The sequence below is a fragment of the Hevea brasiliensis genome, chromosome 9 (genome assembly GCF_030052815.1).
Source record: "Hevea brasiliensis isolate MT/VB/25A 57/8 chromosome 9, ASM3005281v1, whole genome shotgun sequence".
NCBI classification, from domain to species: Eukaryota; Viridiplantae; Streptophyta; class Magnoliopsida; order Malpighiales; family Euphorbiaceae; genus Hevea; species Hevea brasiliensis.
In genome coordinates, this window is record NC_079501.1 from 91,999,482 (window position 1) to 92,071,570 (window position 72,089).

The following is a 72,089-nucleotide window of genomic DNA, read 5'->3' on the forward strand; positions in this document are numbered from 1 at the left end:
CTGAATTTTAAAAAAATTGAAATGAATTTATGAATTAAATTGGTTCAATTTGAGTTGATTTCTGCTTATCCTTCGTTTAATTATATGGTGCTATCTCTCTTTTTTAAAAATTTCTTAACATATTTAGACTCTATCATGACTGAAAAAAAAAAATATTTTGATAAACACTATAAAAATTTGAATAATTTAATTTTTAAAATTTTATGATTAAAAAATATTACAGTTTACTTATTTTTATAAAAATACTAATAAAATTGAATTATCGAATGTGATAGTTACCCTATATAATTATTTTCTTTAAAAACAATTTTAATAGTAGTAACACAAAACTAAAACTCATTTACCAATAATCCAGTGTTAGTCCTTTATGTTCTAAATAAACTCTCCTTACCAATCAAACAAGATTTAGGGCCTGTTTGGTTTAACTGTTGAATACAACCGATAGGCATTGGCGATAATCATATCTTGTTAATGGCGATAACCGATAGTGATGATAATTTGTTTTATATTAAGTGTTTGGTAAAATTATATTTAGCTGTTACTGTTAATATGTGAAATGACTAATAAGGGTATATATCATATAATTTATTTTATTATTTAAATAAATATAAAATTATAAATTTATTACATTATATTATTTATTTTATTATTAAATTAAATATATAATTATTAAATTAATATATTATATTATTTAAATAAATATATAATTATTAATCTTTTATATTATATCATTTATTTTATTATTGAAATAAGAAAATAATTATTTTTTAAGATAATTAAATAATTTTAAAAATATAGATAAAATAATAAAATAATTATTATTGTTAATAGAAAAATTTATAATTAATTTTAAGTTTTTGGATATAAATAAATATTTTATATTTTATGTTATTAATAAAAAATATTTTAATAAAGTTGAAATATGTTAATTAAAATATTAAAATTACAAATAAAAAAATAAAAATATTAATAATATTAATTTTCAAGTTAAATAAAAAAGAATAATATGGTCAAAATAAAAAATAAAACTAGATCAACTATCAGCTGATGAGAAAGCATTTCTAAAAATAGAAATGATAGAACCGGTGATGGGTATCATATCAGTTGCCCATCAGCTATCAGCTCTATTTTTTTTAAACTTGTCAAACACCACAATTTACCTATTTGAGTGTCTATCAGCTATTAGCTGCACCCAACAGGTAAACCAAACACCCCCTTAGCTCCCCTTAGGTTCAGTTAATAATAGTTATAAATAATGGCCGATAAACATACACTAACTGATATATGTAAATTTATTAATTAATGTGTTATACAATTTAAACGATAATTAATTTTCAAATATATATATTCATTGTTTTGAAATTCGAATCGATCTGAATGGTTAAACTGTAAAAATCATGAACCGGTTTATAAAATGATTCGATCCTCTCTCAAAACTTACATATCATTAAAATTGAAAAAAACTTAGCGGATCGATCAGGTACCCATCGATTCGTTCAACTCATGTCGGGAGAGTCTTCATTATTAATTTTCCATTCAGTCAATTAAATTAAAATGATATCATTTTGTTGAATCTTTACTTTCAAAATACCAAAAAATGCAGCTCAAGTGCTCAACCTTTTTTATCTCTAATTTTTAAGCTGTTATTATGTTATGGATATTTATATTGAATATGGTGCATTATATTAGATTGATAATATTATTATACAGAATTTTATATTATGGTTCAATTCCAATTCAATGGAACTCTAATTGAATCTTAAACTCTTAATTATTTACTTGTATTGATTTTTAGATTGGATATATATATATATATATATATATATATATATATATATATATATATATATATATATATAGATTGCTTCAAATATATTATTTTTTATCTTGACATTATTTTACTATTAATGTGTTACACAAATCGAGAAATAGTAAAAAATTAATTAATAAAATTATAATTATTTATTATAAGTTTGTGATGATTTCATTTTGCTTGTGAGGATGAATGTAGGAGTTGTATGTAGAATATTACTATACTTTAATAATTATTAATTAATTTTTTTCAAGAAATTTTTGAGAGGAAGAGACCACCAATTGCACCCTCAAAACTAAGCTTTGTGTACTTTTGAGCTAAGAGACATGCTGCTTTTAAGAGGAAGAACGTGCACTGGAAAAAGCTCCCAAGATTCTATTTCTGGCACTGATTCTCTCCAAGGAATATGAAACCAAAATCCATCGATTTTCTTCTCATAGAAAAAACCTTAAGTGCAATCTTTTTAATTTATTCATTAATTGGCTTGGATTTTCTCCTCATTGCATGCCTTGCAACGTGCATGGAAATTCAACGTTAGACCCAGCCAAGGTTCAGTGCGGTCTTTGAATTGAACCAGGTCAAACCCAAAATTGGCTCTGATCAACGGTTTTGGACCTTGAACAGTCTCTCGAACTGAATTGGCCTGATTGGCTCGAATGGAATGTTTCAAAGTGAAATTGGCCTGATTCAAAAACTTGTTTTTTTTAAAAAAATTATATTGAGTTTATATTTGGTTCTTTTTAATTTTTTTACATTAGAAACTAAATTATTTAATTTATGAATGACGTTTAAAAATTTATTATAGTTTGATAATATATACAACCAAATCGAAACTGTTTTGAACCAAAACCGAGCCGAATTGATAGTTGCAATTTGGAACCATTGGTGGCCAGCTCTAGACATAGCCAGTTCAGAACCGAAACTAGACTGCTTAAATTGAATCGATCAAACCTATCTTTGACTTGATTTGTAAATGAACCAAATCAAAATTAAACTACAACCGAATTAGACGGTTCTAAGCTGAACTGCCTTTTCTATTTAAAAATTAAAAGAAAAAGCTGAAAAAAAATTCTAGACCGTTGAATTTGAACTTCAACTGAAACTGCAGGGTTTAAGATTTCGATTTCGAAATATTTATATAAATATTTAATTAAATATAAAATATATGTTTTTCACAATAATATTTATAATTTTTTATAATTTTTTATTTTATATCAAATAAAATTAAAATATTTTAAAAAATTATTAAATTTTTAAAATAAGAATTATTAATAAAAATAATATTTATGTAGTTTTTAATTAAAATATATAAAATTAAACAAATTCGAATTTTTTTAGGTAATGGCAATTTGCTAATTAAGATTTAAAGAATATTTAATTCCACTTTTGCAAACATATATATATATATATATATATATTAATTCATTCCAAAAATTTTTTTTCGCGGTCCTTAACAATATTATAAAGCTAATACCAAAGAAATTATAATTTTCTAACTACCCATGAATATTTTATAAAATTTAATTATAAACCCGGTACCATAAAATTGAAGAAATTTAGAGTTCAGGTTTATTTACTCCAATTCTGACGCTTGGAACACGTCTGAGGCATCTGGAAATGGTGGGGTAGACTATTACTTTGACCCGAATTGAGAGTTGTTCTGGCAGCCTGTCTGTCCAGCTCGAAAATACAGACCCAAGCAACGGTCGAATTTCTGCGAAACGAAAGTACTTACGAGAAGCCCATAACATCAGAGGTTAGAATAAAATTGTTGGAAAATTAATTAAGCTCATTTGGAGCTCGAATAAACATTGCGAAGTTTGAGGGATCCACTGAAATTTTGGCATCGGAAAATTTTGAAATTTATATGATTGCGAAGCTCTCGTCGAGTAGAGCACATTGATACTCTCGAAATTTTCGTGGAGTTTTTGGTTGGGGAGAAATTTAGCCAAAAAGTCAAAATAGGTTAAAACTTTTCGGGTGAAAATTGAATAAATCGCTTAATGGAATTAAGTGTTCTTGGTGTCTATGAAAAGCTCTTGAATAGTAGAAGAGGTTTGGGATAAGACCCGTTCCGATTGATGGCCGAATTGGCCGAATTTTTGCCAGGAAGTTGAAGTGGTGCGCGCGTGAAGGAGAGAAGTTTGGTGAGTTTTTCCAGAGCCCTCGGCAGGGGCCGGCGAGGGGGAGGGACGGGGGAGGTGCGCCGGCGACAAGGGAAGGGAGAGAAGGTGGTAGGCCGGCTAGAGGTGGAGGGAGGAGAGAGAATCAGAGGAGAGAAGTGAGGGTGTCGGGAGAGGGAGGAGAGAGGAAGAAAAAGGAAAGAAGGCTGGTCCTATTTGATAGGTTCGATCCGATCTGGTTCGATTCGATTGGTCCGATTCAAGATACCCGAAATTAAATTTTTATTCTACCATTTGACAAAAAATGAGACCCAAAAATTTTGAAAAAATTTTAAAAAACTCAAAAAAATTTTTGGAGTCCAAATATATTTTTAGTTTTACCACTTGATCTTTAAATTAATTTATAAAAATCAATGAAATTTATAGTCTTAAGATAATCAAACCCAATTTTTAAAATTTAGAAAAATTCCAAATAAACTTTCGTAATATTTAATACAATAAAATAATTATTCAAAAATTAGTGGCATTACAAATACAATCTTTTTAATTTATTCATTAATTGGCTTGGATTTTCTCCATATTGCATGCCTTGCAACATGCATGGAATTTCAAACAATTTCTTGACGTTAGACCCAGCCAAGGTTCAGCACGGCCTTTGACTTGAACCAGGTCAAACCCAAAATTGGCCCTGATCAATGGTTTTGGGCCTTGAACAGTCTCTTGAACTGAGTCCAAAATTGGCCAATTCGAATAGACAGGTTCAAAGTGAAATTGGCCTGATTCAAAAACTTATTTTTTTAAAAACAAAATTATATTGAGTTTATATTTTGTTTTTTTAATTTTTTATATTAGAAACTAAATTATTTAATTTATGAATGACGTTTAAAAATTTATTATAGTTTGATAATATATATGACTAAATCGAAACTGTTTTGAACCAAAACCGAGCCAAATTGGTAGTTGCGGTCTGGAACCATTGGCGGCCAGCTAGAGTCCTGGCCAGTTCAGAACTGGAACTAGACTGTTTAAATCAAACCGATCAAACCTATCTTTGACTTGACTTGTAACTAAACTAAACCAAAATTGAACTGGAATCGAATAGGCCGATTCTGAGCCGAACCGCCTTTTTTATTTAAAAATTAAAAAAAAAGCTGAAAAAATTCTAGACTGTTCAATTTGAACTTAAACTGAAACTGCAGGGTTTATGATTTCGATTTCGGGCCTGTTTGGACCAGAACCAGCCTTTGTCCGGGTCTAGCCAGCTCTACCAGCCGTTACTCGTCATTAAGCTCAAAAAACATGGAAAATGAAGCTTCTTAACAGAAGTGGATGGACGTAGGCCTTGTTTCTTCCGTTTTATAAAATATCTACCATAATAATCTATACAGGATAATGAAGGGGTGGTTTGTTGTTAAAGACACTAGGGCAAAGCTGATAGGAGCAGTAAAGAGTCGTGTGGCTGTAGGTTCCAGTCACTGAAATCTTAAAGCTTTTACATTGTGCATTGATTCTCTCTCACATGAAGGATATGATGATATGGAATGCAAGTTTCTTCCATCGACAGTAACCTCTTCTCCTCACATGACTCCAATACTCTACTGCAGGTGTAATTATAGGGTGTCCCAGCGCACAATCCACTCAAATCGTGTCGTTCATGGATTGGATGACATGTCCACATCGGATAGTGGTGAGAAGCATTGATGTGTAGGGGCTAGCTAGCAGCTTGTATCAGCAAGCTGTATGATTCTTTGTTTACGGTCATAGAACAAGTATTAAGATGAACCAGGAGAGCATACATGGATTAAGAGATCTAAAAGATTAAAGAGATAGACAAACGAAAAGGAAGATTCTGGTGTTGATTTTCCTGGTTTCCAAACTTGTATTCACAAAGATGAATACAGAAAGAAATTGAGCCACTTGCAAAGGCGAGCTCCCTGTCCTCTGCATATTAAGCTAACTGCCTTTGTTGAAAGACATGTTGCACCTCAAGCAACTGTAGCATCATACTCATCATCATCGTCATCGCCACCACTCATGGCAGCTCCTTCATTTAATTCATTCTACCATAGTAAAGACCCTATTCCTCTACTTTCTCCTCTTGTTTTGCCTTCTCTATTACAGTCTGCCTACATTCAAGAAGGGAATACTGAAAAATAGCATTGAATTCTTTGTCCATGGTATAATTCTTTTAACTTTATTTGCTATTTATGTTTGTATCTAGTGTGGATCTAATATTATGACAACATGAATGGTCAAGAAATGGATTCCCAAAGTGTTCCAGTTCCCCCTTTTCCCTCTGAAATTATAATTAGCAAATAAAATAAAAGATCAGTTTAAGCATCGATACAGGGTAGCAGCAGCTAAATTTCCTCTTGCATTCATTGTTCTTGCTCTTCTGGCTCTTTATCTCATTACTTTTTCTTAAACAAAGAATCATAAGAATTTAACAAAACTAAAGCTATCAAAACAGATAAATATGCCATTATTACCTACAGAAAAATCAACGTTCAAAACTATAGAAGCTAAAGAATCAAAAGTTGCAGATGACCGATGAATGGGCGCCCTATAATCAACTTCTGACAAAACTAGAGCCTCTGGCTTTTCTCACATTTTGGTTAAGCATTAATTTCCTCACCCTCTCTGCATCATCCCATTTCTCATTTAAAGCATACAAATCACAGATAAGAGTGTAAATACCTCCATCATTCTCTGGCTTTATTACACTCAAGATCTGTTCAATCACTCTTTCAGCCATGTCAAACTGTTTATGCTCCTTGGAGGCTGACAAGAAGGAACCCCAGATAACAATATTAGTCTCGAACTTCATCATCTTAATAACCTCATAAGCTTCTTCTAACAACCCTGCCTTACCAAACAGATCAACCATGCATCCATAATGCTGAATTCTGTGCTCCAAACCATACTCTTCAATCATCCTGAAATACTTTCTTCCCTCTTCAACCAGTCCTGAATGAGCACAGGCATTGAGAATACCCGTGATAGTCAGCTCATTAGGTCTAATATCTGCCTGTTGCATCGTCTTAAACAACATCAACGTTTCTTGACTAAAGCCATGTTGTGCTGTATATATATATATATATATATATATATATATATATATATATATATATATATATATATATATGCGCATCAAATCAAAAACCAGGCAAGCATTCTTCATGTGTCCACACTAAGCATACATGTCAACCAGAATTGTGCCAATTTCAACATTCAGTTCCCACCCATTCTTAACAAAAGCCACGAACCGATTTCCCAACCAGCAATGCAAGAGAACCCAAATGTGCCCAACTTGATAAAACAGTTCCCACGGTCACTTGGTCCGGTTTTGGTTCCCCACTTGACATCATTTCTTGAAATAACGATAACCCTTTATCCCAATACCCATGGTAAAAGTAGGCTAAGTTCATGGCAGACAAAGAAGCCACATCCCTCAATGGCATTTCCTCAAAAAGGGCGAGTACATTGTTGATATTCCCTGACCTTGAATACCCTGTAATCATTGTATTCCATGTAATAGTGTTTCTTTCAGGCATTTCATCGAACAAGAGACACACATTACCAAAAGATGTGACGACATAAACATGGAGCAGAGAAGTGGCAACACAGACGTGAGTGATGAATCCCAGTTTGATTATATGAGAATGCAGATGGCAAATGATGGTGAAGTTCTGCAAACGGGTACAAGATTTGAGGGTGAAGAGAATAGAGAAGCTATCGAAAGGGATGGAGGCACGGTGCATTTGAGAGCAGAGATACAAAGCTTAGTGCGGGAAGGAGGCATTCTTGATGGCTGAAGCCCATAAGTTAAAGCTTTTGCTGAAGAAGCAGGAACTTGGGGTTACTATGGGTTTCAGGAATCGTGAGAGAGGAACTAGCATGGTTCATAAACATGCTTGAATTTTTCATTTGAGATTCCAGCAACTAATACTTTGAAGATTGTTTATCCGAATCATTACAGCTAGTACAGTATTTCTGTGTAGATTCAAATTCCAATTTCGCTAATAATACTTATTTCTATTCCTTGGTGATACAGGGTAAGCTCCTCTCCTCCTCCTCCTTCATCATTACCAGCCATCAGGAAGCGAAACCTTCGTCTCCTCCTCTATCTCATTATGTGAATTTGAACTCCTATTTTATAAAACCAGCTTTTTTGCAACCCTGCTGCAGGCCAAAGGTTAACAAACTAAGCTGTAAAAATACATTTACATATTTATTTACAACAATTCATGAGCTTCTAAATTGAGGGGAGAAAAAAATATGAAAGGGACCCGCTTTTTTAAGTGTTCATATAAGCCACATGCTTATAAACTATTTGGTCATATAATTTATTATATTATCCTAGTATATTTGTGGCTCAAAATACTTTTAAGATTTAAAGAGAAACCCTTAATGGAAGAAATATTTTTCAATTAAATCAAATAATTTGAAAATCAAATCTAAATTAAAAAATCAATTAAAAATAAAATTGATCCATGTAAATCGAACCGAATCAAAATAGAGCGATTTGGTTCGATTCAATTTTTTACTCAGTTTGATTCGGTTCGGTTCGATTTCTAAAATTTAAAATTCGATTTTTATAATTTAATTTAGTTCGGTTCGGTTTGAACTGAATGCTCACCCCTACAACCAATCTTTATCTTTTCTCTTCTTCGTTTTCTCCTCTCTCTCTCTCTCATCCTTTCCCCCCATTTTCTTGGTTGACTAGCCCCTCAGCATCATCTCTAGTTTCTCTTTCATCTCTAGCCACCTTCCCTTGGTCGATAAAATGCAAAATCCAACAAGGGGTGTAGATTCAATTTTTGGCCAAAAATCCCTCCTTAGGCCACCATAGCCAACATTCTTGGTGTCTATAGATTCATTTCATCACAAGAAAGGTTTAAAGACCAATTTCGTGGGTCATCATTTTTTTGTTTGCATGAATTGAGCTTTAAAAGAGGAATGGCAATTATTCTTAACCTCACCTCAGCTCGCTTTGCACCTGACTAATTTTCCTGACCCTGATATTGTGAGGGCCCTTCTCCCTATAATGAATCCCTAAAACCTACCTTGCACAATAATATGTAATTATTTTTATTAGAAATTAACTTATTTTAATGTATTTAGGTATTTAAATATTATAATTTAACAAAAAAATATTTGTTTATTATTAACATTATGTTTTAAATTTATATTTATAACTTATAATTTATTTTTTAAATAAATAAATTATATTATTTAATGGTAAATTGAAATAAAAAAAACATGTATAGAAAAGAAAATGCTTGCGAGGAAACCATCACGCCCCATTACCTGACGGTAAAGTTCCCGGCTTGACGCCGATTCTCTATGGGTTGAGGATGGGGAGAGCAATCTCTGCCCCCGATTCGTCCTGTTGCCATTCCTACTCTAGAAGTTTAAGGCCTCCGCTTGTTAGTGAAATTGCTTCCAAATAACTAAGCAAATATGAAATCTGAGACTATCAACAAACTCTATGTGTCAAGAGCTTTGAATAAAGACCATTTGGGACAATTTTTATTGCCAAAAAATCTCTGGGATCTATGACATATATGGTGAGTGTTTTGGGACTTTCTAATTGTCCTTTTACTTAAATAAAAATAAATGCTTAATTGACATTATGGGCTTCGTGTAAGGACCTTTATATCGAAAAAATTCCACCGATGCTTAGGACTACAATTTCCATTAGATGTGCAGGTTTATTACCTACTTCAAAAGACATCCAATAATATGTTTTTGGGCGCTTTCAAACACGTTTCAAGTAGCCTAGGTTCTTATGCGTTTCATGTAGCAAAATTTGCAAAAGTAAACCACCACTCTTAGTCTATATTTTGGCATATTAGGCTAGGTTCTTACTATGCTTATATTATGCTATCAGGCGAATCTAATTTAGTAATATGACTTGTGAAACTAAGATAACAATTTAGGGAATATTAATTGGATTTAATTAAATTAAATGGATTTTTTTTGGACATTATAAGAGTTTAGGCACCTGAGCTAAATGTAATACCCTGAATTTTTAAATAATTATTTTATGTGTAGTTATATAATTTTTGACTGGCTTGACGGCCCAGGAGGGGCCATATGATGTTGATGAGATATGAATTAAAATGTGTGATTCTAGAAGTGTTATTTGAACCATTTTGCAAGTTGGGTAGGTTCTAGGTGTAAGGAAAATTTTGTCGAAATTTCGGTAAGATCTTAGAAGCTATTTTAATTTCATGGTTTAAATTAATTATTTTGTTTTTTCAGTTTTTTGATAAAAGTCAGTGTATATGTTTAGGTGATCAGTATCAGCCGTCTTCTCCTTTCAATCGGATCAGCTGCAGTCCAGTCGATTAATTCGTGAGCAGATATTGATCTTATTTACAATTTCAATATTAATATATTTCAGGCATGCTCATGTATCACTTATACATATATGTATGTAGTGGAATATTATGCATGCTATGTTTTGCATTTATATTTGATGATATTGCCTTGGTTGTTGTGTTATGATAATCTGGAGCTGTGTATGTGAGTTGGTATGTATGTGGTGTTTATGGATATGGGTATGACGGGTAGACGTGACTGAAGCTTGACTTACTGGGACCCGATCCTTATTATGGATAAGTCGGGGTAGGCAGAGCTTTGAGTTGATCTCGCTGGCAGAGGTTGGAACTGAGAGAGCTGTGTAGGGAGATCAGCTCCCCAAATATGTATGTGTGAGTATAGATTTAACACAGGTGTGTGAGTGCTCCAGATTGTCTTTGATGTGATTTGACTTGATCTGTATGGTTTGTATGAATATGATGCATTTTATTTCTAATGATGCATTAGAATTAGATAGTTATAGAAATTATATGTAAAATCAATATCTTACTCTATGAGTCGAACGCTCACTCCTGTTCACCCTATTTTTCCAGGATACAGAAGGAGTTCTTTTTCAGAGTAACCTGCTCTCTTCCTCGCAGGTTTATTAACAGTTATTTATTTGTAATATTATTTTCTAAATTTTTAATCTAGAACTTCGCATGTGTTAACAGTATTATGGATCTTGTTAAAGACAATGTCAAATTGAGTTATTAATTTTTATTGAATGAAAATTTTTATGATATATAAATAATTTGTAAATGGTGGTAATAGGGTTGAGCTGGGCTCCCCTCGCTTTAGCAGCTGATAATCATCAGGTTGGGTTGACCTGAATTAAAATGAAATATTTTATTTTTATTTTATTTACATGTTGGGTCTCAATTTTTTGGCCTTGGTTATGGATTTGGGAACAGTAAAACTTATTATGGGCCTCAGGGGCTTTATGCCTGTCCAAGTCCTAGTACCGGTCATACCAATGGAATCGAGTCGTGACACTAAAATTGTAAATATGGATTATTTTGATTGTTTTGATAGACCTCGGAGAGGCATTGTAAAGAACGTTATGGGCTTGAGGCCATTTATGAGTTGCTTGAACATAAATTGTGTTTTCTTATAGGAGGTTATGTCATAAGTATAAGCAAAACTCTACCAAATTTTTGATATTTCTTTTATGTATGTGTTTTTGTGATCTGAGCAGACCCTTTTCCTCCTATTCGAATAAAAAAAACATGTTGCGTTATCAAGTTTGTGAGTTTGATATTGATTATATTTATAGTTTCAATATTATTGTATATGATTGTTATGCTCATGCATACACATATTATGCATACAACTAGTTACCTATTATAAGAGCATTTAAGTTGTTGCATAACTTAAAATGTTTATGTTTGTGTTTGGCTATCTTAGGAATAATTCGGCTCTTTTACATATTTATATATTATATATATGAATCAGACGAATAGACACAACTTGAATTGGTCTCATTGAAATTTGGTCCTTGTGAATTTGAATTGGCAAGGTAGACAGACGCAACTTTGAATTTATCTCGCTAGTCCTTGCTAGTGGATACAAGTGACAGTCTGGTTTTAGTTGAGTTCTTAAATTTGAAAGAGCTATTATAAGAGTCAGTCCTTACGTATCTCTATGATATTGCACAAGTTTTATCAATCCATGCGCCACAACTAAGTTAAAACATGTAATACTTTTTAAAATTTATTTATTCCTTCAAGTCGAATGAAATTAGATTATAAGGTCATATTGTGAATTTTGATCTCATTGAGTTCAAAGTTAAAAAAAAAAAATGAAAACCTTTCACCTCTAAGGTATTGAATCTAAAAATCTATATACACATATGAAAACTAAGACTAAAAGAATGACTTATATAATTAAGTCATCTAACTTAGTTATGGTGTTTATAAAAAGTCATATGGCATAAACTTTAGAAATGACTTTCCCCATAGTAGCCACATAATCTAATATAAGTGCTTAAAAAATATCATGTGACATATAATTTAAAAAAATTATTAATCAATTTTTTTAAAATTTTAAATAATGAGTATATCTTTATTTTTTTTAAAAATATATATCTAACCCACAAATTAAAAAATGTGCATTTAACTATTTATTTTTAAAAGTACATATCAATAAAAAAATAATTTTATTTTTAAAAGTCGATTATTTGTATTTTTAATAAAAAAATTTAACTATTTAATTTTTTTCAATTATTATTAGCTTAAATATTTAAGATTTTATCTTATGCATACTTATTATTGTATTCTTTCTAATAATACATCGTTTTTCTAAGTGCAATTATATTATGAAAATATTATGCTATTAAATTCTAATGAATTAATATTTAAAGAAAAAAATCAATAATTATTTAAAAACAAAAATTTAATTTAATTTTGATAAATATATAATTATTTAAAATTTTAATACAAATTTAAATTATATTTAACATAAATAATTAAAAGTTTAATCATTAAAGAATTTTATAATATAATTTTGAAATATAAAATATTTAAAAAATAAATATTAAATTATATTTTTAAAGTAAAAAAATTACAAAATGTACAGATAAAACGATTAATTTTCTATTGATTTGAAAGTATTTTTTTTTTTCAAAGATAAACACACTTACACGTGGTTGAGGATATACTTTTTACTAAAATCATGATAATTTTATTAAAACATATTAATCTATATAAATCACAAGCATGCATTATCTACGATCGATGTGATAGCCTGAAAGCTCAATTCCACTAAGAGACTTATGAGAGTTAAACCACGTTCCCACGCACCAGCTCACATTTCTTTAACTTTAAGTGTTTTTATTTTTTTAAAGGTAGACACATACGTAATTTAAGAGTATGATACATCTCTTGATAAAATCGATATGCTAATTTATATAAACTATACATGCATATCGTCTAAGACCGGTATAAGAGCCTGAACACTGTATAAATATCAAATTTAACAATATCACACCCTAATCTAGTTCTGATCCAACTCCTAGCTACAGGCAATTTAAGGCGGTGCGTCGGTCAACTCATTCACATTCTTAGAAATTATAAAAGTAACGGTGCACTAGCGAGCACTCAGAAATTACCTAATTTAAATAAAAAAAATAAAAAATAAAAAATAAAAAGAAGGGAAAGAATTGCGCAAAGCAGATGAAGCTGCAAAATTGAAATCAACGACCAAAGCGTATTTTGGCTTTATCTGTCGCACCGCTTACGTTAACCAACAAGCTCACTTGGTCGTCACGGAAAAGCAGTCACTGGCCAATCAAACTAAACACCACTGTATCTCCATACGTCTGTCATTCTCTTCCTCCTCACCCCACCGTGCACGGTTCCGAAATCGTGAATACAAGCACACCATAGGTATGCGATTACGTGTCCCACTTGTTTTGCTTTTTGGTACCAAAATCTTCGTTTTCAATTTTCAAAACCCTAAATGTGCAGAAGGAAGAGAAAGAAAGAAACGTTAGTTCCATCTTCTCTCTATTTCTACTTTTGGTTTTGTTTGATTGGGAAGGGCGAAAGTTTTGCTGGTGAAAGGTAAGTTCATAGATTATCATCAACGCTATTTTTAATTTTTATTTTTCAGTAATATATTCAGGTTATTGGTTCGATTGAATTCTCAGTTTCGTTTCTCTCTCTCTCTCTCTTTTTTTTTTCTGGTGGAAGGGCTGAGTTTAAGTTGGATTTGGGTTAATTTTATTTTTTATTTATTCAATTTAAGTTCAATTTGTTGTTTCCACTTCCTGGGGATTCTTTTTGGTGTTGTAATTAGAACAAGTGATTATAATTGAACGCTATTTGTTCAGTGAATTTTTAAGGCATTTTGATTTGGGAATTGTGGTGGATGATTTAAAATTCAATTGTTAGTGTTTAGGGTTTTAAATCTAGAAGCTTGATTCACAGCAAAATTTTAAGTGTGTTATTGATTTTTTTTTGGGGTATGAATTTGTTTGGATCATGCTATGTGATTGTTTCATATTGAATGATATGGTAACTCTGCATGTTTGGGAAGATTGCTACTAAAAATTGATGGTTTTGGGTTGTTATTTTGTTAATAACCATCATTTTATCAAAACTCTTCAAACCACCAAATTGATGTTTGGGATGGTTATTGTGTCCTTAATTATTATCATGATAACATTATTTATAAATTAATATTTTATTTAAATAAATATCTTTAAACTATTTATATAATTATATATTTATAACAGTAATAAATGGTATTTTAGTGACCATACCGTACCATAGCATCTAACCAAATAAGAAACCATCCTGTACCATAACATCTTTTCAAAAAATGTTAACAATAAATATGATACGATAAATTAATAAACTTCGCTGCACTCGATCCAAATAGGGGTTGTGTGCTCCTTATTTTTAAAAAATAAGGTAAAGGCAGGGAGAAAGGTGTAACTACAAAGCTGAGAGTAAAAAATTAGATAGGTTGTGTTCAGTTGTCCACTTTGATTATAATCATAACCAATGGCGGAATTTAGCATGAAATGGGTTCACTTCTGCACTATCTATATTTTAATTTTTTGATATTATTCTTATAGCTAGGAAGTCATCTCTCTTTTAACATTTGGGGTTTATTTGGGCAGAGTTTCAACATCAGTGGTTGATTTGGATTGTTAATTGGCTTTGCTCTTGTGAATAGCAGAGTACTTATTTAATGTATATAATAATTTGTTTGCAGAGCACAGAACTAAATGAGAGGAGAGGAAGCATCAAGCAATTATTCGATGCCTAGTACTGGTTCTGGGAAGAAAGCAATGAGAAGTCGCAAAATGCGAAGGCATCTTGATAATGTTGTTATCATTGATGTTGACAGTGATGGATTTGATAATGTTATTATCATTGATGTTCCTGAGTCTTTGCAGCAGAAGTTTAAAGGTTCAACTGTACTTAGAGAAGGCAAAAGATTTCCAATTCAGGGAATTATAAGCATTGATGATGATGAAAGTGATTATGTAGACCATCCTGAATTTAATGTGGAAAATGAAGGAGGCTTAAATGGTGATGAATCTCCAAGCAAAAATAGTCCTGCCTCTGATTCTATGAAGAAATCTGAAGATGCAGATGCCAAAGATTGCCGGGTTGTTCTGGAAAAAAGATCCGCATTCAAGTTATCAAAATGCAAGACAACCTATACTAAGAAATCTCCATCTAGAAATCGTTATGGATTGAATTCCGAGTCTGAAAGTGATTCATCTGAAAGCAGTTCTTCTGATTGTGAAGTTATGGAAGGTTCTTCAAGTGACCTTCGTGAACAGTGGGAAAAAGCTTCTCTAAAGAGGAAATCGCATATCTATCATAAGGGTGAATCTGGGCTGGAGGGTCAGGACAGTCCATGCAGTTCCCACAGTGATATTCATTTAAACGTTAGAGTTGAAAACAGGACTAAACAAAATTTAGAAGACCCTGTTTGTTTCAGTTCAAAAAATGTGAACTTTCAAGAGGAAAATTTGTCTAATTGTAATGCTACTGGAGATGGATTTGTAGGCGGTGCTTTCAATCCTTGGATGGGATGCCCTTTTGCAAGATCTGGTCAGAAAGTTGACAAGGAAAGTTTTTCATGGCAGTGGAAACCGGCATCAGGAAAGGATACACATATTAAGGATGATGTTACATTAAGAGAGACATGCATGGAAGATTGTAATTCTTTCCGTGATGAGAGTCAAAATATGAATGGATATGACAGTAGATTTCAGAATGAAAGAAAAGGTCCTCTCGGGCCTCCTCCATGGTCCATTCATAAAGGGGGATGTGAACAATGTCATGATACAAGAAACTGTTTTCAGCATGGCAAACAAAGAACAAAGGGAGAACATTCTTTTCCAAGTTTCCAACAGAAGCTTAACTTAAACTCTGATTATGAGAGAGCTAGTGTTCACGATGAAGATGCTTCTTTGTGCAAGGGTCAGTGTTTGGGTGAAATGTGCAGTGTTAATCACAGGAAAGACCTTTCCATGGAGAAAGGTGGAAACTTCACACCAGCAACTCCTAGCTTTGACACTTGCCCAATTGTTGCACAATGCAATAGTGTTGGTTCTAAGGAGAAAGATAAACTAGTTTCTGGGACATTAAGTTCTATAGACGGAGATAACCCATTTACTAATTCCTCTTCTGATATTCTAATTTCTGATGGGAAGAATCCCTTATATGCTCTAAATCGTGATGTTATTCCTGCTGTTCAAAGAGATATAATCAACGACAGAGAAAAGCTCAAGGAGACTGATGAATACAAGCGAGCAGAAGAACAAGAATGGGTAGCCAGGCAGCGACAACTGCAAATTCAGGTTTGTTGCATTTAACAGTTCTTTAACTAATGAGTACTAAATTTTCTGTGTTAACAAAGATATGAATATGAAAAACAATAATTTGTGCACCTTTGTATCATTACATGTTTTTAATTTGTGCATTTGTGCATGAGCAATACTTCAGCTATCTTGATTTTTGCTGTCAATCAACTTCTATTTCATGTACTTATCTCCAAATAAAAAAAAATACTTTATGCACACTCGGTTTTTGTTGCAAAACTATGTCATAGCTGATTGTCTATATAGTTTGTTGATAAATTTATTTTTAACTAAATGCATATTTCATCTTGGTTGCTAAATTTTTTTTGGGTTCTTTCTCAGGCCGAAGAAGCTATGAGATTGCGAAAGAGAAGAAAAGCTGAAACTTTGCGTATTTTAGACATGGAGAAAAGGCAAAAGCAGCGTGTGGAAGAAGTGAGAGAGACGCAGAGGAAGGTGTGGTTCATTATTACAGTGTATACTCTTTTATTACTGAAACTGTTCCTGGTTTAGGGTCAGTTCTTAATCATGCTTCTTTTCTGTTAAATGATGCCAAATTTAGGATGAGGAAAATTTGAACATGAAAGAGAATCTTCGTGCTGAAGTGAGGAAGGAGCTTTACAAATTAGAAAATACATGCATTGATATGGCTTCGTTACTTCGTGGCTTGGGTATCCATGTGGGAGGTGGATTCAATCCCTTGTCGCAGGAGGTGGGTTACATTCTTATGTAGTATAATGACTGAAACATGTCATCCTATTTGTTTCTAATGAAATTTGTGATTTCTTTTCTATTTTTTTTTAATTTTTTTTTAAGTTATTGAAAGAAATTGGTAAAAATTTCTGTGTGAGCTTATCATTGAACTCTGACACGCTAAGTGGCTTATAAATTTATAATCCTGTGCTATTTTTTTTTTATGAGTTATCTAGACAAGAATTATGGGGGGTTTAATTCCTCAAGGCAGGAGGCTAGAGGGGAGTGGAAAGGAAGGCAACTAATATTTGATTGATAATTCATTTCTTTTAGTTTCATTTCTTTTCCTTGTTAATGATAGTTGGTGGTCATTTTAGGTACATGCAGCTTATAAACGGGCCTTGTTGAAATTTCATCCTGACCGAGCATCAAGAACAGACATACGTCAGCAGGTTGAGGCTGAGGAAAAATTTAAGCTTATTTCTCGCATGAAGGAGAAATTTTTATCCACTTCATGTTTCTGAGTACTAACAAAAGGTTAATATACCATTTTTTGATTTATATTGGTTGAAATTTGTTGTATCTGCTGCTTCTACTTGAAACAATTCATGTTACTTTGGCATTTTTTAGGCTGTTGGCCCCAGGTAGAGTGATCATATTTGTAAAGCAGTCATCATATTTTGTTGTTAGAGAAGGAAATCATGATCTTAAAAATTTACTCTTCACTTCTAATGGAGATTATGTGGATTAGTTTCCAATTTTAGTATTTATGGATTCCATCATTTGGGTTAAAATGCATTTTTATGAGGTAGAGGCAGGTGACTGATTTCTGGAAGTAGTTGGTATTCCATTTGCGCAGTCCAAATGATGGAACTTCATTGAAGCCCCTTTTATTATGGAATCATTTACAATACACTCCTAAAGTTAGTTGTTGATATGGAAATATGTCATTGCCTAAGCTCTCTGCAGGTTGGTAAGATATGCTATTTTATTGAAAGAATTGAGGTATGAGCTGGGGATAATAGTTGCTAATATTGACTTATGAATTAACTTGGTCTTGAAAACATGGTGGCCATGCTTTCTGTTGAGTGGTTTATTGTTTAAGCAACAAGGAAGAGAAGGGAAAGGAAAGGAGAGAGAGAGAGAGAGAGAGAGAGAGAGAGAGAGAGGAGGGGGGGGGGGGGGGGTTGTGGGTTGTGGCCGGAGAAGAGGTTGACTTGTAATAATTTGTTGTGCCATCCTGACTATGCCACCAGATTTAAGTATGGGTGGCCATTGGGTCTGTTCCCATCTCAATTCGGTTTTGATTTGTTAAATTTAACTAGTTTTGGTCAATGTGTTATTGCTCAGTTTCGTTTATTCTAGATTTAACTAGTTTAATTCTGGTCTGTTTTGAAACTGGACTCTGGCAGAGTCTAGATTTAAGTTGTCCATTTCTTGGTTTTCAACGTCAGAATTATTTGGCATTATCTATTGGTCTGGTGTAATCTTCTTGGAGTAGGCAAATGTTTTTCAATTAGAATTGCGTTCGGAGTTAATTCAGCAGCCAATTCATTGTTAGAAATTTGTCGACTTCAGACTTGCAATGAACAAATGGATTAATCCATCGGTCTAATGGGCAAGCATAGCAATATTCTTGTCAGTGTCTACATGTTTCTGGATGTAACGTAGATAATAAATACAAGAATGAGTTAGAAGCGTCAAAACTAGGTAAATAGACTGATGGGTGCATGTGTCATCAAATTCCTAACAAGAAATGCTTATGGGCATACCAGAAAAATAGGTGCTATTTGGTACTAACTCTGACTTGGGCTTGTCAAGTAAGTGATATGCTAATTCTGTTTACTGTTTTTGGTTTTTATTATCAATTTTGAAAAGTTATCTTTTGAAAAACAGTTGAGTAGAAATACAGTATTTTTTATTTATATAAGTTGTTGAACAATGAAAATTAAAACCAAAACGCATACCAATATTGATATGGTAAGAATGTTTTTATCCACAGAGAGTTGTGGATTCTACATACAAGGTAGCTTCCATTATAGCAGGCGGACTGTAGTTTCTACGAGTGACTTCAGAAGGACTGGCACTTCTGCGGATTCTAGAATCCGGGCTTACAGTGCTTGGAGTTTGACTTGAATTCCATTTTTTGGGTTCATTGTGAGAAGATAAGCTGGAGAATGGACATAAGTGGGGGATAGAGTAAACCTGTAGTGCTGCAAAATCATTGAAAGTGCAATTTTTGCTTCTGTGACTGCAAAATTTGAGCCCACACAGTTTCGAGGTCCCAGACCAAAGGGCAAAAATGCAGCTATATTATTGTTTGTAGCTTTAGCCACCCCTTGTGCAAATCTTTCTGGTTTGAAATGATCAACGTCTTCTCCCCATATCTGAGGGTCATGATGAATTGCCAGAATAGGAATAGAGACTTGAACCTTTGCTGGAAGAATTAGATTCCCCAGCACAACTTTATCGTGGATTTGTCTTGCCAGACTAACAACAGGAGGATATAGCCTTAGAGATTCATTCACAATCATGCTCATCTGCCGTTGAAGAAAGAGATATTGTACACTTAGCAAAGCTGAATTGAGTATTATCTGCATAGATTAACAAATTTGATCAGAAGCTAAGGCTTACTTACAATCTTTAGTCTTGAGATGCCATCTGGAGTTGGATTTTGTTTGCCAAATAATTCAACTACCTCTTTTCTTGCTTTGTCCTGCCAATCTATGTGAATTGCTAGAAGAAGAACAGTCCAGGCAAGTAGGCTTGTAGTTGTTTCATGCCCACCCACATAGAAAGTCTTGCATTCATCAATTACATCATCAACTGATAATTTCATTCTTTTGTCTGCATCATGACTTGCCTTTACAAGTAATCCAAGAAAATCATTTCCATAGTTTTCTAATCGGCCTGTAATTACAGATTCTTCTCTTTTCTTTATCATATTTAAGATGCAGTTTCGTATCCCTTGTTCAAGTTTTTCTGATTCAACATCATCACATGTTTTCACAAATTTTCTGCAAGATTGAAGATGATAATAGCTGGGATGAGAAATTTATTCTATTCTCCCATTAATAGAATGTAGATTAATGAAAGCTTACCCAACTCCAGGAATTCTAATTTTGTAACGGTTTTTGGAAATGAGGTGTGCAATTTTTGTTAGCATATCAATTATCTGCTCCCCTTCCAAGTAGCTGCTTCCAAAAGCTGTCCTGGAAATTATTTCTGAGGCTAAGACCTTGAATTCTTGGAATACTTCAATTTCCTTCCCATCATGGTGTCTCCATCTTTCAAGCATCATTTCCACACTTGTTATCATTGCAGGAATCATGCCCTGCGAAAGAAAACCATATCCATGTGTAGTTCAAGTTTTTATGAGCAGCTATTCAATGTAATTTCTATGTTATAAAAGCAAGAAATTACTTTCAAGCACTCAGCATGGAAAGCGTGATTGGATAATTTACGTAGATTAACCCAATTTTCTCCTTGGGCAGTCACAGTTCCATTCCCTAAGAGCTTTTTCATATAAGCATCAAATAGTATTTTGGGGTAGTCTCCATCTTTATTGCTAAGTACTTCTTTAATCAGCTCAGGTTCTGTGACCATCAACTGAGCTTGAGGACCATACCAGCAAAGGAAGTTCTTCCCTGAACAAATTTGTAGGGAAAAAAAAACTGTTGAGTCTACCCCTTGAAGCTTATGATAAAGCTGAAATTTTGATGAATTGGAATTCTCTTACCATATAGCTTTATCCATGAATAAATGTGAGGTTGAACTCTTGGTAGCAATTGATGAGACAGTTCCATGGGAGAACTTTTCAAGACTTCATTTCTCATATTCATGATCTCTTTGGTATTTCCATGGAGGATTCTGTAAGAAGGGCCTCTAATTCCTTGTGAACTCATGAAAGATTGAACGCGAATTGGAGTCCACCATACTTTAGTGATGAACTTGTTGAGAATTAAGAGAAGAAATAAGCACAGAGAGCATGATAGATACATTATCAGTGTTCCCATCACCATAACCACAGATTGTTTCCCGACACTGAAAGCTTACAAATAGACCAGCTAGGAAGTCCAAGTGATTTAAAGGGCTCAGGAATCTTCAGCGTCTAGTATATGCCTTAGTAATTGGCTCTAGATACCTCCAGGCAAGAAAGATGACATTAGAGTTGGTGCTTAACACTGGCATTTGGATGTCTAGCAGACAAGAAGTTGAAGCCAGCCGGCTTGACATAAGCCAAGACCAAGAAAAAGTAGGTGGGCTATGATACCATTTTATTACATATTTGCTTGTTGTTAGCTAAACATTGTATTCCTAATATCGTAGCTTGTCTATTCACAGAGAACCATGCTGTATTTGCAGATATTTTGGCTGGTGTACAGATGGGCTAGGCATGGAGACAAACATGGCCGGTGTATGGGCACTAGGCAATACTGGTTTTAATTTAAAATCAAAATAAATAAAAATTAAAATATAAAAATTTATTAAAATAAAATAATTAAAAAATAAAAAAAAATTGGATGCTACTTTTTAGTTTTAATTTTTAATTATTTTATTTTATATTTTAAAAAAATATAAATATTATTTTAATAAAAATATTATAATAATTAATATTATAAATTATAATATTTTTATTATAAAAAATTATTTTTAATTTAAAATTAAATTAAATTAAATAAAAAATTAAAATATTAAATAAAAACAGGACACTACTTATAATAATATTCAATTTAGTTTTAATTTTTTAATTATTTTATTTTATATTTTAAATAAATATAAATATTATTTTAATAAAAATATTATAATAATTAATATCATATATTATAATATTTTTATTATAAAAAATTATTTTTTAATTTAAAATTTAATTAAATATAACATTTTGTAACTTTCATTTTATATTTTAATTTTTTTATTTAATTAAAATTTAATTAAATTTTAAATTAAAAAATAATTTCTTATAAAAAATATTATAATATATACTATTATTTATTATAATAATATTTATATTTTATTTAAAATATAAAATAAAATAATTAAAAAATTAAAACTAAAACTAAACGCTGCTAAGTAGCGTATAATTTTTTTCTATTTTTTAATTATTTTATTTTAATAAATTTTTATATTTTAATTTTTATTTATTTTTATTTAATTTAATTTTAAGTTAAAAAATAAATTTTATAATAAAAATATTATAATATATAATATTAATTATTATAATATTATTTATTAAAATAATATTTATATTTTATTTAAAATATAAAATAAAATAATTAAAAATTTAAAATAAAAACTAGACTCAGCGTTCAACTTTTCTTTTAATTTTTTTATAATAGCGTCTGGATCCTCAAAATGTTATTATAATTAGCATTTCACCATCTTATTTTTCATCTCAGTATAATTCTGATAATTAAATTCAAACCCACAATTTTTTTTTTTTAAGATTCCACCCCGTGGGTAAAAAACCCTCAGATTATACTGAAATTGGTAGTTCAGCTCAGCAGCAGGAATAGGTTCTAACCTTCCTGTCTTCCTTTTCCATTTTATTTTTTTTAATAGACAAAAGGCCAAATTTAGCCCCCTAACTGTTAACGGAAAGCAAAAAAAGCTTCTAAACTTTTTTTTTGTCCAAACAAGGCCTTCAACTATTTAAAATGTTAAATGCTACACCAAAACCAACAGAGATCAAATGCCGTTTCACTGTAGTTGCCAAAACTAATTGTTTTCTCTATTGAGAGTTGGAGGGTTGTACCACTTAATATCTAGTGCAAATAATGCATCAACTTTATCAGAAATGTATTCTTGAAAAAAAATGCTTGTGCTATACAATTATATTCAGAATCATTATTAGAAAGTGGGTTTCTTGAAATATTTTCAGTTGAAACAGTTGCTAATTTTTTTGCTTGCATCCCCAATATTGTCTTTGGCAATTTTCTCCATTCTCCAATGAGTAAGGTCACAACCTGAGATTTTTTTTTCCTCTTTGGGTTTTCAATCTCCTAATGGCTAAAAGATGTTTGTATATTGATTTTCTTCTCTAGGTACAGTTCCAGCACAAAACGTTAGTCCCTCAAAAGAGAAATTCTCTACTAAAATGCAAGAAAATCATGATGTAAGGCAAAGGAATCGAATGATTGAAGGGGATGATTATCCTATGCTCCAAATATAACATGATTTATTCCAGAAACCAGAATGCTTTCATGCCCTTATCATTCCATGCACTTTGCACTTGGGATTCATGGCAAACACTACATTTCTCATCATGCATATGCAGGTTACTGCACGTTTCTTGTCTGCTAGTCCTCTCCTGTATTGGTTTGCATCATATATAGCCCTGTCTCATGGTACTAGTAAGAAGTGGGGGTATAGGTTTTGGACATATTCTATAGCTTACATCCTTCTCGGGAGTTTGTTTTTCAAATTTCTATCCTTTCACTTTGAAAACTTTTTCCTCCTATAACCATGTTCCAAAGCTCATCAATCATTTTTCTCCCAAAACACCCTCCAATTGAGCTTAGAAATGAAGCTGCTGAAAGGAGATAAATGAACCCTAATAACTCTTTATGTAAGCCCTTTTCATTTGAAGAGGTGACAGTGAATAGTTGGAGTTAAATGTTTGTCAGTCTTTCGGTTGACGATGAGTTGATCTTGTTCATTTTTGTTTCATAATTATTTTAAATAGCTGAAGGGTCTCGTTGGATCAAAAAAAAGTTTAGGGGCTTTTTTGACTTTTCACTTATAGTTGGAGGGTTAAAATGGACCTTTTACCTTTTAAATAATAAAAAAATTTCAAATGTCGGATTGCATCAACAAAGATTTAATAACATTTTCTTATTTGATTATATGATATAGTAAAATAACTATAAAATTACTAAAATACCCTTTATTATTATTTTAAATATATAAATGATTTAAATATATGCATTTAAATAAAATATTAATTTACCAATAATGTTATAATAATAATAATAATTAAAGGCACATTTTATTTTTTAATTAATCATTAAATATGTAACGCCCGTACTTCAACCACTTGAGGAATTGTCTGCTTTGGCCCATCCCATCCTGAGCCTCACGGTTTTGTCCTATAGGTGGAATGCATAACTTCTCAGGAGGTCACCCATCATAGGATTTCTCTCAAGCAAGCACGCTTAACCCCAGAGTTCTTCCAACTCTCAGGCCATTCCACCAAAATGTGCCTCTAGTAATTAGTTTTTCCCATTTCAATGTATGATTCGATTCATTCCTGCCCTCTGTCCTGGACCTCATGCAATGCCCAACCCTTTTACCATAGCATTCTCTACGTGGCCACTGCTATCCCGAAGAGGTGGGTTGTTACAGGCCCACCAGCTTCTGCCTGGTTCATCCTCGAACCACACATCTACTAGTAGGGTCCGGCTCTGATACCATATGTAACACCCTGACTCCAAACACCAGAGGAATTGTCTGCTTTGGCCCACCCATCCTGAGCCTCATGGTTTTGTCGAATAAATTTTACCAATTGTCCTGGAACTTATATAGTTGTAACACTATAGTCCTTTAATTTTAAAATATAACATAAAACCCCTTAAACTTTCAAAATTTGCACAGTAAAATCCCTCTGACTTTCAATTACTGATATTTCAGTTAGAAACTGATGTGTATAGCTTCCGCATGACGCTTAGTCAATATTTCTCTTTCATCTTTTATGCAAAGTGTAAAATTATTCTCTTTATACATGAAAAATTATTTTGTCTATAGAGAGAAAAAGGATTCAATTTACACATGACTTGAGAGAGAAAAGATAAATACTGACTAAGCTCCATGCTGGAACTGTCTAGGTCAGCGTCTAACTGAAAAACTCGTAATTGGAAGTTAAAGGGATTTTACTGTGTAAAATTTAAAAGTTGATGGGGTTTTATGTTACATTTTAAGTTGAGGGACTGTAATGTTACAACTAGATAAGTTCAGGGACAATTATCAAAATTTATCCCGGTTTTGTCCTATAGGTGAAATGGAGAATTTCCCATGAGGTCACTCATTCTAGGATTTCTCTCAAGCGAGCACGCTTAACCCTGGAGTTCTTCTAACTTTTTAGGCCATTCTACCAAAAGGCACCTCTAGTGATTAGTTTCCCCCATTTCAATGTATGATTCGATTCATTCTTGCCCTTGCCCTGGGCCTCAAGCAACGCCTAACTCTTTTACTGCAGCATTCTCTACATGACCACTGCCATCTTGAATAGGCGGGTTGTTACAAAATATACCTAATAAGTATATAATATTTCCATAATAGAATGAATTATACAAGAATAAAATGGGCATAAAAAAGTTCTCAATCATCCCAAACCATTAATTTAGTGGTTTGGAAAATTGTGGTAAAATGATGGTTAGGAAACTACCATTTTACAACCTGTTAGAGTCCAAGTTCAATTAGAATTAGGAATTAAATTAGAATTAGGAAATTAGATAAAATAGGAAGTTTAGTAGAACTTAAATTATGAAATTTAATAATTAGATTCCAAAAGGACTAGGTTTTAGTGGCCTATAAATATGAATAGTTAGTTGGCCATTATATTGTAACGATCAGGCTCCAACCACTAGAAGAATTGTCCGCTTTGGCCATAAGCCTCACAGTTTTGTCCCATAGGTGGAATGGAGAACTTCCCAGGAGGTCACCCATCCTAGGATTTCTCTCAAGCGAGCACGCTTAACCCTGAAGTTCTTCCAACTCTCCAGGCCATTCCACCAAAAGGCGCCTCTAGTGATTAGTTCCCCCATTTTATATATCATTACTTTTTGAACCCAAGACCATCTCCGTGCTTTGCCGATGAGGGATTTGCCTAAGGGACCTTTCTGCATCTATAATGAGATATAAAACAATATCACAATCCTTTTAGTAAGCATAAATCACAATATAATTCGATTCAAAGTCAATTCTAATATCCAATAATTTTTATGCTCAACACAATTCAAATCATAAATTTGCATTTTTCCATGCAAATTGCCCATCACAATTCAAAACATATTCTATCACAATTTTTCAAAACATATTTTATTCAATCCACAACAATGCTTAATACTTGTGGAAATACCACTTCACAAAGCTAAATTCATACATTCTATAACAATTTCAATAATAATTGAATTAAATCTAATGCTTGTTAAACATAATACATAAGAAAAAATGTCATTTAATCATATGAAATATTCAGAACAAAATCAGTTAAAAACTAGAGCAAGCTGGAGTAGCTTAGTGGGTTAGAGCGTGTTGCTGTTAACCACAAGGTCAAAGATTCAACCCCTTCCCCTAGCGAATATTTTAGTTGGAAGAACTCCAGGGTTAAGCGTGCTCGCTTGAGAGAAATCCTAGGATGGGTGATCTCCTGAGAAGTTCTCCATTCCACCTATGGGACAAAACCGTGAGGCTTATGGCCAAAGCGGACAATTCCTCTAGTGGTTGGAGCCCGATCGTTACAATTGGTATCAGAGCCTGGTTCGCGTGTCCTCTTGGGCGATGGTGGGGTAAACCTCAGCGAGGACGCTTAGTCCTGAAAGGGGGGGAGAAAGGTCCCTTAGGAAAATCCCACATCGACAAAGCACGGAGATGGTCTTGGGTTCAAAAAGTAATGATATATAAAATGGGGGAACTAATCACTAGACGCGCCTTTTGGTGGAATGGCCTGGAGAGTTGGAAGAACTCCAGGGTTAAGCATGCTCGCTTGAGAGAAATCCTAGGATGGGTGACCTCCTGGGAAGTTCTCCATTCCACCTATGGGATAAAACCGTGAGGCTTATGGCCAAAGCGGACAATTCCTCTAGTGGTTGGAGCCCGATCGTTACATATATTGTATTGTAGAGAGCTCACGAAGTGAAAAAGTGTGTTGAATTCTGTAAGTTTTGTTTGAGTGGTTTGTGAGGTTAAGAAAAATAATAAGTAGTTGTATAGTTATTTTTGCTTGAGAGCGAATTTGTTGGTGGAATAGACTTACCCGAACTACGTTAAATTTTGTGTTTTTTATTTTGTGTGGGTGTAATTTTCACAATGATTGGTATTAGAGCATAGAGATGATCTTGGTGAGTTTGGTTGAAGGTGGAGCTACTGCGACATGTAGAAAGTCACACATGCAATAATGGTGATGGTAAAGAGTTAAAATTAAGGTGGATTTCTTGATGAGAAATCAAGATGGTTGATGACACTAATATTTTTTCGAGAAAAAAGCAAGTTATACCCAAGATGAAGATTAAAGAGTTGAAGATTTAAAAGGTTCTAGCTCAAGCATAGAGATTTGATGATTTGATGATATCAAAAAATTTGAGGTATGCAATAATTGATGGATTTTGTCAAGGTGGAGATTATTAGATTTATGACCCAAAATCCTAGTTGATTTGGAAGACCCTTTCTTAAACTGAGTGGGAGGAATATTTTTTATATAGAGTAGATCTCTTATTTTAGTGTTATTCCTAAATTGTATGGGAATCCTAATCAGAAGGGAATTAATACTATAAATAAGAGAATGATGGAAATGTTATTTGGCTTCGCCCATAGGGAGTGGTTTTACCTATAGAGAGAGGCTTTCGCTCATTGTAGAGAGTAGGGGTAAATTTCAATAACTATCCCTGAACTTATATGATTGTAACATTACAGTCTTTAAACTTTAAAACGTAACATAAAACCCCCCAAACTTTCAAATTTTACACAGTAAAATCCCTCTAACTTTCAATTACTGATTTTTCAGTTAAAAACTAATGTGAACAGCTCCCGCATGGCTCTTAGTCAACATTTCTCTTTCCTCTCTTATTCAAATTGTAAAATTATTCTCTCTGCATCTGAAAAATCATTCAATTTACAGTGAGAAAAAAGATTCAATTTACACAAAACTTGAGAGAAAAAAGAGAAATATTGACTAAGTTTTACGCTAGAACTGTTTAGGTCAGCGTCTAATTGAAAAACCGACAATTAGAGGTTAGAGGGATTTTACAGTGCAAAATTTGAAAGTTGAAGGGGTTTTATGTTATATTTTTAAGTTGAGGGACTATAATGTTATACTAGATAGTTCAGAGACGGTTATTAAAATTTATCCCCAAAGAGTAGCCTTACTAATTGCTGAAGATTTAACTTTGCTCATTAATAAAGGGCTCTTGCCCATTGTAGTCTTATGGAGAGAAAGAGGCTTTGGCCTAAGGTATTATAATCCAAGAAGAAGAGATTATTGTCCATTATAGTTGAAGACACCTTTTGTGGTGTAGTAATTGTACTAATAAATATCTTGAGTTATGTCTAGAGGATACTGAGAGGACTAACTAATGTATTTACTATAAGTAGTTATAAAATGTGAGTTTTCTTAGGTGTAATCGGGTTGATGGGTAGTATAGTTTGAGCTTGTAATAATGATTTTATTATCGATGATAGTGGATGATGGCATGCCCATGGATATAGCCTATGTGGGGAGGGTGAACCACGTAAATATTGTGTTTTATATGTTTACTTTATTTTTTTATAATTTACACGCTTCCACAGTGTACAACAAAATCCAAATAATCAATTTTTTGTAAACAAATAAGTAGATTAACCATACTATTAAATATAAAACAATTATAAACCATATATTTTTCGCCTTTGTAGTAGAGGGCACAAGAATGTACCATATATTTTTTGCCTTTGTAGTAGAATTTTTGCCCTTTGCGGTAGATAGATTTGTGAGATATTTGAAAATACACTGGTTATGATTTGAGAGTTATGATTAATTATATTTTACTCTTTTTTATTTTTATCACTTTTTTTTCTCGTCTTGAATATAAATTTTACAGTCGAACCATATAAGGTATTATTTTTATTCTTTTTTCTATACTATGCAATTATGCAATTGTGTGTGTTTTAGATTTATATACCTATTATAATATTCATCAGCAACAACAATTTACCTTGATGGAATTGGGCTCAAAATCTCATAGCTTGGCTGTATCCCAGTTTTAAGGCATTAAAAAAAACTTAGTTTTTGCTAAAAATTAGAGCAGCATTGCGTGTTGTATGCACTGGTTGGTACCTTGTAAAATGGATAAAAACTATTAAGTAATGATCTTCAAGTATTGTTTAGACATTGAAAGCTGTTACTGCAATAACTTTTGTGCTTGGCCTTTTCTTGAATGAGAAAGTATGACCTGGAAATCTTGGATCTAATCATTCGCCTGGTAGTTATCATCCCAAGAATGCATATTAAATTTGTTCTTGTCACTTTCGTTAATGATTATTTGCACAGATTCAGAAGATTTCATCAGTGACAAAGTATGATTGTAACAATTGATTAAGTTCAATGCAGCAGAACAAGAAAAAGGCTTCAAAGAACTTATAATTTTGAAACGCTAATTAATTAATCGATTAATTCTAACCTTTTATTAATAATATAATGATTAGTCTTAATTGAAATATAAGCTCATATCACTTGTCATAAATTTTTGTCTCGACCTATTTATTTACTTCCTTTTATTCAATTCAAGTTTTTAGTTTTGTAAATTTCATTTATTAGGTTAGAAGATAAAATCAAAATAAAATTTACTTTTAAATAAATATTACGTTATTTTTAATTTTTAAAATTTCATTAATTACGTTAAAAGAAAATATGTTATTTTTAATTAAATACTTAAAAACTTTAGAATATACATTTATTTAATTTAGATATTATCTATTCATAATTAATTAACTATAATTAATTTCTATATAATATCTTTAATGCGTAATGAAATATCATTAAGTAATATTAATTGATAATATCTATTAATATAATTAATAGATAATATCTATTATATTTTAATTAATTAATTAATTATAAATAGATAATATCTAGATTAAATAAACGTATTTTTTAAGTGTTTATAAAAATAAAATTACCATTTAACTTAATTACAATCACAGTATATTTTTTAAATATCATTATTATATTTTTATATAACTAATTGAAACTACATTTTATAACAATTAAAAATATAACTGCACTTGCTTAACATTTTTTTCTTTCTTTTAATAATGAATGAAATTTTTGAAAAAATAGAGCTAATTAGGGTAGCCACATATCAGGAACTGCCAATTCAATGAAATCAAACCGCCATAGAATGATTTGAGATACAGTTCCTAAGTTACTAGTTTTGATTCAAGCCTCCATTTAAAAAGGTACGAAAAAAAGCTGTTTGAGACGGTTTAGAAGGTAGTTTAATGGCGGTTTGGGAGCGGTTTAGACAAAAAATTAGAGAAAAATTATATTGATTTGGAATTAATTTATATTTGTAAAAAAGTATTAATTTTTCTTAGAAATAGTTCAATTATAATAAAATTAAAGAAGATAATGAAATTAATTTACCTTTAAGAAAAATTTAATAAGAAAAAGCTTGAACTAAATTAAAAAATTAGAGAAATAAATAGAGATGAAATTAATTTTTTTAAAGGAATTTAAAAAGAAAAAGTGCATGAATTTAATTTTATACTTACTCTCTTGCGATTTAGAGGAATCAAAGTTTCCAATTTTACGGTTTGCCCTTTTTTTAAAAATCGTATGATTAAATTTGATAATTAAAAAAGGAGCGTAAAAAATAAAATAAAATAGAGGGTATTCAGATTTTATTGATATAAAATAATAATAGGGTAATTGAGATAGTATTGAAAATTTTAGTGAGTATAAAAAATAATAAAGTAAAAAAATTGAGAGAATATTGAAAACTAAAGAGAGAATAAAAAATAATTGTCAGGAGATTTTGAGAGAAATTGAGAGAGTATTAAGAATTAGAGAGAGTGGAGAATAATTGTATCGAAAATTTGATATTTTTATAAATAAATTAGGAGTGGGGTAGAGTATTTATAGAGTTTTTATTTTATTTTTTATTTAAATCATCGGTTAATCCGATTCGAAACCGTTAGTTCATGTTTCCTAAAAAATATAAACTTGAATCAAACTACAAGATGACGATTTTGGTTCAATTCAAAATCAATTCTGATTTTAATCAATTTTAGTTTAATTTTAACTGGGTAATTCCGATTCAAAACTGGACCATGACCACCCAAGAGCTAATATTATTTTCATTTATTTAAAAGTAAACATTAATTTTATCTACTCATGTAATTAATGAAATTTACAAAATTAAAAATAAAATTAAATATGTTTATTGAAAATTATGAAAATAATAATATTATTTATATGTTTTTCATATATTAATTATATAAAAAATTCAATATAAACGTATTTATTTTAATTTTTTAATGACATTAATTATTTTAATATTACATAATATAATAAAACATATTTTATATAATCAAACAAAAAGGTCCAAGACGTCAGATCAGAGAATCGAGTTGGGTTTTGCTTTGTTCAATTGAAAAGAAAAGGAAATACCATATACAATAATAAACTATTTATTAACAGAAAAAAAAATAATACATATAAATTTTCAATAGTAAAAAGGAGAATAATTTCATACAATAATCAATTCTTACTATAATATTAAATCTATAATTGTTCATAATGTGTTTTTATTTTCTAAAAATGTTGCTTTGTCATTATATATATATATATATATAAAGAATTTTAATAACTGATCTCCCATTTGATTTCGCAATCAAGTTTTCATAATTTTTTTTAAGAAAAACTTTTTTAATATTTGTAATTATAACAAGTAAAATATTATTAACGTCGATTTTATAAGTAAATAAACTAATTGATACATTAGATTTTTATATATATTATTATTAATTATTAAAATAATAAGTACAATTATTACTAAAACAATAAGTATAAGTTTATTAAACATAATAATTTTTTAAAAGTCTGAATGAGATAAAAAAATTATTTTAATAGGTAATTCAATGTTATGTACGTATAAGAAATTATTTCTTTAGAAAAAAAATTATGTGAATCAATTGAACACCCAACATAACCTAATCCACCCTTGAAGACGTGTATTATGATTATAACAAGTTTAAAGAAAAAATTATTTTTGTATTTTTATATGGTAAGTGATTGTAATCACATTTTAATTTACATAACATTTTATTTTTCAATTTTCATACACTTGAAAATTCCTGCAATAAAATTCATCCGCGTGCGAAAGCATAGTGGGTAGAGAGATAGGCTATTGCGAAATGACAATTGGGCCTCAACAGGCCCAGCCCAGATTTTTTTTTTTTAGTCAGAGGTGTATCTCAACTTTTAGTGAACTAGATTAATCATCTTTTGGGTCTTCCTAATAGTATGAAAATCAGGGAAGTCAGACAGTGAGTTGTAAGACCTCGAATCAAATAGTACACTTACAACCCCTCAGGCTCGAATAAGATATCTCTCCCAAGCTCACCTCATCGTTAATCATTAAGCCAATGAATCATTGGTTCCGGCCCATAATTCTAACATAGGGGACAGGAGAAGGGGGAAAAATGAGACATTTTGTTTTCTGTTACTCACACTTTTACAATAAAAAAAAGTTTTTTTTAGCGCAAGGGAAGGAACAAGCATGCTACCATGATGGAATCCTACATAACATGAGCTTCAAAGCTTGTCCAGCTTTCTTATAATTCCCAAGTTGCTAGCCATGATAAATTGCAGAGAGACTTTATCTATTGTGGATTTTATGTAGGGCTAAGTGCTTTGCCCACAATTTCCACCAAAAACTTATTAGCATTGGCAACTTCACTATTGGCTGCTGGGGTTCAAGTAAATACAAGCAAAAACCTGAAGCTTTAATCTACAAGGCCTCGAGCATGATTTGAAGTCCGTATTGTGGGCATATTGTCAGGATGTGGACTGGTGAATGGAGATAAGTAGGTGACAGAGTAAACTTGTAGTTCTGCAGAATCATAGACAGTGCAATCTTTATTTCTGTTGTTGCAAAATTCAAGCCAACGCAAGATCGGGGCCCTGAACCAAATGAGAAAAATCCTGATGTATTATTTTTTGTAGCTTTGGCAACCCCATCTGCAAATCTTTCTGGTTTGAAGAAATGAGCATCTTCTCCCCATACTTGTGAATTGTCATGAACAGCAAGAATTGGAAGACACACAGCCATCTTCTCTGGAATGATTATCTTCCCCAATCTGACTTCTTTTTGAACTTCCCTTGTGATATTGAAAACCGAAGGGTACAGACGCAAGGATTCATTAATAATCATGCTCATCTACAAGGAAGAAGAGATTAGATATTTTGCAGAGGCAAGTGATTATGTTCCTTTTTAGCACAAACTGATCAATTCGAATAAATGCTTTGTTCCTTACAATTTTCAATCTTCCAATACCATCAGGACTAGGATTTTGTTTGCCAAATAATTTGAGAACCTCCTCCCTTGCTTTGTCTTGCCAATCTGAGTGAATTGCTAAAAGAAGAACAGTCCAAGTGAGTGAGCTTGCAGTTGTTTCATGTCCAGCAACATAAAAGGTCTTACACTCATCAATCAGGTCATCTACTGATATCTTCTTTTCCTCATCATTATCATGATGAGCATTTAAAAGTAATCCAAGAAAATCATTCCCATAACTATCATGTTCACCCATCAGCAGCCCCTCCTCTCTTCTGTTTATCAACTTTATGATGGAGTCTCGGATGCCTTGCTCAAGTTCCTCTGATTCAGTATCATCACGAGTTTTCAAGAATTTTCTGCTATGATAGAAATTTTCACTCACCTCAAGATGCTTAAAGTAATGCATTTATTAAACAAATAACTGACAAAAAATTTCGAAAAAATGGTAACCATAGAAGTTAGTTAAGACGGGTTGATCATTATTGGAATGAGCTTTTAGTGGTGCCGCTGAAAAAGTACAGAATATGCCATTCTGATTTGATTGAATAGTTCACTAACTACAATCACACAAAGCTACAATATTAAGGAAGGAGAAAGGGATGAAGTAATACCTAATCCCTGGAATTCCAACTTTAAAATTGTTTCTGGAAACAATGCTAGCCATCCTTGCCAGCAAATCAAATATGTTCTTCCCTTCCAGGTAACTGCTTCCAAAAGCTGTCCTGGAAATAATTTCAGAAGTTAGAACTTTGAATTCTTGGAACACCTCAGTCTCCTTCACTTCATTCTGTCTCCATCTCTCAAGCATTGTCTCAACACTGGCAACCATCGCTGGAATCATACACTATAAGAAAACCATTTCTGCGTCAGTTCAAGGGACTTTCAGGAACAATTTGAAAAACAAATTTAAGATGCTTACTTTCAAGCTCTCTCCATGGAAAGCATGATTAGCAATTTTTCGCATTTTCAACCATTTTGCACCTTGAGAAGCTAAAAGTCCATCTCCTAAGAATTTATCTGCATAATTTTGGATAAATTTTTTTTGGTATGCTCCCTCCTTATTGTTCAGCACCTCTTGGACCAACTCAGGGTTAGTGACAACCAATTGAGCTTGAAAGCCATACCAATTCAGAAAGTTTGTCCCTGCACAATTTTGCAGAATTTAGATATTGAATTGCATAAGTAAGATGATTTCTTACCCAATAGATCAACATTACCATATAACTTGATCCATGAATAGATGTGAGGCTGAATTCTAGGGAGCATTTGATGTGATAATTCCATGGGACCATTCATGATTCTATTTCTCATATTAGTGATCTCTTTGGTGTTTCCATGGAGGAATCTGCAAGAAGGGCCTATTATTCCTTGTGATCTCATGGACGATTGTATGCGAATAGGAGTCCACCATACTTTGTTAAAGAACTTGATGAGATTTACAAGTAAACACAAACATAAACAAGAAACAAGGTAAACTAGGAGGTTTCCCATCACCACTATAGCTTTGCCTTTCTTAACCAAAGACTAACAATATAAAGGGCTCTGGAATCCATTTCTTGCTTTGGAAAAAATAAAGTTTAGATTCTTGACTTTGGCTGTATATGCAGAAAGGCACCCAAAAAAGACTCAAGTTTTAAATGTTCTGCTTGGCTGTCAGACAAAAATATATTATAGTAAGAAATGCACATGGGCTTATATCACACCCATATTCTATAAGTCCCTATAGATAAGAAAGAGAAAATGAAAGGGAGGGCAAAATAGAGTTTTGGCCAAAGCTGAAAAAAGAAAAAAAAATAGAAGATATCAAAAGGGAGAGGGTGGCAGCAGGGAGAAAAAAAGAAAAAAGCATAAGAACCTTCTTCCTTGCTTTCCCTTCTTCATAACCAATCACCTGTTGAAACTTCACCAGAAAACACTAAAATTGAAGGAAGAAAAACAGGGGCAGCCGCTGTCCCTTCTCATCCACAGTGTTCATGACACTAATTGCACCTCCCAACAACTCTCTAGTTTCCTCCAATCATCTCCGAGACTCCCCTAATGCTTCCATTTCAGTTGTGAGTTTATTGGTGTTTAATTGTTATTCTCAGTGGTATATATGATGCTATGGGTTTATGTTCTTTAAATTTTATATGTTTGTTTGAGAATGACGAAATTATATTTGTAACATCCTCACTTTAGCTAGTCCGTACAGTCTACTGTTTCGGTGATCAATGTCGGTCCGGGCAGCTAGAATGTTTGAAATTATAAATAGACTAGAGTGAGGGGTTATAAAAAAATTAAATAATGCACATACAAATCAAGGAAAAATTTTTAGAAATGAAATACACTAAGGTTAAACGAGCCGAAACACCAGGGATGAGTAACCCGAAGGGAAAGTGACGGTGAAGGCTGTTAGCAACCCTAGACCCGGGGGAAAAATTATAAAATAATTTCTGGGACTCCAGAGAAGGGTTATTGAGATTCTTATCGCATTAGAATACCAAGGAAATGCTTAGAAAAATTTTTCTATCGGTACACACAATTTTGGCTCGCTAAGCTAAACGGAAGGCATTTTGGTCATTTCATCTTCAGAGATGATTTTTGGCCAACTTGTCCAGTTAAATAAATAATTTGTATAACATAAAATATGAATAAATGTTGTTAAAAATTTAATTAAAATTAAATAAACAAGAAAAGGAGAGAAAATAAAAGAAAATGAAATTATGACATCATAATGATGTCATTAAAATTCTCCCAACCAATCCAATGTTGACACATGGCATAAGTTTATTTAAAAGAGATTAAATGGGCAGAAAATGAAGAAAAAAAAATCAGAACTCTCTCTACCTTCTTCCTTGCCGTCACCCCTCCCTCCATAGCCAACCATGAACAAGCTTTTTAAAGCTCGATTTCCCTAACTTTTATCCAACTAAACCCTATATTCCCAACACAAAAAAGTGTTCTTACATCTTGGCAAGTCTTTTGGGAGCAAAAAGAAAAGAAAAAGAAGAACCCTAGCAAGTAGAAAATCTCACTTCATTAGAGGTTTGTGACCTAACCTTGGTTTTCACTTTAAATTTATGTTTAAGGATTATGAATGAGTGCAAATGACAAAGAAAATTTGTTAAATACCATTTGTATGCCATCCCATAATTTTGGCAGCCTTGGTTGGGGTATGATTGTGATGATTTTTATGGAGCTAAAATGTTAGTATGGTTGCCCTCAATATGCATCTCTTGAGTGGAGTGATGAAATGCAAATGATAATGCATGGTTGATGACGTTTGAGTTAGGGTTTGGGGTGAAAATGAGACTTTGATCATGTGATGATGGAAGTAGGTTTTAATGGTCAATTAGTTACCATTTGGCTTTGTTTGAATAAAAAATGAAGTGGGTTGTGTAGTGGGATTTGAGTTTGATGTGGCTGCCCTTGGTGACCTGCAGGACTGGGCATGAGTCCAGCAGGTTTGGGCAACAATAACTGGAGTTGTAGAGGTTCAATTGGTGTAAGGCCTATTGGACATGAAACTAGACACATAATGGCACAACTTTGGTGAAGAAACCATGCCCAGAAAATCAAACCAAGTTGACCAAAAGATTGTCCTAATCCGGGTGACTTGCATTCTGCCTGGGCAAAATGACCAAATGAACATTGTTTAGTCATTTGGCCATAACTCAGTGTAGAAAGGTCCAATTGACCTGAAATTTTACCAGTAACAAGCTGAGATATAGATCAACAACTTTCTTGAAGAAACCTAACCCAAATTATGACCATAACATATTCAAAAAGTGACCTGAATTCACCACTCCTAATACTATAGATTTGGTCAGTCCAGAAATTCTGGAAAAATTATAATCCGGCCAGTTGTGGTTTTTAGGCCATAACTTGAGCTACAAAACTCCAAATGGAGTGATTCAAAAAAGGAAATGTAACTAGACAAAATAAGAAACAACTTTCATGTTGATCATTTTGCCAAATTTCCACTGCAAAAATGACTGATAGAACAGTAAACACAAAGCTTGAAAACTGAAAATTCTGTCCAAATAACATTAAGCTTAGAAATGGTATTGGCAACCAATACCAACAATTTTAGAATGCAAAATGTGGTATGTTGGGAGTATTAAAACCAATGTACCTATTGTCCATATAAAAGTCAACATTTTGGTTGACTAATGAATTGAATAGTAACATCAAAACTTAAATTTCTAGAATTATACAATTTAAAAGTGTAACATGCCCTAGTATACCCAGCAAGATTGGTTTGGATAGGTTGGCATGCCAATAGGGTTCTGTTAGCAGTACTGCATATGGCTTCATGCCATTCTGTGTTTCATAGCTTCCCATGCCATTCTGTGACATAATAGCCTTTGGCTATGTTATTTGAGTTGTTACACTCGGGTTTTATCCCTGATGATTATTACAGCTTATTAGCTGTTCTGTTGCACACCGGGAGACACAATGTGACCGATGGTGTGATGGTCCGAGGTACTTAGTACCCAGTGCTAGTTTACCCGTTTATCCAGTCCAGTCGACTAATATGGGTTACTCAGGCAATGATAATAAATTTTATCAAATTTTAATCGAATAATACTGTAATAAATATCAGAAATTAAGTCTACCCAAAAATGTAATCATACATTCTGCATACTTATTTTATTTTATTTTATATTGTCACCATTAAGCAGAATTGCTTAGCGCATCGCTTTTGTCACACGCAGGTACTGGAGACCTAGCTGGGGAGCCCAGCAAATATCAGACCGGGTGAATTTTCAGATCTGCATCCGGAGTCTAGAGTCACCTCACATCTGCAGTGCACTTGGTAGGACATTATGACTATGGGTGGCCTTTTATATTTTGCATTTTGTATTAGTTTTGGATTGTAACTATAAACTCTTGAAATTATTTAATAATGTAAATATATGAAATTTCATGTTATTGAAATTTTCTGTATATAATGTGGAAAAATGAAATATTGAGAAATATTTATAAATGTGCTTCAAGTGATGAAGTAAACAGAAAAATTCTGAAAATAGTGTTGTGATTTTGAGATTGAGTTGAGATGTGTGTATAATGGAGTTATGGATTTGGAAATTATATTGGAAGTGTCTTTTAAACAGGTTCAGAAGAACTGTTTTTCCAATTTATAGCTGGCACTCTGCCAGATTTTCTATAAAATTTGCAAAAAAATTCAGATTTATCAAAAATTGTAAATAAATGAATTAAAAGGGATAAATTGTAATGGAAATATGAATTGGTGCTCCGGCACACTGAGTGGCATATCTTGCTCGGCTACACTGTAGACGGGTAAGGGGTGTCACATTTAGTGGTATCAGAGCATCGGTTTGGGCGTTTCTGGGCCTAAATAGAGTGCATACCATTGCATTGCATTTGTAAGTGTTGAGGTGACACTGATGTAGATCTGTTTGTTTTCTTATTTTGAATAGGATATGGATCCTGCTTCGCAAAGAGCAGTTGATGAAGAGGTGGAGAGTCGTGCTCCACCAAGGGCTGAATTTGGGGGCAGGGAAGAATCTACTCCACTAGCAGCTGAGGCACCTGCCCAACCTCTGTTTGCGCTATTTCAGCAAATGAATGAATTCTACCGGCAAATGATGGGGGCAATTCCACCACCACAACCACAGCCACAACCTCCACCAGCACCACAGAAGTCCTATCTGGAGAAATTGTGAAAACATGGGGCTATAGACTTCTTTGGGAAGAGGGAGGATGATCCCATGACAGCAAAAAACTGGTTGGATAGAACAATTAGAGTGCTGAAATAGCTTAACTGCACCCCCGAGCAGAACCTGGAGGGTGCTGTGTCCTTACTTCAGGATGATACATATCAGTGGTGGGACACAGTAACCAGTGAGGTGTAATCAGAATAGATCACCTGGGAATTCTTTCTCACAGAGTTCAAGAAGAAATATGTTAGAAAAGTGTATTTAGAAGAGCGAAGAAGAGAATTTATCAGTCTGAGATAGAGACAATTATCAGTGGTAGAGTATGAGCATGAGTTTGCCAGACTGAGCCGGTATGGGAGGGAGATAGTCCCTACAGAGGCAGAGAGGTGCAGAAGGTTTGAAGAAGGGCTTAATGACAATATCAAAGTCATGATCACGGCATTGGAAATCACAGATTTTGCTAAATTAGTAGATGCTGCATCAAAAGTGGAAAGGGTCCGAATTAATGAGCAAATTAGAAGGGAAAAACAGCAGAAGAGGGGTTCAGGTCAGTCCAGTACATTTTCTGCTCCCAGTAAGAAGAGTAAGGGTCCTCCTGCTCAGAGTTCAGGACCACCACGGGGTCAGGGTCAGTCTCAAAGGCCCAGACCACAGTTCACACCTAGGAGAGGCCAATCCACACCATCAGTGGGCAGCTCTCCAGGAACGGTGTTTAGGGGACCAGCCCCAGCATCTTCTGCCTGTCCGTACTGTCAGAAGTGGCATAAGGGGGACTGTTGGCGAGTGACCGGTGCTTACTGTGTGGATCTACAGAACATCAGATCAAGAATTGTCCGAAGAGGACTACTACAGTTGCTCCAACACAAGCTGACAGACCTGCTCCTGCATCATAAAGGGGTAGGAAGCCCGATAAATCTGAGGCAGCTGGTCCATCACTAAGGCCTGCATCCGAGTCAGCTGAGAGGCCAAAGACTAGAGTACCTGCCAGGGCCTATGCCATCAGAGCTCAGGAGGAACAAGATGCCCCGGATGTCATCAGGGGTACATTTTCCCTCTACAACACTTCTGTGCATGCATTGGTGGATCCAGGATCCACTTATTCCTACATTTGCATCAAACTACCCATAGAGAGGGGAGTTCCAGTAGAGGAGAATGATCAAGACATTCTGGTCACAAAATCCACTGGGCCACAGTGTGGTAGTGAATAAGGTGTATAAAGGTTGCCCATGTTAGTAGTATGCCCTAAAGCATATCATTTAATATGTATCTTGTACATATTTTTATTAATAAAAGGCATTTTCACTTTTCCGTTTACATAATATATTTATGTGTAATAGAAAAGGTCCATTGATATTTTGTTAGAAATATTATTCTTAAGTTGTTAAGAATATGAGTGACAGTATTTCTAACACAAAGTATCATAAATAGGTTCACAATCGAGGATACTTCATAATAAGGATATGACTTATCCAGAAAGATTGTATTCATATTTGTTACTAAGTTATTTATATGAGATATAAAGAAGATGGAATGGTGAGTCTCATGCCATATAACAAACATGATAGGCACTTATAAATGATAAGTAGGCCGAACCAGTGACACTTATGACAAGCACATGGAGTTTACTCTTGTCAATGTTTTGTCATAAATCATATTAGTGCATATAATCTTTAGACCTAAGATAGCACTGTTATCTTGTATATAGGTAGTTTGAGTTTAATACTACTTTCATACTTGTACTGTGTATGGGTATATGGGCATCTGTTGGCTCCTACTAGTTATATATGGAGGTAGGTGTTGATCAAGATGGAATCTGTTCCTCTAAGTAAATAGAGATAAAATCCTATGTTCATTTAATTGTTCTTGATGTTTCAAGTTCTTGGCCAGGACAGATAGATTTATTCAGAAAAGAGTTTCTGATGAGAAAATCTTTTTAATCAAGAACTGGAATTAAAAGAAAACATAATATTCATAGCAAATGTAGTTTGACATAAACCATGACTCCAGCTTGAGTTGGGATTTTGTAACAGAGAGATTCTAGTGCATGGTAACATATGATTATAGGTTCATTTAAGGTAAACCTTATTAATAATTGGGTGGCCATGGCATGCTATGCTAGGTATTAACCATGGTCTATGAGGTTCATAAAATGATTTAGAGAAATCATTTATGGTAAGAAAGAGTTCAGATGATATTAAGAGTTGATATCATGTCTCATTGCCAATTAGTGATGAGCCTAGTAAGTCACACACATGCACAAGTTATCACCTATTTAAATATGATTTAATTAATTAATTAAAGAGTTTAATTGATTAATTAAATAGGTTTGGTTTACAATTAAATTACAAAGTCCGTAGCATGACTTGAAACCAAATATAGATTATTAGATGTATAGTATAAGTTAAATTCATATTTAAATAAATTTATATTTAAAGTGTTTAAATATGAATTTAATTAATGAGAAATTAATTAATAGAGATTAATTAATTAATTTATATTTGATATAAATTAGAAGAAGAAAAAAATAATTATTTTGGGTTAAGAACTCAAAATTAAGACATAGGGGCATTTTGGTCATTTCACAGTGTGACACGTGGCACCATGAGATGGTGACACATGGGATTACACATAAGCTTGCCAAATGTTTTTAATCATGTAAGATGATTAATATTAAGATTAAATATAGGTTTGACACGTGGCACAATGTGATTGGGTCACTTAAACCTAGAGCTAATCAAAGGGTGACATGTGGCAAGGGTTTAATGTGTTAACCTAGCTATATAAGTGTTGTTATGAAAAAGAAAAACAACCAGCAGCCACTCCTCTCCTTTGTCACGCCATTTTGAGGCTCTTCATCTATTCTTCTTCATCTCTCATCAATTCAAAGAGATTAGCCATCAATCTCTTGAATTAAGAACACTAGAAATTATTTCTAGTGTCCTGTTTACATCTCTAATCTCTTAAAAGGCAGAACTTGAATTTCTAATTAATAGAAAAAGCTTTAGAAGCTGTTCAAGGGCTGCCATAGGTGTTCTTGGTGTGGACAAACTAGAGGGACAACATTTGGTGTCCTGAAGACAAATCTCAAAGGCATAGACACGCTGCAGTGCATCAAGAGGTTAGTGTAATCGTTCTTAATTTAATCTAGGGTTCTAAAATTAATCTGATTAATTTTAAAATCTTAAATGGCAAATACAGATCCAAAAACATATTAAAAGAGTTTTAATATGTTGTTTATCATTGAAATCAAATAGATAAAAATAAATCTTGCATTATGCATGTGACCCTAGGTGAAAATTTTTGAATTCAATGGTATAAACTTGTATTTTTCACGTTTCCGTTCCTTTAGCCCATTGAGGATTCAGGGGTATGAATTCTCGATAGACCTAATTGAATTGCCCTTCCATGAGTTTGACGTGATTTTGGGAATGGACTGATTGTCACGTCATCAGGCAATAGTTGATTACAAATCAAAGAGGATTTCTTTGAAAACTTCTGAGGGTAATGAGATTACCGTTATGGGTGAAAGGACAGATTTCCTGTCCAATGTTATTTCAGCCACAGTTGCAAGAAGATTGATGAGAAAAGGCTGTGAAGCTTACCTAACACATGTGGTTGATACTAGGCAGACTAAGCCAAACCTGTGTGATATACCCACAGTAAGAGACTTCCCAGATGTATTCCCTGAAGAGTTTCCTGGTTTACTACCAGAAAGGGAAGTCGAGTTTGCTATTGAGGTAATGCCGGGTACAACACCAATTTCTATTACTCCTTATAGGATGGCACCCACTGAATTGAGAGAGTTGAAAATTTAGTTATAGGAGTTACTCGATAAGGGGTTCATACGCCCCAGTGTGTCACCATGGGGAGCTCCGGTGCTGTTTGTGAAGAAGAAGGATGGAACTTTGAGATTGTGTATTGATTACCGGCAGTTGAACAAGGTAACTGTGAAGAATAAATATCCATTGCCCAGAATTGACGATCTGTTTGATCAGTTGAAGGGAGCCGGTGTATTTTCAAAAATTGATCTCAGATCAGGGTATCATCAGTTGAGGGTAAAGGATGCAGATGTGTCAAAGACTGCATTCAGAACCCGGTATGGGCATTATGAATTTTTAGTGATGCCGTTTGGGTTAACAAATGCACTAGCAGCATTTATGGACCTTATGAATCGTATCTTCCATCCATACGTAGATCAGTTTGCAGTGGTCTTTATTGATGATATTCTGGTGTATTCCAAGACCAGGGAAGAACATGATGAACATTTGAGGATTATTCTGCAAACCCTGCGAGAAAAGAAGCTGTATGCTAAGCTGTCCAAGTGTGATTTCTGGATGAGTGAAATCTCCTTTTTTGGACACATTGTATCAGCTGAGGGGATTAGAGTGGATCCCAAAAAGATAGAAGCAGTGATGGAATGGAAGCCTCTCAGAAATACAACTGAGGTCAGAAGTTTCTTGGGGCTAGCTGGGTATTACATAAGATTTGTGAAGGGATCCTCTCTTATAGCTGCTCCAATGACTAAGTTGTTGCACAAGAATGTGAAATTTGGCTGGAACGACAAGTGCTAAGCCAGTTTTGAGAGGCTAAAGGCTATGTTGACAGAAGCACTAGTGTTAACACAGCCAGTGTCAGGGAAAGACTTTGTGGTCTACAGTGATGCCTCGCATAATGGGCTAGGGTGTGTGTTGATGCAAGAGGGGAAAGTGGTCGCCTATACTTCCAGGCAGTTAAGGCCACATGAACAAAACTACCCTACTCATGACTTGGAGTTAGCAGCAATTATCTTCGCACTGAAGATATGGAGGCATTATTTGTATGGTGAAAAATGCTACATCTATACAGACCACAAGAGTCTAAAATATTTGCCAACCCAGAAGGAGCTCAATCTTAGACAGAGGCGATGGATTGAGTTACAAGTGCCTATACTAAATGCCCGTCTGTCCTTAGCTCAAGATGGAGCTATTTTGGCTGAGTTACAAGTGAGGCCATGCCTGCTACAGCAGATAGAAGATGGGCAGAGGGCAGATGAAAAATTAATGGCCATTGTGGGTAAAATTCCAGAGGGAAAGGAAATTGAATATGAGGTGAAAGTAGATGGGTATCTATACTATAGAGGAAGAGTGTGTGTACCAGATGATGGGGAACTGAAGACTAGTATTCTGAAAGAAGCACACACTAGTGTTTATGCTATGCACCCAGGAAGCACGAAAATGTATAATGATTTGAAGCTTCATTATTGGTGGCCTGGTATGAAGAGGGATATAGCTGACTATGTGACTAAGTGTTTGACATGTCAGCAAGTTAAAGCAGAACATCAAGTTCCATCAGGATTACTACAGCCTATAAGCATACCTGAATGGAAATAGGACCGGGTCACTATGGATTTTGTTAGTGGTCTACCTCTCATCCAGAAGAAGCATGATGCAGGTGATAGTGGATAGATTGACGAAGTCAGCACATTTTCTGCCAGTTAGAACTGACTACTCACTGGATAAGCTAACAGAATTGTATATCAGTGAGATATTTAGACTGCATTAAATCCCACTTTCCATCATATCTGACCGAGATCCAAGGTTTACATCAAGATTCTGGAAAAAGTTGCAAGAAGCCTTGGGCACACAACTCCGTTTTAGCACGGCTTTTCATCCTCAGACGGATGGACAGTCAGAACGAGTAATCCAGGTAAACTTAAGAACTAATTGAATTTTCACAAATAATAAATTGAAATGATAGTAACAATGTGAATTATGTAATAGATCCTAGAGGATATGCTGAGGAGTTGTGTCAATGAGTTTGAGGGAAGTTGGGATAGATACCTCCCACTGGCAGAATCGCATATAACAATAGCTACCAAGTTAGCATTCAAATGGCTCCGTATAAAGCACTGTATGGGAGGAAATGTAGAACCTCAGTGTGTTGGACTGAATTGGGCAAAGATAAGCTGGTAGGACCAGACCTGGTGAAACAGACTGAGGAAAAAGTGAAGATAATCAAAGCTAACTTGAAGGTTGCCTCAGATAGACAGAAATCTTATGTCGACTTGAAGAGAAAAGAGATAGAGTATGCAGTTGGCGATAAAGTGTTTCTCAAAGTCTCACCGTGGAAGAAAGTACTGAGGTTTGGAAGAAAGGGTAAGTTAAGCCCTAGGTTCATTGGCCCATATGAAGTCATTGAACGTGTGAGACCAGTGGCCTATCGGCTAGCTTACCATCAGAACTGGATAAAATTCATAATGTATTCCATGTTTTTATGCTGAGAAGATATCGGCTAGACTCTTCACATGTCATTTCCATGGAAGAGATTGAAATCCAACCAGACTTGACATATACAGAAGAACCTATACAGATCCTAGCTCGGGAAGTGAAGGAACTGAGAAATAAACAAATTCCACTGGTGAAAGTGCTTTGGAGGCACCACAACACTGAAGAGGCAACTTGGAAAAGTGAAGAGACAATGAGGCAACAGTTCCCTCAACTGTTTGCATCAGGTAAATTTTGAGGACGGAATTTTTTTTTAGAGGGAAAGAGTTGTAACATCCTCACTTTAGCTAGTCAGTACAGTCTACTGTTCCGGTGACTAATGTCGGTCCGGGCAGCTAGAATGTTTGAAATTATAAATAGACTAGAGTTAGGAGTTATAAAGAAACTAAATAATGCTCATAAAAATCAAGGAAAAATTTTTAAAAATGAAATACACTAAGGTTAAATGAGCTGAAACACCAGGGATGAATAACCCGAAGGGGAAGTGACGGTGAAGGCCGTTAACAACCCTAGACTCGGAGGAAAAATTATAAAATAATTTTTGAGACTCCAGAGAAGGGTTATTGAGATTATTATGGCATTAGAATGCCAAGGAAATGCTTAGAAAAATTTTTATATCGGTACACACAATTTTGGCTCGCTAAGCCAAACGGAGGGCATTTTGGTCATTTCGTCTTTAGAGATAATTTTTGGCCAACTTGTCCAGTTAAATAAATAATTTGTATAACATAAAATATGAATAAATGTTGTTAAAAATTTAATTGAAATTAAATAGACAAGAAAAGGAGAGAAAATGAAAGAAAATGAAATTATGACATCATAATGATGTCATTAAAATTCTCCCAACCAATCCAATGTTGACACATGGCATAAGTTTATTTAAAAGAAACTAAATGGATAGAAAATGAAGAAAAAAAATCAGAACTCTCTCTACCTTCTTCCTTGCCGTCACCCCTCCCTCCATAGCCAACCATGAACAAGCTTTTTAAGGCTTGATTTTCCTAACTTTTACCCAACTAAACCCTATATTCCCAACACAAAAAAGTGTTCTTACATCTTGGCAAGTCTTTTGGGAGCAAAAAGAAAAGAAAAAGAAAAACCCTAGCAAGTGGAAAATCTCACTCCATTAGAGGTTTGTGACCTAACCTTGGTTTTCACTTTAAATTTATGTTTAAGGATTATGAATGAGTGCAAATTACAAAGAAAATTTGTTAAATACCATTTGTATGCCATCCCATAATTTTGGCAGCCTTGGTTGGGGTATGATTGTGATGATTTTTATGGAGCTAAAATGGTAGTATGGCTGCCCTCAATATGCATCTCTTGAGTGGAGTGATGAAATGCAAATGATAATGCATGGTTGATGATGTTTGAGTTAGGGTTTGGGGTGAAAGTGAGACTTTGATCATGTGATGATGGAAGTAGGTTTTAATGGTCAATTAGTGACCATTTGGCTTTGTTTGAATAAAAAATGAAGTGGGTTGTGTAGTGGGATTTGAGTTTGGTGTGGCTGCCCTTGGTGACCTGCAGGACTGGGCATGAGTCCAGCAGGTTTGGGCAGCAATAACTGGAGTTGTAGAGGTTCAATTTGTGTAAGGCCAATTGGACATGAAATTAGACACATAATGGCACAACTTTGGTGAAGAAATCATGCTTAGAAAACCAAATCAAGTTGACCAAAAGATTGCCCTAATCCGGGTGACCTGCATTCTCCCTGGGCAAAATGACCAAATGAATAGTGTTTAGTCATTTGGCCCTAACTCAGTGTAGAAAGGTCCAATTGACCTGAAATTTTACCAGCAACAAGCTGAGATATAGACCAACAACTTTCATGAAGAAATCTAACCCAAATTATGACCATAACATATTCAAAAAGTGACTTGAAGTCACTATTCCTAATACTATAGATTTGGTCAGTCCAGAAATTCTGGAAAAATTATAATCCGGCCAGTTATGGTTTTTGGGCCATAAATTGAGCTACAAAACTCCAAATGGAGTGATTCAAAAAAGGAAATGTAACTAGACAAAATAAGAAACAACTTTCATGTTGATCATTTTGCCAAATTCCCACTACAAAAATGACTAATGGAACAGTAAACACAAAACTTGAAAACTGAAAATTCAGTCCAAATAACATTAATCTTAGAAATGGTATTGGCAACCAATACCAACAGTTTTAGAATGCAAAATGTGGTATGTTGGGAGTATTAAAACCAATGTACCTATTGTCCATGTAAAAGTCAATATTTTGGTTGACTAATGAATTGAATAGTAACATCAAAACTTAAATTTCTAGAATTATACAATTTAAAAGTGTAACATGCCCTAGTATACCCAGCAAGATTGGTTTGGATAGGTTGGCATGCCAATAGGGTTCTGTTAGGAGCACTGCATATGGCTTCATGCCATTCCGTGTTTCATAGCTTCCCATGCCATTCTGTGACATAATAGCCTTTGGCTATGTTATTTGAGTTGTTACACTCGGGTTTTATCCCTAATGATTATTACAGCTTATTAGCTGTTCTGTTGCACACAGGGAGATACAATGTGACCGATGGTGTGATGGTCCGAGGTACTTAGTACCCAGTGCTAGTTTACCCGTTTATCCAGTCCAGTCGACTGATATGGGTTACTCGGGCAATGATAATAAATTTTACCAAATTTTAATCGAATAATACTGCAATAAATATCAGAAATTAAGTCTACCAAAAAATGTAATTATACATTCTGCATACTTATTTTATTTTATTTTATATTGTCACCACTAAGCAGAATTACTTAGCGCGTCACTTTTGCCACGCATAGGTACTGGAGACCTAGTTGGGGAGCCCGGCAGACATCAGACCGGGTGAACTTTCAGACCTACATCCGGAGTCCAGAGTCACCTCATATCTACAGTGCACTTGGTAGGACATTAGGACTATGGGTGGCCTTTTGTATTTTACATTTTGTATTAGTTTTGGATTGTAACTATAAACTCTTGAAATTATTTGATAATGTAAATATATGAAATTTCATGTTATTGAAATTTTCTGTATATCATATGGAAAAATGAAATGTTGAGAAATATTTATAAATGTGCTTCAAGTGATGAAGTGAACAGAAAAATTCTGAAAATAGTGTTGTGATTTTGAGATTGAGTTGAGATGTGTGTATAATGGAGTTCTGGATTTGGAAATTATATTTGAAGTGTCTTTTAAATAGGTTCAGAAGAACTGTTTTTCCAATTTATAGCCGGCACTCTGCCGGATTTTCTATAAAATTTGCGGAAAAATTCAGATTTATCGAAAATTGTAAATAAATGAATTAAAAGGGATAAATTTTAATGGAAATATGAATTGGTGCTCCGGCACACTGAGTGGCATATCTTGCTCGGCTACACTGTAGACGGGTAAGGGGTGTCACAATATTTGTGAATGATTGAATTCGGGGTGAATAGAGAAAATGCTAGTAGTTTGATAATGCTTGAATAATATAGTTATGATGTTGTTAAATTGTGATTTATATGAGAGAAATTTGAATGAAATTATGGGATTGAGTGGTATTTTGGATATAATATTATTAAGAATTTTGACTTTGAATTTAAATATTATGGAATTGGAAGTTAGGGAGTGCTTGTTATTGGAGTAATTAAATTAAAGATAGCAGAGATAAATGTATATTTTGTGTAGGTTTCAGAAGGATATTTTAATTGTGTGTAGTTAATGCTAAAATACTATCGATTTTTTTTTAAATATTTTAATATGAAAAGTGAAGTTAATGATTAATTTTGATTATTATATTATTATATTTTTAGGAGGAGCTTTTGATGATGATTTTAAGTGGATAAAAAAGTGATATACGCTAGTTAGCCAGTGAGTATTATTTATAATATATAACATGAATTTACTTCCGATATCATTGTTATATTCTGATTGTTTGATTCCTCATTGTGATTCATCTTGATTCTACGATATAGTTACTCATTCTTATTTCAATGTTATTTCATGCATATTAGTAAGTCTAGAAAAAGAGCTAAAGGTTGTGAAGTAGAGGGAAAATAACAGATGGTGATGAGATGAGTAGCATGTTATAGAGAGATAGCAACAAAGTGTAGTGATTATGATTTAATATTTGAAAGTTTTGAGTAGATTTATGATATTGTGGTTTATTATGATGAAGCTGTTTAGTTGTTGTGGGTAGCAATATTTTATTTAGCAAAATTTATGTTATTGGAGTTTGTGAGTTTGATGGTAGCTATGGTTTTGACAACTATGATATGTCTTTGTATCATTACAAAATATTAAATTATTTTTAGCATATTTGCTCCTGCTAGAGGAATGCTCAAAACTAATTTTATTGGTAGGAATGGGCTACCCATAGAGAGTGTGGAGCCTCCACAATGAGGTTTAACACAACATGGATATGATGATTTTGATATTGATTTTGATATCTATTTTGATACTTTTGCATATCTTTGGATATTAATAGTCAATTATTGATGCATATCTATATATATATAAGGAATAATTAAAGCCTAGGAAGAGTATAATTTGAAAGTGATATGGAGATTCTAGAATTGCATAAGATGGTGAAATTAATTATCCAATTTATTCATCTTGTTCTAAAAGTTTAATTATTGAATTTATTCATTTAGCTTATTTATTTGTTTATTTCCCTCTATTGCATGATGTATATCATAGATGTCAACTCACAATGTTATTTTTTATGGCTTGAATTTTGGATATGTCTTCATGGATCCGAATTATCACTTGACCTAAAAGCTTCGTGTTAGGACTCGATTGGGATAAAAAGTGAGATCTATGGTGATAGTAGAAAGCACGGGTCGATAGGCTCAGGGTCGAAGCCCACCGCTGATCTCTTTAGGGGTGTGGGGGCAACGCCCCTGTAGTATGGACCAAAATAAATATTATAATATTATGCCCTTTACGATAGAGTTATGAGATATTTGGAAAACACACTGAGGTTAGAGTTTGAGAGTTCTGAGTGATTGTATCTTGCTCTTTTCATTATAGTGAAACTTTTTCTCTTATTTTGCTCATAGACGTAAACATTATGGTTGAACCACGTTAAATTCTGTGTTATTATTCTTCTTTTTTCTATACTGTGTGATTGTGCGATTTGTGTGTGTGTGCCTTAGATTTGTATGCCTATTATAACAAACAGGTATCAGAGCTTTGTCTACAAAACCTAGGGTTTACAGATGACATCGTCTTCAATGAAGTATGAGATGGAGAAGTTTGGTGGTAGATTGAGTTTCAGTATGTGAAAGATTAAAATCAAATCTTCCTTGATCCTACAAGGTCTATGGAAGGCAATTGAGGATAACTTTCCAGAAAGTATGAAAGAGGCAGAGAAGGCTGATATTAAGGAGAGAGCCTTGAGTGCGATTTTCATGAGCGTAACTGATAATATCCTATGTGAGATTGCTGGTGAAAGCTCAACATCTGTGAGATTGACCAACTGCTTGTATCTGAGGAAAAGGCTTTACAATTTGAGAATGAATGAAGGTATGCCTATTAAAGAATATCTAGATGAATTTAATTTAATCATTATGGACCTGAAGAATATTGATATTGAGATTGATAATGAAGATCAAGCCCTTATTGTGTTATGTTTTTTGCCACCCTCCCATGAGACTTTTGTTGATCCTCTGTTATATGTAAAGACAGTATTTTACTAAACAATGTTAGTAATTCTCTAAAATTGAAGGAGTTAAAAAAGAATTTTCTAGATAATGGAGAAAGATTTGAGGGGGAAGGTTTGGTGAGTAGGGGAAGAACACATTCAAGGGAGGGTTCTTCCAGCAGGAAGAAATCTAAGGCCAAATCTAAGTTAAGAATGAAAAAGGCTAACTATTTTAAGTGCAGAGAGTAAGGACATTACAGGAGAGACTGTCCCAAGTTGAAAAATAAAAAAGAAAAGCAACCAGAAAGTTTTGCAATGTGGTTGATAGTTTTATCAATTCTGATGGTGATGGGAGTGTTGAGAAAATTTTATCCATGAGTTCAGATCATGGACAAAATTTCTGAATTCTTAATACAGGTGCTACTTATAACATGTGTCCACACAGAAACTAGTTTATCACTTACAAACAGATGAGTGGTAAAGTGTTTCTGGGCAATGATCGTGCATTATCTGTGGAAGGAATTGGTAATATCATATTGAGGATGTTTGATGGCAATGATCGTGCATTGTCAAAACTATAGAGTGTTGGCATGTTCCAGGACTGAAGAGGAACCTAATTTCTCTTAGGACACTTAACTCTCAGGATTCAAATATCATGCAGAGAATGGAGTTCTTAAAGTGTGCAAGGGCTCTATGGTACTCATGAAGAGCAATTTGGTTTCAGGATTATATTTTCTTCAGGGCAGTACATTTCAGGAGAAGCTGCAGTAACATCTGGAAGTAATAATCAGAATCAGACTCAATTATGGCATCTGCATCTTGGTCATATGAGTGAAAGAGGATTACCTGTATTGAGCAAGCGAGATTTATTAAATGGGTAGAAAACAAAATCTATGGACTTTTGTGAATACTGTGTGTTTGGCAAATAAACCACGGTGAAGTTCGACAAAAAGGCAGTGTGCAAAACTAGAGGAATAGTGGATTATATCCACTCAAATTTATGGGGTCCTAATAGAATCTCTTCCAAGAATGGTGCTCGGTACTTCATGACTTTGATTGATGATTACTCTCAGATGGTGTGAATGTATTTTCTGAAAACAAAAGATAAGGAATTTTTAACCTTTGTAAAATGGAAGACGATGATTAAGAAACAGATAGGAAAAAAGGTCAAGTATCTTAGAACTGATAACTGATTGGAATTTTGCAATCATGAGTTCGATGTATTTTGCAATAATGAAGGTATAGTGAGACACTGCACTTGTGCAAGGACACCATAACAAAATGGTATTATAGAACATATGAATAGAACACTTTGTGACAAAGCATGAAGTATGCTTTCACATTCAGGATTGGGAAAGGATTTTTGGGATGAAGCAATTAATGTAGCTTGTTTCTTAGTTAGTAGATCTCCATTTATAGCTATTGAGTGAAAAACTCCTTTTGAGATTTGGTCTGATTCACCTACTCATTACTTTCAACTGAGAGTGTTTGGTTGCCCTACTTATGCTTATGTGAGAGATGGTAAGCTTGAGCCGAGGGCAAGAAAATGCATATTTCTAGAGTATGCATCTAGAGTGAAAGGTTACAAGTTATGGTGCAATGATTCAAAGTCTCCAGGATTAATTATCAGTAGGGATGTGACATTTAATGTGTCTGCTTTATTGGATAGTTAGAGGGAGAAGTCAATAGTAAAATCAGATCACGGTGTCAGAGAACAGGAGGAGCTTGACATTGATACTTCAGCAGTTTATTCTAGTGATTCAGAAAATGAGGTGTAAGATAGTGATCAATAAGAGGATGCACCTGAGCAATAGTATTAGGAACATTGCCTAAGGGATATGGATATGCAGAGAGAGAAGACAGATTAGACCCCCACAGAGATATGGATGTGCAGATCTAGTTGCGTTTGCCTTGTTAGTTGCTGAGATAGTTGATGTGCATGAATCCAGCAATTATAGAGAAGCTATTTCTCATTTAAATGTAGATCAGTGGGTCGGTATTATGGGTGAAGAAATTGAATCTCTTCACAAAAATCAGACTTGAGAGCTTGTAACGTTGCCTAAGGGAAAGAAAGTGGTAGGCTGCAAATGGGTGTTCAAGAAAAAGGAAGGCACTCCAGGGGTTGAAACTCCTCAATATAAGGCACGATTGGTAGCAAAAGGCTTTACTTAGAGGGAGGGAATTAACTTTAATGAAGTATTTTCTCTAATTGTGAAGCACAGTTTTATCAAGGTCTAACTTGCTATGGTTGCTCGTCATGATCTAGAGCTTGAGCAACTAGATGTGAAGATAATATTTTTGCATGGTGAGCTAGAGGAGAAAATTTATACGAGTCAGTCTGAGGGATTTGTCACTCTAGGTATGGAAAACCATGATTATTTACTCAAACAGTCTTTATATAGTTTGAAATAGTCCCCTAGGCAATGGTACAAAAGATTTGATACATTTATGGTACGTAATGACTTTATTCATAGTTCATATGACAATTGTGTGTATCATAAGAAGCTTTTAGATGATTCCTTTATGTATTTGCTATTGTATGTGGATGACATGCTTGTTGCTGCTAAAAGCATGTCACAAATTAATATTCTGAAAAAGCAGTTGAGCGATGAGTTTGAGATGAAGGATCTGGGTGCTGCAAAGAAGATATTGGGAATGGAAATTATCAGGGATAGAAGTGTTGGGAAGCTTTTCTTATCTCAGCAGGCATATGTTGAGAAAGTGCTTAAGCGTTTTAATATGAATAATGCTAAGCCTATGACTGTTTCATTTGTTGCTCATTTCAAGTTATTTGTAGACATGTCACCAAAAAAAGATGAGGAGATGGAGCATATGTCCAATGTTCATTATTCGAGTGCTGTTAGTAGCATAATGTATGCTATGGTTTGCACTCGACCTAACATTTCATATACAGTTAGTGTTGTGAGTAGATACATGGCGTGTCCTAGGAAAGAGCATTGGCAGGTAGTAAAATAGATTCTGAGGTACTTAAAGGGTACTATAAATGTTGGTATGACATTCGATAGGGCCAAGATGAGTGATTCAGTTGTTGGCTATGTGGATTCAGATTTTGTAAAGGACTTGGACAAGAAGCGATTTCTAATAGGTTATTTATTTATTCTCTTTGAAAGTGCTATCAATTGGAAGGCAACATTACAAGCTACAGTTACTTTGTCTATCATAGAGGTTGAATATATGGCTTTAGCAGACACAATAAAGGAAGTTTTATGGTTATAGGGTTTGGTGGGTGATCTTAGGTTAATACAAAACTAGCTAACAGTATTTTGTGACAGCCAGAGTATAATACATCTCGCAAAAAATCAGATATACCATAAGCAAATTAAGCACATTGATGTCAGATATCACTTCAATCAGGACATTATATCTCAGGGGACTGTAGTTGTGTAGAAAGTCTCTATACGTAATAATCCAATAGATATGATGACTAAGGGAGTTCCAGTTAGTAAGTTTAGGTATTGCTTGGACTTGGTTGGTATTTATAGTGCTCAGTAGTGCCCTTTTGAGGGCATATATGGTAAGACAAAGTGTTTGTGGTTATTTTATTGATGATAAAGCGAATTCAAGCCAAGGAAAATAATTGTTATTTTTTGTGGCTTGAATTTTGGATATGTCTTCATAGACCCGACCCGAAAGTTTCACGCTGCAACTTGATTGGGATAAAAAGTGAGATCTGTGGTGGTAGTGGAGGGCACATGTAACACCCCTCATTCGTCTACAGAATAGTCGAGCAAGACGTGCTACACGGCGTGCCGGAACACCTAGTCTGTGATTATTTCATTTCTTGAACTCAATTTGATTTTAAGAAGTCTTTTATGTAATATTCATATCATGCTGATACTATTTTCGTACTTTAATAAAATCAGTGTTTCAAGACTGGTAATAAAAATTTGGCAAGGTGCCGTCTGTATTTTGGACAAACTGTCCTTCCAAACCTGTTGAAAACAGTTCAATATGATAATATCAAAATCTCAAACATTTCAAAGCCTCTATTTCTCAGTGAAGTCAATAGACTTTTATAGTTATTAAACAGTTCCATAATACAGTCCATAATAATTTAAATATATACAGAAAATCTCCATGTTATTTAATATGTACAAAATATTACAAACTTTAGAGCTTTCATAACATTACTAAATACAGGGCCGAATTTCAAATATACAACAAAAGTACAAAATACAAGATATCCTAAGTCCTACAATGTATGCAATGCAGTGCAGATGACTCTGGACTCCTGTGCAGATTTGATGTCTCACCCGGTCGTAGGGTCCGCTGGCTCCCACTGTATCTCCAATACCTACGCAGTACAAAAGCAACGCGCTAAGCAATTTTGCTTAGTGGTGCCAAATATAAAGAAATATACACTAAAATAAAGTAAATAAAGTGTTTACAAATTTTTGGTGGTCTTTGTATGTCGAGATCGGATTTAGTTATTTTAATTTAATAGTATTTGAATTACATCCCGTGTAGCCTATATACGACGTGATCGATAAACGGATATACTGGCACTGGGTACCTAGTACCTCGAGCCGTCACACCATCGGTCACAAAGTGTCTCCCGGTGTGCAAATAGTGTGGCTAAGAAGCCATATAGTCAATCTGGCGATAAGCCAAGAATAAATACACAATATGTATAGCCGTAGGCTATTAAAGTCACAATGCGGCATAATAAGCCGTAAAAACACAGTATGGCATGAAGCCATTTACAGAATAGCTGTCAGAATCCTATTAGCATGCTAACCTATCCATACCAGTCAACTAGGCAAACTAGGGCACATTATAAATTAATTGTTTAATTCTTCAATTTTTGGAGTTTACTAACTATTATATAATTCACAAGTCAATGCATATGTTGACCTTTTTAGGTAATATGGACAAGTTGTTTCTAGCATCAATATGTCACAATTCATATCTCAATATGCTGCCAATATAGTGCAATTTACCATTTTTACAAGTTGGCATTCATTGCCAAAATGCTTCAAGCATCATTGTATGCAAAATGTCAAATTCTCAATTTTTGTGTGCTAGATTGGTCTAGCTTAAAGTCCTATTTTCCTTGGTTTTTAGCTTCTAGTCAAAGAAGCAAAATTGTAGCTCTATGTCTTATTGCACGCGGGGCAAAATTTCAGGTCATTCTGAGTTATATAGACCAAGATATGGTCAATTTACTAAAGCTGGACAGATTGCACCTTTAGTGCAAAATTTGGTCAATTTTAGGTCAGTTTTTGGTTCGGCAGTTTTTGTACCCGAAATTGTGCAAGCCATTTGACTTGGTTCTGGCCATTTCTGGGCTTTAGTGTCTTCATAAGAATTGTATATCTATGTCTAAACTAACCATGGTAAAAATTTTAGGTCAATTGGACCTATTTTGAGTGAGTTATGGTCATCACAAGGACTACTGTTCATATGGTCAAAAATCTGGGTTGCAAGGTTGCTAATCCGGATTTGGTCATTTTTAAGGTCAGTTTCTAGGCAGAATTTTGGTAACCTTTCTACATGAAAGTTGGCCTATTTGGTGTCTAGTTTCACCCCATATTAACCTCATACCAATTGGGTTCATAGTTTGGCACTTATGGCCTCATTTAGGTGCTGCCTTCAATACACAACCTGCACAAAGCACATACACTCCCAATTTGATGTTCCTTCTCCTCCTCATTACTACAATATTCAATCAACAACACTTCCATACATATATTGTACACCATTCCAGCAACAATTCTGGGCAGAATATTCAAGTGCTCAATGCACACAATTCATCATTAAGTTCAACATTCACTTCCACCAAAATTCAACATACTTCAATGTCAATATTACACATACACTTCAACATAATCATACTTCAATGTCACTTACACTTGCTGCCCACAATTTAAAATTAGCATATATCATTAATAACTACATGTTCACACACAAATTCATGCTATTAGGGGCTGCCAAATATGGCAGTTTGCTCAAGGCATCAAAGTTCCATTTCACACCCTTAATTCAAACACTACATGCATATACTTAGATACAAACTTACTACAACTTTCATTTGAATTAATCGACCTTCATTTCTATTCATTAGAAGTAAAAATAACTCAAGCTCAACAAAGGTTCATGGCTGCCCAAAAATGGACAAGTCCATTTCTCACTATTTCTTTCATTTCTCTTCACCAAAATACTCATTTCAACCTAAACACAAGGTTTACTAAAGCAAGGGAGAGATTTTGGACACTTACAACTTTTGAAGCTTATCAAAACTTCACCAAATCTTGTTTTTCTTGTTGCCAATATCTTCCCCAAGGTGAATAGGCAAGCTTTTATGAAGGAACCAAGTGAAAATGAGGGCTTGATGATGGAGAGAGAAAGCTTCATGCATGGGAGGCCATGGAGGCTTTTGGGAGGAGCAATTCGGCAAGCTTTCTCTCAAGGTTGAAGATGACCCATTTCTGCCCACTAATGTTTATTTTATGTACTTTATATTATAGTTAGTGGAGCACTAATAAATGGTTTAATGTTTAATTATACTAAGTTTCCTTTATTTACACATTTACCTCCTTTCTTTCACAATTTACATAATGTATCACAATTTAATTTTTCATGACATTTCTAAAATGTAATATCATTTATTTTTAATGGACATTGAGGTCAAAAGGCAACACTATGTGTCAAATGACCAAAATACCCCACTTCGGGTTACATTCCGATTTTTGTCTGTTTCTTGATTTTTTATTTTTCTTTGTACTAATTTATTAATTTTTATTTGATATTTCTAGTGTCAATTACATTTCAATAAACCTTTATCTATGTCTCAAAATTAAATTCCGAGGGTTCCTCATGGTCCTGGGTCGACAACGGCCTTCCTTGGTCTCACCCATCGCCATGTCTTAGCTCATTTAACTTAGCATCATTTTCTCTCTTTCATTTTTGTTTGATTTTTCTTGTATTTTCTTTTTATTTATTTTATCATTATATGTCTGTTCACTATCACCGAAGTGTAGTTCCAGACATCCTGACTTGCCTAGACTGTTATTTGGCCACTGGAGCAAAAGAACGTATAGAATACGTACAGTGGGGATGTTACAGCACAGGCCTATGTGGGGGCAACGCCCTCGGGAAATGGACCAGTATAAATATTATAATATTCTGCCCTTTACAGTAGAGTTGTGAGATATTTGAGAAACACACTGATGTTAGAGTTTGAGAGTTCTGAGTGATTGTATCTTTCTTTTTTCATTATAGTGAAACTTTTTTTCTTGTTTTGTCTGTGGACGTAAACCTTACGATTGAACCATATTAAATCCTGTGTTGTTCTTCTTCTCTTTTCTATACTGTATGATTATGTGATTTATGTGTGTACCTTAGATTTATATGCCTATTATAGCACATAAAATTTTTCCCCAAAAGCAAACCTCTCCCAACTCACCAGTTTTTTAGATAATATAAGAATTCATATAGTTGTTGATTATCAATTAATGGTTATAGAGCTCCGATTGGCTAGACTCCAAGGTTTCGATAAGCAAAAAATAAGTCTTCAATAGGGATATGGGTATTGTAACGCCCTCACTTTAGGTAGTTCGTACATTCTACTGTTCCGATGACTAACGTCTGTTTGGACAACTACGATGTCTAGAACTACACTCAAACTAGAGTGAGGAGGCATAAATTGACTGAATAAAGACTAAAAAAAAATCAAGAAAAAATAAAACAAACAAAGTGCAACTCGGTTAAATGAGCCGGGGTCACAGTGATGGGTGATCGTATGAGGAAGCGACTGTGAAGATAGTTGTCAACCCCAGACCCGTGAGGAACCCTAGGAAATAGTTTTTAAGACTTAAATTAAAGGTTTACTAAGGATAAAATGACGTTAAAAATGTCAAAGAAAATTCAAGAAAATTAATTAATCGGTACAGACAAAAAATAACCCGATGAGCTTAATAAATGGCATTTTGGTCATTTCACCCTTAAAGTGAAATTTTGACCTAAATGTCAATTAAAATGAGAGAGATTAAAATATATAAAATAAATTAAAATCATGAACTAGTGTAATAGAAAAGGGAAAAGAAAAGAAGGAAATAAAAACATAATGATAATTATGACATAGGCATGATGTCATAATAACCTTATTAATATTTGTGACCAACTACAATTAAATAACTAAGTATAAAAGGGACAAATTCTATTAAATACACAAAAGCTTATCATCTCCTTCCCATGGTTCTCTCTTGGCCGAACCATACTCATAGGGAACTTCCACCATTTTTGCTTTTCTTAGCTTGATTTTCTCCCTTTTTCCCACCTAAAATCTTAAGTCCCTTTACAAAAAATTAATCCCACACCTTGAGGGAGATGGTGGCAGCCAAGAAGTGAAGGAAAAATTAAATTTAGGCAAGGTCAAGTTAAGCTCCAAAGAGGTTAGTGCACTAAACTATACTTTTTTCTTTACTAAGAATGAAAAGCATGCTAAAATAAGTTGAGTTTGTAATACCCCTCACCCGTCTACAATGTAGTCGAGCAAGGTGTGCTACATTCGGTGCCAGGGCACCCTATCCTTTCTTATCGTGTAAATATTAATTCAATTATATTATCTTACGTGTATAATTTTTTTTTTATTCCATTTCATTTTTATGGAGACCTAGATAGAGTCCCCTCTATTCTATTAATGCATGGCGGGTTTCATGTTATCTGTTAAAACAATTCATATCCTTTACATCTATTCATTCATCATATTATTCCTCATGCTCATATCAATTTTCAAGAAAGTAAAATACTTTATTTCATTCATATAAAGTCAAGTACAATATTTACAATTCATATACAATCCAAAATTATTTACATCATTTAATTATATACAATACCAAAATGCAAAATCTAATGTGTACATGAGCCCTACCAAAACAACTGATGAGGTGACAACCCACACTGTAGCAGATCTGGTCCAAGTCCGATCTAAGTACTACTGCTGCTGTTGCTCTCTAGTACCTACGCGATGGAAAAACCAACACACTAAGTATTTCTGCTTAGTGGTGCAATAATTTGTAATAAAATAACTAAGAATTGAAATAATTATCTCATATATAATCTTATAAAGATGTGTAGGATTTCATGAAATTAAAGTCTTTTACATATTTCTAAAACTTTGGGAGCAATTACTTAATCATGGTCTTTTTGGTTCATTTGTTCCATACTCAGTCCTATTATGTTTATCTGTGCCCAAGTAATCTATGACAGACTATAAAGACTGGATACACGGGAGTATATTAGTTAGACAGCCTTATGTCTAATATGTATACAACGGTCATATCAGGCACAAGGCCAGCGGGCAGACATGAAACCAGTAATAAAATCAGGCGCAAATGGCCTACGGGCAGGTATAAAGCCAGTAGAACAACCATCTTAGACATATATTGTCTATCAATGATTATTCCTGTGGACAGTACTGCTATCTGTAGTCCCTAATTAATATACCAATCGATCCACACTACATAAGTAAGTCTAGGTACACTTTGAGCAAATTAATATTATTAAGTATTTATTAACATTTTCATGTTACTTATGATGGGAAACATATGTCCCACATGCATATTCATGTCACTTTATGTTTAACAATTCATTTTGATTAACTTCATTTCATATAACAAGTAATTTTTATGAACCTTTCTCAAGGTCCAGATTTGATGTCTCAACTTTACCTAACAATTTAGTTAAGATGTGGCCACTGTTTGGCCCTACATCCCTCATGGGAGTTGTTCCTCTATGTATTATCTTTGTTTTCCTTTTTGAATTATGTTATTTGAAGTTTTAGGACTCAATTTATGGTCAAATAACCATAACTAGTTCACTGTTTCTTTCTGGGTCCAGAATTATGCAGATTCTGGAGTCTACCTTGGTCTATTTAATTGGACTTGTTACGGTCATTTTTGGGCCTAAGGTACTTCATAGAAGTTGTTACCCTATGTCTTATAGTCACTTAGAAATTTTAATTACAAATTTTCAAGGTTTGTAGAATTAATTATAGCCAAATCACTGGCCTGGACTTTTGTGCCCTGTGTCTTCAAGGTCCATGCTCAGGTCAGTAGTTTTGACTTTTATTTCGGGGTTCTTACATTCAAAATTTAAGGCAAGTCTCTAAATCAAAGTTGGAGTCCTATTTCTTAGGTTTCTAGAATAGTTGGGCTCTTCCCAATTAGAGTTTCCTAGTGAGAGATATGACTTAAAGACTGTTATGGGGTTAAGTGTAGTTTGGTCAAACTCCAGGTTTTGATGTGCTAAATGTTTCTAACCATTTAACCTAGTTCCTTTGGGTTCTGGGTTTTGATCAAAAGACCAATATTGTAGATTAATGTCTTATAAAAATTTTGCCATTAGTTTCATTGCATTTGGATTTTTATAGACCAAGTTATGCCCATTTTGCCAAAACTGATCGGGTGGTCTATGTCCAGGAAATTTTGGGCAGAATTGATTCTGGTTAGTTTGGTGACCTAACTTAGGTCAGTAATTTCATTTGGTTAGAGGCTTTTCTGAGCTTGGTGTTCTCAATAAAAGTTGTAGTTCTATGTCTACATTTCCAATGATATAAAATTCAGGTCAATTGGTCCTGTCTAGAGGGAGTTATGGCCAAATGAATCATTTGGTCAATTTTCCGAACTTAGGATTTGGTAAGCCGGATTGGGACAGTAATTAGATCAAGATTTGGACAGAATTTGAGCATAGTTTCTTCATGAAAAATGGAGTATTTTGAGTGTAGTTTCACCTCCAATTAGCCTCATACCAATTGGAGCCACACAATTTCAGTTATAGCTCAAAGAGTATACTAGACTCATAGGTCTGAATTCCTGCATAAGAGAAGCACTCCCAATATTCATTCCTCCTTACTCTCAAACTATAATTTATCATTCATAATACTTCAAATGATCAAAAAATAGTCTTAACAAGATCAATCTCAAGCCATAACACTAAGGTACCAAAATTAATTCAAAACCCTAACTCAATATTTCACAACACATGAAATTCCCATTTACTTAATTTCTAACATATACACTCTCATCACATGTCCTCACTAACTAATTTAAAACCATTAAAGCCATTAATTTCACACAACTCTCATGGTTGCCGAAAATTAAGTCTTTAATATAATCCAAGTTTTCTTTTGTTTTCACGCCATTTTAACTTAATTAAACATGCTTTTCATGCTTAGGAAAGAAAAAGAGTATAGTATAGTGCACTAACCTCTTTGATCTTTTTCTTGGCTTATATAAACTTTGAGTTTTCTACTTCTTGTGGCTGCCTAGAGTTGCCTTGTGATGTGGGGATGAAATTTAGTGAAAGGATACTAGGATTTTATGACTAGATTTAAGGAGAAATTTAGCTTAATTGAAACAATAATGGAGGAAGACACTTTTTGAGGTGTGCCGGCCATGAGAGAAAAAAATGAGGAAGATGACATTTTTTTTATTAATTTGGTCTGATTTTATATCTCCCTTATCCCTTCATAAGTGCTTGTTAATTTCCTATTGGCTATCACTTTTTATGATGTCATTATGACATCATACATATGCAATATATATATTATTTCTTTTCTTTTCTTTTCTTTTCTTTTCTCATTTTTCCATTACATAATTCATCATTTTAATTTATTTTATGCATTTTTAATTTCTCTCATTTTAATTGACATTTAGGTTAAAATTCAACTCTGGGGTTGAAATGACCAAAATGCCCTTCATTAGGCTCACCGGGTTATTTTTGGTCTGTACCGATAAATAAATTTTCCTGAATTTTCTTTGGAATTTCTAATGTCATTTAGACCTCAATAACTATTCATTGGAGTCCTAAAAATTATTTTCCTAGGGTTTCTCGTGGGTTTGGAGTCAACAACTGTTTTTACAGTCGCTTCCCCATACGGTCACCCATCGATGTGACCCCGGCTCGTTTAACTCATTTGCAATTCATTTCTTTTATTTTTTCTTAATTTTTCTTAGTCTTTATTCAGTCAATTTATGCCTCATCACTCTAGTTTGAGTGTAGTTCCAGACATCTTAGCTGTCCGAACAGACGTTAGTCATCGAAACAGTAGAATGTATGGACTACCTAAAGTGAGGGCGTTACAGAATTGATATGAAACCAAAATAAAAATTTGAACCTAGGAGAAACCTAATTTTCGGTAGCCATGAAATCCCTTAGGGTTTGATGTTTTTAATTAATGAAAATTGGTTTAATGGTGATGTTTGATAAGTTTATATGCTTTAGAAGTTGAATGAATGGCATTTGCACAATTGGATGAATGAAATTAGGGTTTGTGATCATGAATTGGGGATTTTATGCTATGATTGAAATTGACCAAGTTGAAATGAATTGTTGACTATTAGAAGTGCTATGGATGTCAAATGAAGTTTGGGAGTTGGGAGGATTTGAAATTGGGAGTGCAATTTCTCTTGCAGGAAATTCAGACTTATGAGTCCAGTGAGGTTTTTGAACCATAAATAGAGTTGTGCTGCCCCAATTGGTGTGAGGCCAATTGTAGATGAAACCTAGGACAATTTGCCACATTTTTCATGAAGAGACTATGCCTAAAAATTGACCATAACTTGACCTAAAGTTGACTTGAATTCGGGTGACCACATGCTAGACCTGGGAAAAACTAACTATATAAATAGTAAACGTTCAAATGGCCATAAATTTCTCAAGGAAAGTCAGAATGACCTGAATTTTATACTATTGAAAAGCTTAGACATAGGACTACAACTTTCATGAAGAACACATAGCCAGATCTGCCTCTAACCATGTCAAATTGTTAGCACAAATTAGATCAGCAAAACTGTCTAGAACCAATCTGCCCAGAATTTGTTGGACTTAGGCTCACCCGACCAGTTTTGGTAAAAATGTCATAACTTGGTCTACAAAATTGCAAATGTAATGAAACTAATGCTAAAATTTTTATAAGATATATATCTACAATTTTGATGTTTTGACCAGAACCCAGAACCCAATGGAACTAAGTCATATTGTTAGAACAATTTAGTACACCAAATCCTGGAATTTGCCTCAACTACCACCTAACCCCAGAACAGAATTTATATCATAACTTTCACTAGGAAATCCCAAATGGGATGAGAAAAACTGTTCTGGAAACCTAAGAGATAGGGCTTCAACTTTGATTTAGAAACTTTTTTCAAAATTTGAGTGTAAGAATCCTAAAATGAGAGTCAAAACCACTAAACTGAACCTGGAATCCTATAGATATAGGGCACCTGAGTCTAGGCCAGTTAATTGCAATAATTAATTCTATAAGACCTGAAAAATTGTAATTGAAAATTCTAAGTAATCATAAGACATAGGGTAACAACTTCTATGAAGAACATTAGGCCTAAAAGTGGCTGTAACATGTCCAAATAATTAAGAAGATATTGACTCTAGAACTTGCCTAGTTCTAAAACTTGAGTGAGTTAAGGAACCAGTTTTGGTTATTTGACCATAACTTGAGTTCTAAAACTCCAAATGACATGATTCAAAAAGAAAAACAAAGACAAGACATAGAGAGACAACTTCCATGAAGTGTAGCCAAACAGTAGCCACATCTTGGCCAATTTGCTAGGAGAATATCAGATATCAAATATGGACCTAAAGAAAGGTTCAAGATATTAGTTGATACATGACATGTAAATTACCTATATGAATTGTTAAATGTATAAGTTACACGAAAATGAAGGGGGAACCTATTTCTCCACTATAAATTGACATGAAACTACTATGAGGCACTAATAGTGCATGACATGAAATGATAAGATCATAAGTAATTAATAATACTAATTTGCCCAAAGTATACCTAGACTTATTTATATAGCGTGGATCGATTGATATACCAATTAGGGACTATAGATTGCAGTACTGCCCACAGGAATAATCATTGATAGATAATATATATCTGATATGATTGTTCTATAGGCTTTATGCCTGCCCGTTGGCCTTTGTACCTGATTTTATTTCTGGCTTCATGCTTGCCCGCTGGCCTTGTGCTTGATATGACAAATGTATACATGTTAGATATATAGATATTTAACTAGTATACTCTTGTGTATCTAGTCTTTATAGTCTGTCATAGGTTACTTGAGCACAGATATTAGTAATACATTTTAAATTTAAATAAGTACATGAAGAGATCACTGTCATAGATTTAATAATACTGAATATGAAAAATATGAATAAAAAGATCCCGATAATTTGTTGCTCCCAAAGTTTTATAAATATGTAATTAGTTCAAAAATTTAGTAAATTTTATATGGATAATTATTTCAATTATTTTATTATTTTTATTTCAATTTATGCACCACTAAGTGTTATACTTAGCACGTTGGTTTTTTCATCGCGTAGGTACTAAAGACTACCAGTAGCCGCAGTAGAGCTTAGACAGGGCTTTGATCAGATCTGCTGCAGTGTAGATTGTCACCTCAGACTGTTATTTTGGTAGGGCTCATGTATAGTTAAATTTTGCATTTTGGGTATTGTATGTAATTAAATAATGTAAATCATTTTGTGATTGCAAATAGAATTGTAAATATTGTATTTGATTTTATATGAATGAAATGAAGTATTTTATTTATTTAAAATGATTATGAGTATTATGATCACATGAAATGAATATAGACTGTTTAACAGGTAAATAAGGAAACCGTCATGCACTAATAAAATAGAGGAGACTCTGTATTGGTCTCCATAAACATGAAATGGGATAAAAAAAAAAAAATTCTACATGTAAGATAATATGATTAAATAGACAATTCAATGAATATTGTACACGACAAGATAGGATAGGGTTCTCCGGCACCGAATGTAGCACACCTTCCCCGACTACACTGTGGACGGGTGAGGGGTGTTACAGGTATGACAAAGTTTCCTATAAAAATTTGACATTTAATTTCCCCTAGTTAAAGAAATTAACATAATAATGCTACAGCCCTCAAAAATAACCTCACAATAGAAACCAAAATTTTTCTTGAGCCAAAAAATACATGAAAGACCCTTATACATTTCACAAACTAAATATGCAAGTTATAATAAGAGAGAGAGAGAGAGAGAGAGAGAGAGAGAGAGCATATAAAAGGTCAAGCTTTGTGAATAAGATATGTGAACTCCCAGCCCAACAACGCAAGTTACACATGTACATTAAAGAGTCAATATACAAAATTGTAGACCATTTGATATAATGTGATTAAGTAGTTCCAACTAGTAAATAGGTATATTCTATCTCTTGAAAGAAAAGAAAAACAAATAAAATGAAAGAAGTATGCATAAGATAACATTATCATTCTTATAAAGAAAAGAAAAAAAATACTAAAAAGAAAATTGTTTTACAGGATCAGAAACAAATGGAGCAATAAATTGATGCAGAATATATAGATGAGATGACAGACAATGCCAACAAAAGAATCTGAATATTCAGTGATGAATGCATGAAGACCACTAAAATCAATTCTCGCAAATATCAACATAAATTTTGGTATCTGATTCATAAAGATTATGTTATTTTTTATGTGGCTTAAATTTTGCATATGTCTTCATGGACCTGAATTATGACCTGACCTGAAAGCTTCACCCTGCAACCTAATTGGAATAAAAAGTGAGATATGTGGTGTTAGCGGAGGGCACGGGCCTATAGGGTTTGAAGTATTTGAGAAACACACTAAGATTAGGGTTTAAGAGTTTTGAGTGATTGTATCTTGCTCTTTTCATCATAGTGAAACTTTTTCTCTTGTTTTGCCTATAGACGTAGACCTTACGGTCGAATCACGTAAATTATGTGTTATTCTTCTTCTCTTTTCTTATTCTGTGTGATTGTGCGATTGTGTGTGTTCCTTAAATTTGTGTGCCTGTTATAACAAACTGGTATCAGAGCTTTGTGCACACAATCTGGGGTTTACAAATGGCATCGTCTTCAACAAAGTATGACATGAAGAAGTTTAATGGTGGATCAAGTTTTAGTCTGTAGAAGATTAAAATCAAATCTTCCTTAATCCTGCAAGGTCTATAGAAGGCAATCGAGAATAACTTTTTAGAAGTTGTGAAAGAGGCGGAGAAGGCTGATCTGAAGAAGAGAGCCTTGAGTACGATTTTCATGAGTGCAACTGATAATGTCCTATGTGAAATTTCTAGTGAAAGCTTAGCATTTGTGGCATAAAAGAAATTGGAGGACTTGTACTCTGCCAAATCGCTGACCAACCACCTGTATCTGAAGCAAAAGCTTTACAATATGAGAATGAGTGAATGTACACCCACTAAAGAATATCTGGATGAATTTAATTCAATCATTATGGATCTGAAAAATATTGATATTGATATTGATAGTGAGGATCAAGCCCTTATTGTGTTACATTCTTTGCCACCCTCCTATGAGACTTTTTTTGATATTCTATTGTATGGGAAAGATAGTATTTCACTAGACAATGTTAGTAATTCTCTAAAATTGAAGGATTTGAAAAAGAATTTTCCAGATAATAGAGAAAGATTTGAGGGAGAAGGTTTAGTAAGCAAGGGAAGAACATATTCAAGGGAGTGGAAGAAATCTAAGACTAGATCTAAGTCAAGAATGAAAAAGGCTAACTACTTTGAGTGCAAGGAGTAAGGTCACTACAGGAGATATTGTCTCAAGTTGAAAAATAAAGAGAAAAAGCAACTAGAAAGTTCTGCAAATGTTGTTGACAAGTTTAGCGATTCTGATGGCGATGACATTGCTGGGGAAATTTTATCTGTGAGTTCAGATCATGGACATAATTTCTAGATTCTTGATACTGGTGCTACTTATAACATGTGTCCCCACAAAAACTGGTTTGTCACTTACAAATAGATGAGTGGTAAGGTGTTTTTGGGTAATGATCATGCATTAACTATGGAAGGAATTGGTAACATCAGATTGAGGATGTTTGATGGCATTGCCAAAACTATAGAGTGTTGGCATATTCCGAGACTAAAGAGGAGCCTAATTTCTCTTGGGACACTTGACTCTCATGGATTTAGATACCATACAGAGAATGAAGTTCTCAAAGTGTGCAAGGCTCTATGATACTCATGAAGAACAGTTTGGTTTTAGGATTATATTTTCTTCAGGATAGTACAGTTTCAGGGGAAGCTACACTACCATCCGAAAACAATAATAAGAATTAGACTCAATTGTAGCATGTGCATCTTGGTCATATGAGTGAAAGAGGGTTATTTATGTTGAGCAAGTAGGATTTGTTAGATAAGCAGAAACAGAATCTGTGAATTTTTGTGAATACTATGTGTTTAGAAAATAGACTAGGGTGAAGTTCGACAAAAAAACAGTGCACAAAACTAGAGGAAAGATGAATTATATCCACTCAGATCTATGGGATCCTAACAGAATCCCTTCTAAGAGTGGTGTTGGGTACTTCATGACTTTGATTGATGATTACTCTCGAATGGTTTGGATGTATTTTTTGAAATCAAAAGATGAGGCATTTTCAACCTTTGTAAAGTGGAAGATGATGATCAAGAAGTAGACAGAAAAGAAGGTCAGGCATCTTAGAACTAATAACGGGTTGAAATTTTGCAATTGTGAGTTTGATGCACTTTGCAGTAATAAAGGTATAGTGAGAAACTGCACTTGTACAAGGATACCACAATAGAATGGTATTGCAAAACACATGAATATAAAGCTTTGTGATAAAGCACAAAGCATGCTCTCGCATTCAGGTTTGAGAAAAGATTTCTGGACTAAGCCAATCAATACAACCTATTTCTTGGTTAATAGATCTCCATCTACAGCTATTGAGTGTGAAGCTCCTTTTGAGATATAGTCCGGTTCACTTGCTGATTACTCTCAGTTAAGAGTATTTGATTTTCCTACTTATGCTCATGTGAGGGATAGTAAACTTGAGCCAAGTGTCACACCTTACCCTTCTGTAAGGCATAACATGATCCCGTAGAATACCTAATGAACTACCGAACTTCACCTACCGATAACTCATTAAGTACCCTACAAGGGATTTTAAAACATTTTTCTTATTTTTGATAAGTGGTGAGCATTTCTCAATAAGTACTTAAAACATTTAGTTAAAATTAAAACTAGTTAATATTTTTGGTCCATTTTAGTTTTCCGCAAATTCTATAAAAATTTTGACAGAGTTTCCTCTGTATTTTGAGAAAACCGTTCTTCAAATACCTGTAAAAAGCACTTCTAAAAAATTTTTTCAACCACTACTTCAATTTCACCATCAAACTCAATCAACTTCACAATCATTTCAATAAATTCCTCAAAATACTAGCAATACATTTCATTCAAATTAAATAAAATAGTTTCATTCATATTTCATTAAAGACAAAACAATTTATATACATTCTTACAAAATTTATATCAAAAGAAATACAAACTAAACTTTATTACAAACTTCATACAAAATTTTGTACAAGCTGCTCAAGACCCATTTTTACATGTCCATACATTTATGTGCAATATATACATCAAAAGAAGTATTTACAGTTAGGGTATAAATTATACCCGAAGGCTTCAAGCTGATGTCTTCACACACCTCAGCAGCTCAGTCTGCTGCTCCTCTAGTCTCTGTATAATATACTATCTCTGAGTACTAGGACTCAGTGGTGCACAATATACTAAAATAATCTTTATGCAAAACTTAAAGCACATTCATTCAAAAATTTGGCTAAACATGAAAATTAAATACAATCACGCATTGTAAGATTTTACATGTAAACCAAGTTCATTTCAAAGTATCAAAACACATTTCATAAAACCCACAGTTAGATCATGCCATTCGAAACAAATAGAATCTCAATAGCCAAAGGCTAAAGAGAAATCACATCACAAGGCTAGCTAGCTCAAATATATGGATATCTATTCACATCCTCTTCTACTGGCACACCTCAACACTTCTCCAGAGAAGGAATCAAAATTCGAAACTAATTACCCCCACTAGTCGTGCTAGTGAGGTGTTCAAATATGTGGTCATGACACTGTGGTTTCAAAACTTATCTTAACAATTTGCTAAACATTGTCTTTTCAAATATACATAATAACTTTCAACAATTTAGATCAAACATCATAAGAATGCCATAATCCAATATTTCATATTATTCAAAACGATATGCAAAAGATGATTATAAAAGTATATGTTGTGCACAAACCTCAAACGAGTCGTCCCTTAGCCTCGACTCGGTTCCTCGGGTTCCTTCCCGATATTCTTTTCAACTGAAACACACAATTTTACAATGTTTCAGTACTAGAACTTAACATAAATCCAAAATAAATTTAGCTTCACATTTACCTAGCTCTAACGTGCTAAATTCGACGTTCTTTAAATTTTGTGTTTCGGGTTACTATTCACTACACTATTCAAGTCAAATAGTTGACTTTCTAAGGCTTAATAGGTATGGGAATTCCAACTTCACCCACATACCACATTTTGGTCACTAAACTTGTTGGTTTTAGTTGTTTACTCAAAGCTTAGGTCGTTTAGGCAAAATTGCCAATTTTCAGTTTTGGAGTTCTAAGTTGCACTATTCCATTGGTCAATCTACTGTTGGAATTTGGTAAAACTTCCTTCATAGAAAATATTCCTTATTGTCTTAAGTGTATTCTCATTTTTAGATCACCTCAATCGGAGTTTTGTAGCTCAAGTTATGGCCAAAATAAGTTTACTGTTCACGTGCACTGTTCATGCTGCAATTTTGGGTTCTAGTAGATTTTGATCCAATTTTGGTCAATAATTTGATCAAGTTAAGTTCATAATTTGGTCTCACTTTCTTCATATGAAATGTTCTACTATGTCTTAAGTTTCCATCGGTTCAAGAATTGCCTAAATCCGAGTTTTCTAGAGGGAGTTACAGCCATCCAAACATTGCTGCTCAATGAAAATTCTGCAGAGTTGCAGGTTTGGTAACCTAACTTTGCTCAATAATCTGAATGGGTTAATGGCATAATTTGGGGTGATGTTCTTCATGAAAGTTTTAGATCTATATGCCCTCTAACCCCTGGCCAAATTTCAGGTCAATTTGACTTGTCTAACTCGAGTTATGACCAAATGAACAGTTACTGTTCATTTGGTCAGTTTAGTGCAGTGGCAGCCTGCTATCATTTCTCTTTGGTCAATTGTTTCACCAAGTTTTGGTCAGTTTTTGGCCATAGTTCCTTAATGAAAATTATGCTCTTTTATCTCTATTTTCATCTCCAATTGGTGGCATATCCATTAGGCTTGTAAAATTTGAGTTTTGGTCCTTCAAAGTAGGTTTGGTCATGCTGCCAGCAGCATGACCATTGACCTACGAATTTGGTTTAATTTCCTACCATTCCCACACAACTTATTTGGTCATAATTGACCATTATTTCATTTCACAATAGGTTAAACATGCCATTTATGCATTTCTCCAAATTTTGGTTCATAAACCCTAGCATTGAAACCCTAATCTCACTAACTCTTACATTTAACTACTTCTAATGATTTTAATGTTAATCCTTTAACTAAGTAGGGTTTCTAAACTCATTCAATTGCATCATATTCATGCAAACCATACTCCTCTCAAGCTGCCCGAAATTTCAGTTTAATTCTTCCCCCATATTTGTTTCATTTAAATCAAGTTCTAAGCTCACTTAATTACCTAAACATGCATTTGAATGGAAAAATAGTAAGTTAGCATACTAACCTCAACTATTTTGCCAATTCTCCAATTTCTCTCCTTCTTTCTTCTTTCTTTCTTGTGCTTAAGTTGAGATTGCAAGGTCTAATAAGGTTTTTATGGGATTTATGAAAATTAAGTGGAGCAAATTAAGCTTAAATGTAAGCTTAATGAAGGATTTTTCATGGGAGCTAAGAGGAAGAAAATGGGGTGGCAAGATTGGAAGAAAGAAGAGACTTTTCTAAATTCTTTTTTGTTTTATTTTCCTTAGTATTATCCCTTTTTGAAGACCAAAATTCCCTAATTAATAAAATAATTAAAT

At 33.7% G+C, this 72,089-nt stretch overlaps 3 protein-coding genes and 2 pseudogenes across 7 annotated transcripts; 2 read left to right on the forward strand and 3 right to left on the reverse strand.

Moving 5' to 3' along the window:
- Window positions 1-6,282: 6,282 nt before the first annotated feature.
- Window positions 6,283-8,006, reverse strand: LOC131183294 (pentatricopeptide repeat-containing protein At1g33350-like; annotated as a pseudogene).
- A 5,536-nt stretch (window positions 8,007-13,542) lies between these two features.
- On the forward strand, window positions 13,543-19,463 carry LOC110639750 (uncharacterized). Of its 4 annotated transcripts, none has more exons than XM_021790822.2 (6): window positions 13,543-13,688; window positions 13,770-13,865; window positions 15,025-16,627; window positions 16,970-17,083; window positions 17,190-17,339; window positions 17,698-18,088. In XM_021790822.2, exons 3-6 carry the CDS (start codon window positions 15,038-15,040, stop codon window positions 17,842-17,844), a joined length of 2,001 nt encoding a protein of 666 aa, XP_021646514.2. In that variant the 5' UTR covers window positions 13,543-13,688; window positions 13,770-13,865; window positions 15,025-15,037; the 3' UTR covers window positions 17,845-18,088. The 4 variants fall into 4 exon arrangements, with proteins under 4 accessions (XP_021646514.2, XP_021646516.2, XP_021646515.2 ...); XM_021790823.2 differs by lacking the exon at window positions 13,543-13,688 and adding an exon at window positions 19,323-19,463 and having other exon boundaries at window positions 13,701-13,865; window positions 17,698-17,857; XM_058153954.1 differs by lacking the exon at window positions 13,543-13,688 and having other exon boundaries at window positions 13,701-13,865.
- LOC110639751 (cytochrome P450 CYP749A22-like) lies at window positions 19,269-21,744 on the reverse strand. The gene is made up of 5 exons (XM_021790825.2): window positions 21,060-21,744; window positions 20,744-20,967; window positions 20,422-20,654; window positions 19,959-20,337; window positions 19,269-19,860 (listed from the first exon to the last, which is right to left on the reverse strand). Exons 1-5 carry the CDS (start codon window positions 21,340-21,342, stop codon window positions 19,432-19,434), a joined length of 1,548 nt encoding a protein of 515 aa, XP_021646517.2. The 5' UTR covers window positions 21,343-21,744; the 3' UTR covers window positions 19,269-19,431.
- Window positions 21,745-23,135: 1,391 nt separating this feature from the next.
- Window positions 23,136-23,835, forward strand: LOC131182969 (uncharacterized; annotated as a pseudogene).
- Window positions 23,836-32,872: 9,037 nt separating this feature from the next.
- On the reverse strand, window positions 32,873-35,177 carry LOC110639754 (cytochrome P450 CYP749A22). 2 transcript variants are annotated; one of them, XM_058153955.1, is made up of 5 exons: window positions 34,791-35,177; window positions 34,493-34,716; window positions 34,185-34,417; window positions 33,551-33,932; window positions 32,873-33,453 (listed from the first exon to the last, which is right to left on the reverse strand). In XM_058153955.1, the coding sequence occupies exons 1-5, from the start codon at window positions 35,062-35,064 to the stop codon at window positions 33,025-33,027; spliced, it is 1,542 nt and encodes a 513-aa protein (XP_058009938.1). In that variant the 5' UTR covers window positions 35,065-35,177; the 3' UTR covers window positions 32,873-33,024. The 2 variants fall into 2 exon arrangements, with proteins under 2 accessions (XP_058009938.1, XP_021646523.2); XM_021790831.2 differs by having other exon boundaries at window positions 33,551-33,929; window positions 34,791-35,175.
- Window positions 35,178-72,089: the final 36,912 nt, after the last annotated feature.

Excerpts from the sequence above, each read along its gene's own strand:
- LOC110639750 (XM_021790822.2), top strand. The coding sequence starts at position 15,038 with ATGAGAGGAGAGGAAGCATCAAGCAATTATTCGATGCCTAGTACTGGT. Across the intron at positions 16,628-16,969 it reads AGCGACAACTGCAAATTCAG|GCCGAAGAAGCTATGAGATT; the intron begins GTTTGTTGCATT and ends GTTCTTTCTCAG. Across the intron at positions 17,340-17,697 it reads TCAATCCCTTGTCGCAGGAG|GTACATGCAGCTTATAAACG; the intron begins GTGGGTTACATT and ends TGGTCATTTTAG.
- LOC110639751 (XM_021790825.2), bottom strand. The coding sequence starts at position 21,342 with ATGGTGATGGGAACACTGATAATGTATCTATCATGCTCTCTGTGCTTA. Across the intron at positions 20,968-21,059 it reads TTCATGGATAAAGCTATATG|GGAAGAACTTCCTTTGCTGG; the intron begins GTAAGAGAATTC and ends AAATTTGTTCAG. Across the intron at positions 19,861-19,958 it reads GCATCTCAAGACTAAAGATT|ATGAGCATGATTGTGAATGA; the intron begins GTAAGTAAGCCT and ends CTTCAACGGCAG.
- LOC110639754 (XM_058153955.1), bottom strand. The coding sequence starts at position 35,064 with ATGGGAAACCTCCTAGTTTACCTTGTTTCTTGTTTATGTTTGTGTTTA. Across the intron at positions 33,933-34,184 it reads GTTGGAATTCCAGGGATTAG|CAGAAAATTCTTGAAAACTC; the intron begins GTATTACTTCAT and ends TTTCTATCATAG. Across the intron at positions 33,454-33,550 it reads GTATTGGAAGATTGAAAATT|ATGAGCATGATTATTAATGA; the intron begins GTAAGGAACAAA and ends TCTTCCTTGTAG.